This window comes from Chanodichthys erythropterus, chromosome 12, assembly GCF_024489055.1.
Source record: "Chanodichthys erythropterus isolate Z2021 chromosome 12, ASM2448905v1, whole genome shotgun sequence".
NCBI lineage: Eukaryota > Metazoa > Chordata > Actinopteri > Cypriniformes > Xenocyprididae > Chanodichthys > Chanodichthys erythropterus.
The window spans coordinates 36,969,724-37,041,812 of record NC_090232.1 but is presented as its reverse complement, the minus strand read 5'-3'; the positions used below and the strand labels follow the sequence as shown (position 1 = coordinate 37,041,812).

The 72,089-nt window shown below is 40.9% G+C and overlaps 2 protein-coding genes across 2 annotated transcripts; both read left to right on the top strand.

The window, feature by feature from the left end:
• Window positions 1-32,688: 32,688 nt before the first annotated feature.
• LOC137032358 (uncharacterized) lies at window positions 32,689-34,267 on the top strand (the record flags this gene model as incomplete). The annotated part of the gene is made up of 3 exons (XM_067404114.1): window positions 32,689-32,888; window positions 33,468-34,134; window positions 34,196-34,267. Coding segments are annotated over 3 exons (939 nt in total), but the record flags the coding sequence as incomplete, so codon positions are not given.
• Window positions 34,268-37,885: 3,618 nt separating this feature from the next.
• Window positions 37,886-53,776, top strand: LOC137032357 (uncharacterized). Its single transcript, XM_067404113.1, has 8 exons — window positions 37,886-37,890; window positions 37,959-50,387; window positions 52,436-52,614; window positions 52,727-52,848; window positions 52,960-53,021; window positions 53,132-53,235; window positions 53,350-53,513; window positions 53,645-53,776. The coding sequence occupies exons 1-8, from the start codon at window positions 37,886-37,888 to the stop codon at window positions 53,774-53,776; spliced, it is 13,197 nt and encodes a 4,398-aa protein (XP_067260214.1).
• Window positions 53,777-72,089: the final 18,313 nt, after the last annotated feature.

Genomic DNA, 72,089 nt, shown 5'->3' with positions numbered 1-72,089 from the left:
TCAATGTTCAATTAGTCTAATTACTGCACCACCATGAGACACCTTACCACGATCTATCAGTTCCACTTTTCTTAGTCAATACAATGGAAACTGCATAAAATATGTTAACAGAGAAAGATCCAAGTGTTTTATAAATAAAATGTGGCCAAGAATGTAGAACAATAAAATGAGTATGACTCATGAAAGCTGTGATTATCTGGAAACAGACTGAATGAATACCATTACCAAAGAAAGAACATGTTAATGATGTTACAAGTTTGTCATGATAATAATAGTTGTGATAAATTATAGTTAATCAAGGTAACATGTTTATTATGTTAATGATATTTTTCCAGGAGTGAGCCGTCAGCTGCAGTCCACTACAATTTGGAGTGGTTAAGGCCCAAGTGTAGCCTACCCGTCCCCCCTGCAATTTACGCCCCTGCCTACTGTTCATACATTTTTAATTTAAATTTGCTTACTTACATTTTAATTATATAAATTATAATACATGAATAACATTACTTAAATCTATACAAACATCACATTATTATGAAAGCAATTATATGTCCATTTTTAAAGAACTCACTCGATCTGGTTGGCATGAAGACATTTTATTTACAATTATTGTAAATAAAATATTTACCACATTTTGAAAAATTATACACTGATATTTACTTATACACAGACTGTAAAATTTAATAAGTATAGACAAACTTAAAAAAATGTTTTAAACACATTAAAAAAAAAGTTTTGCTGTTTAACATACATTTTATATTTTGTACTTGGCAAAATAATTAGCTGAATAACTTAGCTGAACTCTGCAGGCAGGTAGATCTCCAGGAACAGGATAGGGCAACTCTGCAGTACTTCATTACATAAAAATACTAACTCAAAAAAACTAAAAATCAACAACAACAAAACCTAAAAAACTAAAATAAACCTTCAGCTGTACAATTGAAGATTTTTTTTGAAGATTAGTCTTTTATTTATAGAACCCTGCGACTGTGTGAACAAATGCTTCTGAACATGCCAAAACTGAAGATCATCTTCCATCACAACTGCAATGCTTGAAGGACTTGTACTTTTGTTGATCACAATGACAAAATCAGTGATGTCTAGCTCTCCCAGCGCCTCCTGAAATAAGCATAGAGGGTCCAACTGTAAATTTCACTCAGTAGACTAAAAGTAGACAGTTACATTCACCAATACTAGCAATTCTGTTAATGCATTGAATACTTACATTTCAAGTCTTACATTTACATTTCAAGCAGTTTCCATGTTAAACAACCCTAGTGAAAAATAAATATACTAAAATCTATTTTAAATATATTTATTTTATGCTAAGTGTACTATAATTGCATTTACATTTGCATGCACTTAATATAAATACCCTGCAATTGTACTTTTAGCATACTAAATTGGTATACTTAAAGTCTGCTAAACTGGAAGACTAATGTGCCGGTTTATGCAATTGCTTCATGTTGCGTTAATGACAGGTAATGTCAGGTAAAAGGGAAGCAAAACATTATTGATATTTAATGATGCGTCTAATGGTTTTATTTCTTCAAAAGCTTAAAGTTTAATACTCGTTGGTGTTGTATAGCAACAGGCCGTTTCACGTTTATTTTCACGCACCACTTACTGTGTCTATATTAATAATTTTGTCGGCGATTCACAGTCTTTTAATCCATATAATTTGTGCTGTCATAATAGTTGTCATTAATAAAGTCTGCGCGCTTATAGGTGTACTTGAAACAGTTTAGCGTAGTATCTATATATGTGTGGTGGCGCAACAGGTAAGCCGAGTGCTCTTGTGCGACAGTGGCCCGCGTAACCCGGGTTCAATTCCAGTCCGTACTGTTTCCTGCATTCAATATACATATAAATCTGTTCCAATTGCCTCACTGATTTTCACTGGATCAGTAAGTTACTGGTATACCGGGGCTGTCTGTAAAAGGCATATTCTAAAGCTGTAACTTTATTTATAAAGATTACTTTATTGTAGTCTTTTTGAAGCACAGCTATAATGATGCCATTAGCACATTACAAGTACACTTGGAATGCCATTGCAATGTGTTTTAAAATCACTAAAAGTTTGTTATCAGTGTAATATTAATGTATTTTCAACACTCTTATAATGTAATTGAATTGCAATTCTAATGTCACCAAAATACATTTAAAGTTTATGCTGAGTGAATTCTGCATTTCAAAACGTAAACAACAAGAGTATATTTAAAGTGTGCTTAAGTATACTTGGAATAGTTCCACTTTAACACAAACAAGTATATTTAATACAACTTTAGTTGAACTTAAGCACTGCTTTTGGACAACTATAATGCATTTAGTACAAAATTAGTTGTTCCAATTTAGCAGACTTTAAGTATACCAATTTATAGCATGCCACATGTACATTTATTTATACTAAAGTACATACGAATAAATTGTGCTTAAGTATACTATTTTTTCACTAGGGAAGCAAGCCAACTTAATTGTATATACTCATTCCGCTTCAGATATGTGTCTGCATCAGGTCAGTAAGTTGGCATGTCTGTTCTTCATATGTGGAGTAGCGTATCAAATGAATGAGGGTATAAACCCTTTAATTTATAGTAGTTCTGTTGTTTATGTTGGTTCTGAAAATAGACATTTTTTGAAAATTACTTTATTTTATTCAATTTTTACTCAAATTCCTACATAACTATTCTAAAACAATAATCTAAACAACATTCAGAAGCAATTTTAAGATTCTGTGTGTCATGTGTACTAGTCTGTAAATCATCATTAGAGAACCACCCTCAGGCATTCACACACACACACACACACACACACACACACACACACACACACACACACACACACACACACACACACACACACACACACACATTACAAAAGGTAATAAATCAAGGTCTTGATTTCCAGGTTAAATAATTGTAGATCAAAAAGAGGACATATTTCAGTGAATTTTAGTGAACATATTTCAATAACATCTAGTTATTTTCTTTCATTTATTCAAATTTGTTATTCAAGCTTTGTTCCAATGCTCTAACTGTATTATTGATGAGTCACTGACAGTAAGTTGTCATAATGTCAATCATGAGTTACACCTCTTTAACGGCAATCTCCTTTGGGACATCAGTACAATTATTCAAGAATAAGCCACCATCAGTAAAAAAAACAAAAAACATCCATAAAAAGTATTCACATCATTGAGGTTTGACAAAAAACTGCTGCTTAATTAATTTCCACTGAATATATACTATATATACCACAATGGGTGTGCCAAGGCAACTGGTTGAGGTGTGTCTAATGATGCACTTATGCAATTATGTTCTTGACTTGAAAGAAACAGTATGAGCAATTATGCCAAAGGATATTTGATACATTTCAGAGCAGCTGTTACAACATAATATTATTTATGGCCCAAGACAAAAGATCATTTAAAACAAATTCCATGGCAACCATTGTTTGAGCCAAAATATTGTCACTACACTCCATCAAACTGCATGCAAAGAATCAGTCATTTTGTGTATTTATTAATTTTTTTATTTTATGTATCTACAGAAAATGAAGTAACAATGGTATGGTGGAGTTTCTGTTATGGTACATGCCCATGGCAATAGATAGGGATTCTCCTTCTCACTTAATATTTTTTGGAGTGTGCAACTCCGACACCCCACTCCCCCCAAAAGCAATAGCAATATTAGGCATTTCTATTTATTGTTGAACCAGTTCTTACTTCAGCTTTTGTATTATTCTGTTTGCATGCCAGTCTAAAATGTCAACTGAAATTCAAATGCATTTATACACCCCATTTACAACAATCAATCAACAATTCAAAAAGAAGAAAAAACTTCTGTTTTCACATGACCCTCCCTGTACTTCTTAATGTTTATTGCAATGATGAATCTTTCTAATAGTATTCCTATTAGTATGTTGTAGTGCATTTATGGTATATTTTCTTTCATGAAATCAATTAGTTTGAAATGTCCAAATTTAGTCTAGAATATAAGATACTTATTAACTTTTTGTTTACAGAACTGTTGTATTAAAGCAATATCACACTCCTAATCATACTGTTCCAGTGGATATTGGCACAGCTGTGATTACTTTGGTTTGTGATAATGCTTAGTTTAATTTTACAGTGCACATCTAATTGTGCACAGTAAAATAAACTGTGAAGACATTTCTGTCTTTTAACAATTTTGAGAGGGCAGTTCATGCTTTTATTACTTCAAGGCTTAACTATATTGCAATTCACTCTATATAGGAATCGGTCAAGCTTCCCATTCTAGGCTTCAGATGGTTCAAAATGCAGCTGCCAGGCTCTTGATGTCAGCAAACATGAACATATCACCCCATTTTAATCTCATTACACTGGTTGTCAGTCCTCTACAGAATTTAATTTGAAGTTCTTTTAATAGTATATAAATCTCGAAATGGCTCATATCACCATTCTATCTTGCTGATCTCCTGTTTGAATATTGTTTGGGGAGATCTCTGAGATCCTCAAACCAGAGACTATTAGTTGTTCCAAGGACTAGACGAAACTTAGAGGTGACAGAATGTTTGCAGTAGCAGCACTATAACGTCTCAAGTTACCCATGTAACCATGGTTCCCTGCGAAGGGGAATGAGACACTGCGTCAAAGACACTTTGGGGAATGCCTTGGCGTGGCGATGTATGAAGTAAGAATAGAAACGCGACAATGACATTGGCCTGCGACAGTCCATGACGTTACTCTAGTGTGACCGTGAGAATAAAAAGAGCACCTGGAGTACAATTCATCAGCATTTTGTCTGAAGGTGACCTGGCCAGGTAAACCGAAGCATGGCAGCGAGACGCAGTGTCTCGTTACTGTTTAAATTGAATCCATGTGAGCAGCGACCACTGCAGAAGGACCCTCTACAGTGAGAGGAGGCCAAATATGCTCAACAAATAGGCCGCTCACCAAGGCATCTAAGAAGGCAGAACTTGAAAAGCAGTCCAGGCAGGGCTCAAATGAGTGGCAGCCTCAGTGGAAGGGACTCTCTATAGCAAGAGGAGGCCAAACTCACTCAATTTTAAAACAATTTATCAATTGCAGAAGGCCGAACACTTAATGTCGCTGTCTTAATTGAACCCATGTGAGCAGCAGCCACTGCAGAAGGATCATCTATCATGAGAGGAGGCCAAGCATGCTCAACAAATAGTCCGCTCATCAAGGCAGCTAAAGAAGGCGGAGCTTGAAAAGCAGCCCAGATAGGGCTCAAATCAGCAGCGGCCTCAGCAGAAAGATTCTCTATAGCAAGATGAGGCAAAACTCTTTCAAGTTAAAGACAGTTTACCAAGGTGACCTCACAGAGGGCTGAACACTTGATGTTGTTGACTAAATTGAACCGATGTGAGCAGCGGCCACTGCAGAAGAACCCTCTATAGTGAGAGGAGGCCAAGCATGCTCAACAAATAGGCCACTCATCAAGGTGACAAAAGAAGGCTGAACTTGAAAAGCAGCCTAATAAGGGCTCAAATGAGCGGAGGACCCAGCAGAGAGACTTTTACCAAGGCGGCCTACAGAAGGCCGAACACTGTCTAATTACACCCATGTGAGCAAAGGCCTCGGCAGAAAGGAGAGGAAAAGAAGTATATGAGGGGAAGGGGGATATTATTTCCCTCTAGCGGGGGTGGATTTCTGCCACCCAATCGCTTGGCTTTTATGCCCTCTGGACCTGGAACGGCATGGTATAAATTTCTTAAAAGCTGCGGACTGCAACCTCACCTCTCTAAACTTATCAACCACTGCCTCAACGGATGTCCCAAACAGCTGAGAGGCTGGCAATCCAGAAGAAAGCGTTTTTCTTTCTCCCCGATGTCAGCCAGATTGATCGACAGATGTCTCTCCGTGGCCACCATAGTCGCCATAATGTGACCAATCGTGGCCCAGAGAGCCAGATCTGTGGTGCAGCACAGCTCCTCAGGGGAAAGGCCCTGCCCATATCCAGGTCCTAAGCAGGTCAGCCTGGTAAGCTTTTATTTTTAGGTGAAGTTTTATAAATGAAGTTTTATTTTTAGGTGAACTATCCATTTAACACTTGATAATTTAAACAATAAAACAATTTAAAAATAACTTTTCACCCACTCCTAATCACAATAAGTGAAAACTTTATTTTTTAGTCTATAAGCTTGTGTTGTGCAGTAAATAACCTTCATACTGAATTATCCTCATTACTCATGACATGCTGCTTTTTCTCCACTTGTTCCCCTCCTTTGTTATTTTAGACCCATAGTATTCAAGTAACAAGCTAAACCTGCCGCACAACCTCGCATTTAAGATTCAGCACAACCAGTCTTACAAATATCCATATTGCTGGAATTGTACCACCCTACTCTCTGGACGAGAATCTCTATGCATCCATACATTTCTGTAAGACCTCTGAAGAATGTCCAAGATTCCACCAGCATCCTGATAATAAAGGAAAAGCTTTGAGACACTTAAAATACATTGAATACAGGATAGGATGTCTGAGGCACCTTTAAAAAGTGCCTTTTTCTGTTAAAATATAATAGTTAACTATTTAGTTAATGCAGATTCATGTCAGCAGGCAACAACATTAATTAATAATCTAAAAATTGTACACTATTGTTCGAGTCATATCATATAAATTCATATGAAATCGCAGCCTTGTAGAACAGTTATGTTTTCCCATTAAACTGGGTTTCTTTGATCTTATCTTACAGCTATATTTAGATGCAACCTTATCTGATCCTATAGCAGATTTATTTTTATCTCTTTGTTCTAAATGTCAGGTTTAAATGAATTATTCTCAAATTCCTTACCCTTTGTTTCCATAGAACAGAAACGGTTTTCACCTTTGTCCAGCTAATGCTTACCAGTAAAAACTTTGTGCTTGGTCCTGAGAATACCCTCTTGGTCTTTAGCTTAGAATTTTGAAATCACTAATCACTTTTTTTTTTTTTTTTTAATTCATTATAAGAAAATGGTATCTCTGGTAACTGTATATTTGATGACTATTGTCACTTTCTCTGCTATTTACGAACCCTGTAATCATGAGATGGTATTTCATAGGTATTCAAGCTTAAAGTTGGTCATTACTAAATCCTTTGTGTCTGCATACGTCACCAAGAAGGTGGTGTGGCTTTCGAAGCAACTCTACCTGATTTTTTCAATAGACGACTGAACTGGCATCAGCTGAGAAACGACACTTTTGTTTTTTGTTTTTTTAGAGCTGCTGAATTTACATTTCTTTGAGTTATTGATCATTATTTTCCTGTTTTTCACTGTAAAGCTGCTTTGAAACAATCTGTATTGTATAAAGCGCTAAAATAAATGTGACTTTACTTGACATTTCTTAATTACACATTTCCATGCGACGTTTTTTTTTTTAAATTTATAATTTATAAAAAATATAATTTACCGAGGCTATTTCGTATTACGCCAATAAAGCTGAGAATCGTGAGTAATCGTAATTCATAGTTAACTTAATTACTTTAACCTAGGCCTATAAAATAACTAGATCAAACGATAGCCTAGGCTACTGTATGAAATTAAATATTGTTGAAATATAAAGTCTATACCTCACTGCATGATGACAGAGGGCGCGAATTTCTGCTGATGGAAAAAGAGAATATATCATTAGACTAATCATTTTTTAGACAAATGTTGCCTTTTAAATCTGTCTCTGGATTCAAACACAAATATGCAACATAAAGCCTAAATATTTTTAATGAAGCTCTAATTTATTCCTTTAATTTTGTGCATAAAATCAAAGCTCATGTAGGCTAATTAAATTTTATAACGGAAAACCTGTGATAGGGTGATAAACTATTCACTTTCGTTTTTGACAAAAGTTATTGACAGAATAGTAACAGGGAACACCCAGTGTGTTTCCATATGCACGCTTCAGTGATCAATCACAAATCACCACACCTTACAAACTTCTCGTTCTAATACAATCACCCACATTTTTCTTGTCAGTCTGTTAATTTTAAGATTGAAGGACAAATCGCAGAGAGCTCTGAAAGAAGAATTACACTGTTTTGGTGCGCATGGTTATGAATTTTAACAGCGAGAAGGGGTAGGTTACTAAAAAAGCTGATAACATTGTAATTGTGTGATGAAATATAGACGGTACTCTTTAACTAGATTTTTTGTTTGTTTGTTTGTTTGTTTGTTTGTGTGTTACATTTACTAATGTCTCTGAATTTACATTTAAGACTTCTGAATATGTTGGAGTAAAACGAAATTATTTTATATTCCTCTGTCTGGTCCGGCGACAAATCATGTATAAATGTAGCTATCATTTTAATGAGTGATTTTCGAAACATCAAAATAGTAAGCAAGCGAACATTTGCAAAAAAGACACATAGACATGTTAATAACATCAAAAAAAAAAAAAAAAAAAAAAAAAAAGTAATTGCCTGTTGTTCTCTGTAACGTGTTATTCTTCCATTATAAGTGAAATGAAAAATGCAAAATAACAATTTAAATCATTTTTAATTTCTTATTTATAGGCTAAATGCATTGTGTATTGAGTCCTCATTCCTTGAGCAGATTTTTTTTTTTGCCCCTTGTCTTTATATTTTCATATAGGCCTATTAATCTGAAAAAAAAAAAAGAAAAGAAAAGAAAGAAAGAAAGTTATTTAAAATCTGTCTCATTCATTGCGCAGTTACAAGCTGGTTGATGTTGCTGAACTGTTAACAGAAAACAAGGACATCCGGGGTCTCTAACTCGGTTAGTTGGATTTGATTGATGACGATTTGGCATGATCTTGGATTGATCGGTTCTTCCACTCATATAGTGGACTTGCTGTCATAGCAACAGGCTTATTTCATGTAAACAGGATTAGATCGCATCTTTTTAAGTGGAATTGATAGGCTGCTTAAAATCTGTCCCAGTCACTACTTTCTTACAGAAGTATACCCTAATAGTATACCCCCAGGGACAATAATATGCTAATGATTTAAAAATAAATTGACGAATAATATTATAATTTTGTGTAGTCTATCATAATATAGACACCGCCAGTTTTATTTATTCGTGAGTCTTACACACATGATGTAGTCTATAGGTGCGTTCCATTCGACCGTATAGTGGACTGCGAAGTGGACTTCACAGGGTATTTTGCCATCTTAAGTGAGATTCCATTCCGAAGGGAGCGAATATGTCCAGTTCGAAGGGCACTGCGAACGGCATAGGGAATAAAGGAACATCAATACATCACTTCAGGAAGTAGAGAGGTAAAATCACCCAATTGTCATTGCGCACTGCGTCACCCGTCAGAACGATGGAGCAGAGCAGTTGAAAGTGTTTTAAGAATACATTTATTAAGAATACATTTAGCTATACAGTTAACCAAATGAGAATTTATTTTCATATGGCATGACAGTTTCAAATCTGTTAACAGTCAATTTTAAATTCGAAAGTATATTATAATATCTATTTATTTATGTTATATCATAACCTGCGCGACAACGTCGTTGACTTTCTTTGATCACGTTTGCAGGGCATTCCAAATGAGCGTTTATTGTCAGCGAAGTCCACTTCAACAGATATACCGTGCTCAGGGAGTAGGGAGCAGTGAACACTGCGTAGGGACCCAGTCGAATGTCTTTTTTTTTTTTTTTTTTTGCTTTAAACAACAAAATAATGCAACATATAATTTTGGAGCCAGGGGAGGAGAGAACACACACATTACAGAGAAAAAAATGCATTCACAGAAAAACAAGACCTTTATCATTCAAAAAGTTTGTAGATATTACACAGATAAACAGTCTTTATATCTTTTCCATTATTACTATTCTGAATAGTGGACAAGTACCTTTCAAATTCTTTAAGAACTGGAACGCAGCTTATGTCGTGCATGCATTAATTTGAATGGCGACGCTATTATGGGAGTGGCTTGATGCCGCACAAGGAGATGCAGATAACTTGATCTTGACAATAATTTTAATTAATGCTGTCACGTAACAATCTGCTTTAAAGTTAAGATTAAATGAATTGCTAATTACAACATTGAAATAAAAATGTAAAGACTGCACAAATAGGAAATAGTGAATATACCCTAAATAATGAAGTCGTGTAAAAAACACTGCACTTTTTTTTTTCTTTTTTCTTTTTTTTTTTTTTTTTTTTGCTTGGCTGTTCATAAAAGGTGCAGAAATTTGTCAAGTTTTTGGTCACGTGCCTTTTTTAATTATATGATCACTACGTTTCCATCTTGACGCTAGCCAATCGCTACATTGCTGATCTGGTTTCGAGTATCCATACATCTGCCCTTTTCGAGGAACACGAGAACGCGCAGTAATCGCAGATAATTTAATCCAGATATTTTAGTCCAGTCCGCAAATTCGTTTTAAGAACCAAATTAGCCACAGTTCATTTATCACGATTAAAATATCTGGCATCTGTCAAATCATCTCAGATGTAGGCTATTAAGCGAGGTACGAAGAACGGACCCCATATCATGCAGGTTTGGTTTATGTTTGCTGATCAGTGTTTATATGAGAGTAAAGCCTAAATTAAATCTGTTAAATCATATAAAGCAATCAAGTCTCTTCAGAAAATTTTGACAATTTGGCAATTTTCATTGCATAAACACCCACCAGTTTGAAAACACCCACAAATACAGAAATTCTTTTTGTTCCACAGAGACCTCATACTCTCAGAGGTGGGACTATACTTTTTTATTGCAATTTTTGAACAACAAACATACAAGGGCAATAACATATTTTACATTATATGTACATCAAATTAAATGTTATGAAGAAAAAAAAGAAGAAAAGAAAGCAAAAATGTCACATGTATAAATAAGTATAGACATTACAAATTATTCACAGACTAGATTTAAGACTTTAAAATAATTGACAGTTTTTGGGATTTGTTATTTTTTGTTTCTTTTAATGTATACAAGTAGTGAACTATTTCTATTTTAAAATGAGTAAAATTAGGCTTTTTCCCTCCCCATTTACATTTGCGGATAAAGAATTTTTCATATATAATGAGTGAATTCACAATATACCAATATTTGAAATCACCAGTATTCTCATAAAAAAAAAACATCTTTTACTTTAAGTTGTAATTCAATATTAGTACTATTTTTCACAAAAAAAAAAAAAAAAAAAGCCAGATCACACCAAATTACCTGTTTTACAGGATATATATGATGAACAATCTTAAATGATACCTCCCTAATTTTATTGGTGATACAAAAGCATCTGGAAATGGTAAAGGTCTCTTTCCAATTGACATTTTGAAATTGTGATCTCCAAAATCCAATAGCTAATGGAACAGTGAAAATTTGGCACACTGTTCTGAGATCATTATTATTACATTTTTTGTCATTTAAATGTATACCTTCCAGTTTAAGAGGTGGGACTATACTATGGGGCGTGTTTGTATGATAAGTGATGTCACTTGCAGTCTGTCAAGAGGGGAAATCTCATGCCGAATGCTTTAAACAATGGAGGTAATTGGTGAAATTGTGGAGGAACTTATGATACTTGCTAAGCAAGTTGACGACCTCATACAAGGTAGTACTCCATCATCTCTGGTGTGTCCATCAAAGGACGTCCTGGTCCTTTAGATGTTGTCTGTCAGTCACTTCACTCAGGTTGGTGAAGACAAAAAATTACTAATGTTGCTGTTCGTCAAGGCGACAAACTCATTTAACCTGTCCAAAAATGACTTCTGAGTAAAAGGACATCTGTAGAGTTCGAACTGTCGTCAACTTGCTGCGCGAGCATCATAAGTTCCTCCACAATTTCAGTGATTATATTGTTCAAAGCATTCGGCATGACATTTATTATTATTAATTTTCTTTATTTTATCAACAATTATACAACCCTATTAACAATAAAATCACAAAGCAAAAAATAAAGAACAACAGCAACAACAACAAAACATACAGGGGTAATATAAATTACATTATATAAAGTAAAGGTGCCTCAAAAGGCACTTTTTAACAACCAGGCAAAATGTCACAGAGCATACAGTTAACTGTACATTATAGGAAAGAATGAATATTATAAGATGCACACAATGTTATTGATTTTAAGACTTTAACACTGCTGGAGGTAGATATTGTATCCAAGTAGTACTGCAAACCTTTACAAAATATAATAAATAGGGGCTTTACAGACAAAAATTTGCACTTATGTATAAAAAATTTAGATAGTAAAATAAATAGATTAGAAAATATTTGTCTTTTAGATTCTTATCAAAATGATAAAAACCAAACAAAACATCCTTTACAACAAAGAAAAATTGTCTAAGAGAGAATCACGTATAAATAAACAATTTTTTCCAAACTGCATGACATTTCCTCTCTTGAGAGTTTTCTGAAAGTGACGTCACTTAACATAGTATACGCCTCATAGTATAGTCCCACCTCTGACGCTGATTGACAGGTTTCTGTGTAAGGCATGTATAGTCCACTTCCACTTCAACAGATATACCGTGCTCAGGGAGTAGGGAGCAGTGAACACTGCGTAGGGACCCAGTCGAATGTCTTTTTTTTTTTTTTTTTTTTTGCTTTAAACAACAAAATAATGCAACATATAATTTTGGAGCCAGGGGAGGAGAGAACACACACATTACAGAGAAAAAAATGCATTCACAGAAAAACAAGACCTTTATCATTCAAAAAGTTTGTAGATATTACACAGATAAACAGTCTTTATATCTTTTCCATTATTACTATTCTGAATAGTGGACAAGTACCTTTCAAATTCTTTAAGAACTGGAACGCAGCTTATGTCGTGCATGCATTAATTTGAATGGCGACGCTATTATGGGAGTGGCTTGATGCCGCACAAGGAGATGCAGATAACTTGATCTTGACAATAATTTTAATTAATGCTGTCACGTAACAATCTGCTTTAAAGTTAAGATTAAATGAATTGCTAATTACAACATTGAAATAAAAATGTAAAGACTGCACAAATAGGAAATAGTGAATATACCCTAAATAATGAAGTCGTGTAAAAAACACTGCACTTTTTTTTTTCTTTTTTCTTTTTTTTTTTTTTTTTTTTGCTTGGCTGTTCACATTTCCTCTCTTGAGAGTTTTCTGAAAGTGACGTCACTTAACATAGTATACGCCTCATAGTATAGTCCCACCTCTGACGCTGATTGACAGGTTTCTGTGTAAGGCATAGGAAATTCAAATGCTAAATTAATTGTGACTGAATTTGAGCTGTGGTAGGCTACATACGTGACGCAGAGAAAGTGAAAAAGCAGGTGTGGTAATTGAGATTGTTATTTAAAAATGACAGGGTCTTAACTCGTAAGACATGGGAAATACAGTTGCAAAAGGACTTTGCTTTTCCATTTGAAATTTGTTAGTCACTGTTCGGAGCAGCGAAAATGCAAACAGTAATGCCAGTTCGGGCATTTCCGGTGAACTGTTAGCTGTCCTTTTTAATGTTGTATTCCTATTTTAATGCAGTTAACACATTTACCTAATTTGCCAATAAACCAATTTTTTTTTTTTTTTATTGCAATAAAGACGAAGCTATTGGGACTGTTTAAAAACGCATTTGTTTCCCCCAGCACTTCAAATGTTGTTTTTAATGTGATGACCACAGACAAATTTGTTCCTAATCCTGAGATTGTCCCCATTGTAAAACCGAACGTTTAAAAATGTAGGAAATTCAACATTTGATAGAAAACACTTATTTAAAAATAAAAAAGACAATAATTACCACTTTAACCAGCAGGTGGCGGCAAAGTAGCATTTATTTGCGCATATGTCAGCCATTTCCTCTAATCATTTTTCACTTAGTTTTTGACTAAATATTAAACATTATAAAATAACTAGGTTTAAAAATACATTTTGTCAATGTGAAGTATGAAATACTCAAAAAATCTTAAGAAAAACAACTTTTCTTGTGAGTGAATTACACCGCACTTTCCCTTTATAATCACAGCAGCTGTCAGTCAGTGCAGTGCAAGATCAATGATTTCAGCACACTTGTAAAAACACACATTTTATTCAATTAATCTAACTAAAGTGCACAATAAATATTTAATTTTTGAAGCTTTTTTTCACATAAAAGTGTGAAAACTGATGGTCGAATAACTAAATTAACTATTTAATTGACTATATTCTGATTATAAACTAAGTATTACACTACTGATGCTCAACACACCAGAAAGTGACATCTCACCGGACGTTTTCCAGCTGGTTTATTATTGCGGAAGTTCTAAAGAACGCTCCGTGCATATAGCCCATTGCAAATACAATTTGCAATTTCTTTTGAAAATAGTCCGGAATATCCTTCCATAGTGCAGTGGCGAGCGGTGACTTTTTTGACCGTGTATGCTGGGTGGTGCATCATGTAAAAAAATGTGGCCGATGCAGTTACGTTGAATGGGTTTATAGATAATATGCGAGACACTCGCATCCTCAGTGTTGGTTCACTCATTTGCTTGTTCATGACAAATAGCAACACAGCGAAAAGTATTTCTAATATGTTGGACCTTTTATTGAGAGTATCCCATATTTACCTTTTGAGATGTGCCTTCACAAGAACCTGAGCTTTTGTGATGTTTGAGTAGACAGAGGCGTGACATGCGAAAGGTGCGTTTGCAAAATATGCTGTATTAGTGTCACACAAACAACATATTTCACCTTTAAATGTATCAGTTTATGACACAGACCTAAATAAGACAAGACAAATGTCTCTGGCATACATGACATCAAATGTATGCCAGAAGTACTTTTTAAATTAATAATTAAAAATAAGTATAACATAATTAGTATTAACAGCCTAATATAAATTAAAATAATATGTAATTATAATAAATATAAGTAGGCTATAATAAATAAAAATATTGGTATTCTTTAAAAATAAGTTGACATTATGCAAAGTGATGACTTCAACAAACGCACATTGATTAACTTCCTTCTTCCATATGGAGAAAATGAAATACTATGAAAATAGTTTTAATTATGATTTTTTTCCCCCATTTGGTTAAGTCTAGTTAGATATGTATCAAATTCAATGTGATTTTCGGTGATTGAGATCTGGCAGCAGCTCACTTTTCCTCTTGGGCAAGCGAATTGCTCACAGCTTATCCTGCCATGAAATCCGCCATAGGCCAGCAAACCAATGAGAACGCGGGACAATGATGACATTCCATAACAAAAGCGCGAAGGCGCAAAAGCTGCTGTAGATCAGCTTACACGGAAGTCTTCGTAACTGGCAGATTTAAAGAAAATTACTGTCGTTTGGCAAATAAATAAATTACGGACAGTTACATATGCATTACCTATGATGTAGGCTTTATGGTTCACCTCAAACAAGGGATTTAATAGTAAGTTATAATGTTAATATTAATTGCCGAGTCCACAATTGGCTTGGGTATGCAGAGCATTCGCAGCTTATATGGACCGCATGCCACTGCCATAGTGGTAGTTGTGTAGCTGTCAACGGAGGGACAGAAAGCTTTCAGATTTCATCAAAAAAGATCTTTATTTGTGTTCCAAAGATAAACGAAAGTCTTACACATTTTGAATGACATCAGGGTGAGTAATTAATGACAGAATTTTCATTTTTAACGTAACAACCCAGTCAGCAAATTTCCTTTGCCATAGATTTGGCCCAAATAAACGGCTGAGGTGTGGCCCAGATTAGATTGTGTTTGCTGGCCCAAATTTGGCCCACTTCTTTTTATCCAGAACTAAACCAAAACAGTATCATATCTCCACCCATTGTGAGCCAAACAGAAAAACAAAACAAATGTGGCCCATGTGTGAAACTTTATGCAATTCTTGTTTGCATGAATTTTGTTTTTGTGAATTGTGGGGACATTCCATGGTTTTTATACTGTACAAACTGTATTTTCTTTCGCCCTACACCTAAACCTACCCATCACAGGAAACTGTGCACATTTTTACTTTCTCAAATAAACGTATTCTGTATGATTTATAAGCCTTTTGAAAAATGGGGACATGGGTTAATGTCCTCATAAGTCACCCTCTCCTCGTAATACCTATGTCGTGCACATGTCATTATACAAATTTGTGTTCTGATGTCACAAAAAAGCACATACACACACACACACTCACATATATATGCACCAATGAGCCATTACATTATGACCACCTATCTGATAATATGTAGGACCTCCTTTAGCCCACAAAACAGCGGCCACACGACGAGGCATTGGTTCGACAAGGTGGTGATAGGTTTCCTGGGGTATCTGGTACAATAATGTCAACAGCAGGTCCTCCAGTTCCCATACATTGAGGGGTGGTGGTGATGTAGCGTGAACCCGCTTTTCCAAGTTGAACCACAAATGTTCAATTGGGTTCATGTCAGGCCAAAGCATTAACAGAAATTCACCATCATGTTCCTCGAACCACTCCTTGATGATTCTGGCAGTGTGGCATGGCGCAACAATGTTCAGATACCTGACAGCTATCAGGGATTGTGCTATTGGGATAATGGGGCCTTAAAGTGTCCCAAGAAAACTGCTGCCAGCCCGTGTTCACCCAACAGTACATCCAGGTATCATCGCCTCTATTGGTAATTGGAGTATGCACGCTTGGCCTTCGACATGATGCACCAGGAATCATGATTCATCAGACCAGGCAACTTTCTTTCAATCATCCACGGTTCAATCTCGATGATCTTGGGGCCATTACATGCGTTGTTGGCGATGATATGTGGTTAGCATGGTGACCTGGCTGGGTCATCGGTTGTTTCCAAGATCAAAGTTCCGGGGCCCGTGACATCACAATTCGTCCCTTATCCTACTCCAATAACTCAGTAACTTTTCTCATTCTGACACCAAACACTCTACTGACCAAAAGCTGGTCCTCAGATGGTATATATACTGCTCCGTGAACTGCACCTGTGGCACCGTTCGGTTATCAGGCGCATTTATTGCTCTAGGCTGGGGGTGGTCATAATGTAATGGCTCAATGGTGTATATATTTTTCAGGAAAGAATTAATACTAATTACAACAATTAGGAACAACTAATTGTTGTTGTTTTTTTTCTGTTCATACATGTTTATATTATCTGGTTATATTATTTATATGTTCATGTTAATCAATTAAAAAAATGATGTAATTGCAAACAGAAGAGTTAAAATAGAACAGTGTTTCTTGTGCAAAAACATGATTTCTGCTTTTTAAATTTTTTTCTTATAATGTATTAATTTTAGCTTTTGAACATTATATAGTTTATAAAGATTAATTTAATTTAATTTAATTTAATAATTGATATAAAACATAGCAATTGCCAACCAGCAGTACACTGTGGGTTAAAGTCCTGGATATACTTTTTTTTTTTTTTTTATGCGTACGCTAGTGTACGTGCATAGTCAAACTCGCAGCCTTGGAAAGTATACTTCATTTGACTCGTATGCATACACAGGCGTATGATGCATGCGCAGTTTTGAGTAATCTCTTGCAATGAGTTACAACCCATGTAAACATCTTTGTATTCTTTCATGCTAGAGTTGTACAAATGAGGGTTCTTTCTAACCTCTTCACACAATCTCTCATCTATGTAGGCCTCTATTATCGCTTTAGCTTGCATGCAATCTGGTCTGTTCTGTTTATGCAGTTTTTATTTGACTACCTTGTGAATTGACGCCCCCAGGGCACAGTTGCCACCTTGTGGATAAACTAATTACTGCAAAAAGCGACCAGCGCGTACAAAAATCCGGTGGTGTGCGTACAGTATGTGCTGACTCTCACGTATGCGCAAAAAGTGAAATATACTTTGGGCTTAAGGGGCTATCAATCATGAACATAACTGTTAAGATTATCACCTGTCTCTGTCACGCCCGGACTACATCTCCCACGATCCTCTCTGCCAGTCACATGTTCTCTCTTCATTAATCACCATACCCAGCTCGGTATGAGGTCTTGTTTTCCCCAGAGTTACATTTCCAAGCGTTTATCCTGTTTCCCTGTCTGTTCCGGTTCCTGTTCCCAATCCCTGTCTGGTTCTCCTGTTCTGTGATTGATAGCTGCCTGCCTTTGATCCTGCCTGTCTCTGATGTTCCTGTTCGCCCCGTTTGACCATGCCTGTACGACCACGCTCAACATTTAATAAAGCCTTGCATGTGGATCTTACTCTGACTCCCTCATCGTTACAGAAGACCTTGCCACACCAAGATCCAGCAGCTTCGTTGGGCATTCCTAATCCCAGCACGGATCCCGCAATGCGCCTCGTAAAGCCTTCGTCAAGGTAACTGCACCATGGAGGCACATATTCAGAGATTCCTGGAAATTGCTAATTTTTCTGATTTACCGGACTGTGCCCTCATTGACTTTTTTGCCTATGGATTAAACAAACCTCTTAAGGGGTATTTAATCGCTAATGGTCCCCGAGGGGCGTTTATGGAATTCTTGGACTTTGCCCTGCTTACCGTTGGTTCACGTTTTACTGTGGGTGTCGCAGGGAAATGCGACACCGCAGTGAATCATGTAATGGCCGCCGCATCAAAGAACACCACAAAATGGCGGCCACTACAACATCACATCATGTCTTCACTGATCTCCCAGAGCCAAGTCAAGTCACCATTAATTTCCCAGAGCCAAGTCACATCTTCGCTAATGTTCCAGAGCCAAGTCACATCTTCGCTGATCCCCTAGAGCCACGTCCTGCCTCCGCTGAGCGTCCAGAGCCACGTCATGTCTCCGTTGATCACCCAGAGCCACGTCCTGTCTCCGCTGATCACCCAGAGCCACGTCCTGTCTCCGCTGATCGCCCAGAGCCACATCCTGTCTCAGCTGATCGCCCAGAGCCACATCCTGTCTCAGCTGATCGCCCAGAGCCACATCCTGTCTCAGCTGATCGCCCAGAGCCACGTCCTGTCTCCGCTGATCGCCCAGATCCATGTCATGTCTCCGCTGATCACCCAGAGCCACGTCACGTCTTCGTTGATCATCCAGAGCCAAGTCAAGTCCCTGCTGAACGTCCAGAATCGCGTCACGTCTCTGGATTCGCCCGAGAGTGGAGGAGGTTACGTTCCAGCATGAATGATCCTCCACTGACTACAGCACGAGCGGCTGGCATTCCTAAGCCTCCGCCGGCTGCTTCGTTCTCAAGTTCGCCGGTTGCAACGCACTCGTTCGCTGGTTGCAACGCACTCAAATTCGCCGGTTGCAACGCACTCAAATTCACCGGTTGTGATGCACTAAAGTTTGCCGGGTGCAACGCACTCAGATTCGCCGGTTGCGATGCACTCACGCGCCCTGGACACGATGGACAAGATGGCTGCTCTGCCAGTGCACATGGGCAAGATGGTGCTTATGGATGTAGGGGGCATTCCAACCATTGAGTCTGCTCCAGAACCCGCTTCAGCCAGTGAGACTGCCCCAGAGCCCACTTCAGCCAGTGAGTCTGCTCCAGAGCCCGCTTCAGCCAGTGAGTCTGCTCCGGAACCCGCTCCAACCGGTGAACCATCGCCTCATCCTCGGAAGAGGAGGAGGTGGAGGAAGAAGGCTTCTTCCGTTCTTCAAGGCTCAGAAGCCTTTCAAGAGCCCGCTGTGGGTCCAGAGACCACTCCAGAGGTCTCTCCTGCTCCGCCCAAGCGTCGTGCTCTGCCAGCACCGCCCAAGCTTCTTGCTCTGCCAGCACCGACCAAGCTCTTAGCCCTGCCAGCGTCGCCTATGCTACTTGCTCTGCCAGCACCGCCCAAGCTTCTTGCTCTGCCAGCACCACCCAAGCTTCTAGCCCTGCCAGCGCCGCCCAAGTTCCTTGCTCTGCCAGCGCCACTCAAGCGTCTTGCCCTGCCAGCGCCGCCCAAATGCTTTGCCCTGCCGGCGCCACTCGAACTCCTTGCCCACGAACCCGCTACAGACCCCGTTGAAATCCCCAAGAACTTTTTTTTGGGGACTCATACACACAGACTCATACACACATCACCTTGGCGCTAGGTCTTGTTTTCCCCAGTGTTACATTTCCAAGCGTTTATCCTGTTTCCCTGTCTGTTCCGGTTCCTGTTCCCGATCCCTGTCTGGTTTTCCTGTTCTGTGATTGATAGCTGCCTGCCTTTTGACCACTGCCTGTACTTTGACTACGATCCTGCCTGTCTCTGATGTTCCTGTTCGCCCCGTTTGACCATGCCTGTATGACCACGCTCAACATTTAATAAAGCCTTGCATGTGGATCTTACTCTGACTCCCTCATCGTTACAATAACTAACTTATAAATCTTGATTTATGGAGGTAGATAAAAACTTAATCAGCACAAATCAATGATAATCCAGATGCAAGCCAGCATACTTTGTCAAGGAGGCTTGATTTTCCTGATTTAATAAAGTGCAAATGACCGGGCTGAAATGTGGATAGTAAGGCTCAGCTAGTCATGAAACACTTGGAGGTTTCTTGCTGTCCTGGGGTGCGTTTCCTGTACAATGATGTAACTCACTGCTTAACTACCATAGTACGATGCATTGTTGAAGAAATCAACTAGTTAGTTATGGCTGTTTCCCAAAACTGTATTGTCGCAAACCTGACATTCAACACGTTGGTAAATTATGTCATGCAGGCGGTGGAGTAATAACTTCTTTTAATTAATCCATCTGAGTTCGAATTAATGGCAGATTTTTTTTTGCTATACATTGCAAAGATGGCATGTAAGGACTAATCCTAATTTTTATCAGTTATTTTGCTTTGTTTACAAATTCAATCATAGGCTACTGCATGAACACACATTCACACTCTTTAAATCTCTTGACAAACTAAAAGAGGTAAATGACATTTGTATATATTCAGAATTAAAGATATAGATTGTACTGAATGCCAGCTTGCTTATTTTGCTCAAAATAAGGATTTATTAAGCCCACGTCATGCAAACAAGAAACTATGCTTCTAACCACAGGTTGGGAGCTGTAGTTCCAACCTTGTAAATGTTCTATGCTGTTTGCGAATGTTTATTGGAAGTATGGTTTCTGGAAACGCAGACTTATTGAACTATGCTGATAATGACGAAACTTGTGACCATTGTTAGCTAATGATGCTTTTGGGAAATGCACCCCTGGTTGGCGTTAGGTATTGTGTACCCCATTTGAACAGTGATGTTGTGGTCAACTGATGAGTAAACAGGATTTACAAAAAGCTTTGTTTTTGCAAGGCTGAGATGAAGCTGACACTCCATGTCCAAACAAACAAATCACACGCACATTATAATCAGTGTGGTGATGGATGGTTGTTAGTGTTTTTCTGGATGTCTGGAGATCTCTGGTTGGAAAACCTTACTCCAGTTATCCTATCATCTCAATGCAAAAAGATACTTTAAATTTTATACAAAACACAGCTCTTAGGCTCTGATTTATAATGAGTGTATAACATTATAAAAATATAAAATTAAACATGTCTTAAAAGACTGAAAAAACCTAATTATATTTTCATTTAACAGGTTTACTTATAGGTATGATGGCGGAAGGAAAACTGTCCTCACGATATGTGAGTAAATCTATGTTAAATAATACAATGTTTTTAAGATCAAATTTAAAGAAAATATGACAAGCCTAATAACAATTTAAAAGACCAAATGAATAAAAGAATAACTGAAATTTATGTGAAACAAAGCAACAATATGTAATTAAAAAAGAAATAAGAAATAAACAACAATGAAATATGTCTTGACAGTATATTTGTGGTGGATGGTTTATGGATGTACAGCTGATGCAGCAACCTCAAAAATATCTGACACCACAACAACAGTTGATTCAAAAACAACAACAACAACTTTGGCTAGCACAACCACCCCTGAAACATCCTTAACTGTTGCGCCAACATCGAAAACTGATGCAGCAAACACAACTATGTCTGACACCACAACGACTATTGGTGCAACAACAACAACTCTGGCTACCACCCATCAAACATCATCAACTGTACCGCAAACGTCAACAACTGACGCAGGAATCACAACTATATCTGACACCACAACAACAGCTGATGGAACAACAACAATGACTTGGGCTACCACAACCACCCCTAAAACATCCTCAACTGTAGCACCAACATCAACAACTGATGCAGCAACCACAACTATATCTGACACCACAACAAAAGTTGATGCAACAACAAAAACTTTGGTTGCCACAAGCACCCCTGAAACATCCTCAACTGTAGCACCAACATCGACAACTGATGAAGCAACCACAACTATATCTGACACCACAACAACAGCTGATGCAACAACAACAACCTTGGCTACCACAAGCACCCCTGATACATCCTCAACTGTTGCGCCAACATCGACAACTGATGAAGCAACCACAACTATATCTGACACCACAACAACAGCTGATGCAACAACAACAACCTTGGCTACAACAAGCACCCCATATACATCCTCAACTGTTGCGCCAACAACGTCAACTGATGCAGCAGCCACAACTATATCTGACACCACGACGTCTATTTGTGCAACAACAAAAACTTTGGCTACCACAAGCACTCCTGAAACATCCTCAACTGTAACACCAACATCGACATCTGATGCAGCAACCAAAACTATATCTGACACCACAACAACAGCTGATGCAACAACAACAGCTTCGGTTACCACAACCACCCCTGAAAAATCCTCAACTGTAGCGCCAACATCGACAGCTGATGCAGCAACCACAACCATATCTGACACGACAACAACAGCTGATGCAACAACAACAACTTTGCCTACCACAAGCACTCCTGATACATCCTCAACTGTTGCGCCAACATCGACAACTGATGCAGCAACCACAACTATATCTGACACCACAACAACAGCTGATGCAACAACAACAACTTTGGCTACCACAAGCACCCCTGAAACATCCTCAACTGTTGCGCCAACATCGACAGCTGATGCAGCAACCACAACTATATCTGACACCACAACAACAGCTGATGCAACAAGAACAACTTTGGCTACCACAAGCACCCCTGAAACATCCTCAACTGTTGCGCCAACATCGACAACTGATGCAGCAACCACAACTATATCTGACACCACAACAACAGCTGATGCAACAACAACAACTTCGGTTACCACAAGCACCCCTCAAACATCATCAACTGTACCACCAACGTCAACAACTGATGCAGCAACCACAACTATATCTGACACCACAACACAAGTTGATGCAACAACAACAATGACTTTGGCTACAACAAGCACCCCTGAAACATCATCAACTGTAGCGCCAACGTCAACAATTGAAGCAACAACCACAACTGTATCTGACACCGCAACAACAGCTGATGCAACAACAACAATGACTTTGGCTACCACAAGCAACCCTGAAACATCCTCAAATTTTGCGCCATCATCGACAACTGTAGCGCCAACATCGACAACTGATGCAGCAACCACAACTATATCTGACACCACAACAACAGCTGATGCAACAACAACAACTTTGGCTACCACAAGCACCCCTGAAACATCCTCAACTGTTGCGCCATCATCGACAACTGTTGCGCCATCATCGACAACTGATGCAGCAACCACAACTATATCTGACACCACAACAACAGCTGATGCAACAACAACAACTTTGGCTACCACAAGCACCCCTGATACATCCTCAACTGTTGCGCCATCATCGACAACTGTTGCAATAACCACAACTATATCTGACACCACAACAACTATTGGTGCAACATCAACAACTTTGGCTACCACAAGCACTCCTGAAAAATCCTCAACTGTAACACCAACATCGACATCTGATGCAGCAACCACAACTATATCTGACACCACAACAACAGCTGATGCAACAACAATCAGTTACCACAACCACCCCTGAAAAATCCTCAACTGTAGCGCCAACATCGACATCTGATGCAGCAACCACAACCATATCTGACACGACAACAACAGCTGATGCAACAACAACAACTTCAGTTACAACAAGCACCCCTGAAACATCCTCAACTGTAGCGCAAACATCGACAACTGATGCAGCAACCACAACTATATCTGACACCACAACAACAGCTGATGCAACAACAACAACAACTTTGGCTACAACAAGCACCCCTGAAACATCCTCAACTGTTGCGCCATCATCGACAACTGTTGCAGCAACCACAACTATATCTGACACCACAACAACAGCTGATGCAACAACAACAACTTTGGCTACCACAAGCACCCCTGATACATCCTCAACTGTTGCGCCATCATCGACAACGACAACTGATGCAGCAACCACAACTATATCTGACACCACAACATCTATTTGTGCAACAACAAAAACTTTGGCTACCACAACCACTCCTAAAACATCCTCAACTGTAGCGCCAACATCAACAACTGATGCAGCAATCACAGCTCCATCTGACACCACAACTATTGGTGCAACATCAACAATTTTGGGTACCACAAACACTCCTGAAACATCCTCAACTGTAGCGCCAACATCGACAGCTGATGCAGCAACCACAACCATATCTGACACGACAACAACAGCTGATGCAACAACAACAACTTCGGTTACCACAAGCACCCCTCAAACATCATCAACTGTACCACCAACGTCAACAACTGATGCAGCAACCAGAACTATATCTGACACCACAACAACAGCTGATGCAACAACAACAACTTTGGCTACCACAAGCACCCCTGATACATCCTCAACTGTTGCGCCAACATCGACAACTGATGCAGCAACCACAACTATATCTGACACCACAACAACAGCTGATGCAACAACAACAACTTTGGCTACCACAAGCACCCCTGAAACATCCTCAACTGTTGCGCCATCATCGACAACTGTTGCACCAACGTCGACAACTGATGCAGCAACCACAACTATATCTGACACCACAACAACAGCTGATGCAACAACAACAACTTTGGCTACAACAAGCACCCCTGAAACATCCTCAACTGTTGCACCAACGTCGACAACTGATGCAGCAACCACAACTATATCTGACACCACAACAACAGCTGATGCAACAACAACAGCTTCGGTTACCACAACCACCCCTGAAACATCCTCAACTGTTGCACCAACATCGACAACTGATGCAGCAACCACAACTATATCTGACACCACAACAACAGCTGATGCAACAACAACAACCTTGGCTACCACAAGCAACCCTGAAACATCCTCAAATTTTGCGCCATCATCGACAACTGTAGTGCCAACATCGACAACTGATGCAGCAACCACAACTATATCTGACACCACAACAACAGCTGATGCAACAACAACAACTTTGGCTACCACAAGCACCCCTGAAACATCCTCAACTGTTGCGCCAACGTCGACAACTGATACAGCAACCACAACTATATCTGACACCACAACAACAGCTGATGCAACAACAACAACTTTGGCTACCACAAGCACCCCTGAAACATCCTCAACTGTTGCGCCATCATCGACAACTGTTGCAGCAACCACAACTATATCTGACACCACAACAACAGCTGATGCAACAACAACAACTTTGGCTACCACAAGCACCCCTGAAACATCCTCAACTGTTGCGCCATCATCGACAACTGTTGCAGCAACCACAACTATATCTGACACCACAACAACAGCTGATGCAACAACAACAACTTTGGCTACCACAAGCACCCCTGAAACATCCTCAACTGTTGCACCATCATCGACAACTGTTGCACCAACGTCGACAACTGATGCAGCAACCACAACTATATCTGACACCACAACAACAGCTGATGCAACAACAACAACTTTGGCTACCACAAGCACCCCTGAAACATCCTCAATTGTAGCGCAAACATCGACAACTGATGCAGCAACCACAACTATATCTGACATCACAACAACAGCTGATGCAACAACAACAACTTTGGCTACCACAAGCACCCCTGAAACATCGTCAACTGTTGCACCAACGTCGACAACTGATGCAGCAACCACAACTGTATCTGACACCACAACAACAGCTGATACAACAACAACAACTTTGGCTACCACAAGCATCCCTGAAACATCCTCAACTGTAGCACCAACATCGACAACTGATGCAGCAACCACAACTATATCTGACATCACAACAACAGCTGATGCAACAACAACAACTTTGGCTACCACAAGCATCCCTGAAACATCCTCAACTGTTGCACCATCATCGACAACTGATGCAGCAACCACAACAATATCTGACACCACAACAACAGCTGATGCAACAACAACAACTTTGGCTACAACAAGCACCCCTGAAACATCCTCAATTGTAGCGCAAACATCGACAACTGATGCAGCAACCACAACTATATCTGACACCACAACAACAGCTGATGCAACAACAACAACTTTGGCTACCACAAGCACCCCTGAAACATCCTCAACTGTTGCACCATCATCGACAACTGTTGCACCAACGTCGACAACTGATGCAGCAACCACAACTATATCTGACACCACAACAACAGCTGATGCAACAACAACAACTTTGGCTACCACAAGCACCCCTGAAACATCCTCAACTGTTGCACCATCATCGACAACTGTTGCACCAACGTCGACAACTGATGCAGCAACCACAACTATATCTGACACCACAACAACAGCTGATGCAACAACAACAACTTTGGCTACCACAAGCACCCCTGAAACATCCTCAACTGTAGCGCCAACATCGACAACTGATGCAGAAACCACAACTATATCTGACACCACAACAACAGCTGATGCAACAACAACAGCTTCGGTTACCACAAGCACCCCTGAAACATCCTCAACTGTAGCGCCAACATCGACAACTGATGCAGCAACCACAACTATATCTGACACCACAACAACAGCTGATGCAACAACAACAACTTTGGCTACCACAAGCACCCCTGAAACATCCTCAACTGTTGCGCCATCATCGACAACTGTTGCACCAACGTCGACAACTGATGCAGCAACCACAACTATATCTGACACCACAACAACAGCTGATGCAACAACAACAACTTTGGCTACCACAAGCACCCCTGAAACATCCTCAACTGTAGCGCCAACATCGACAACTGATGCAGCAACCACAACTATATCTGACACCACAACAACAGCTGATGCAACAACAACAACTTTGGCTACCACAAGCACCCCTGAAACATCCTCAACTGTTGCACCATCATCGACAACTGATGCAGCAACCACAACCATATCTGACACCACAACAACAGCTGATGCAACAACAACAACTTTGGCTACCACAAGCACCCCTGAAACATCCTCAACTGTAGCGCCAACATCGACAACTGATGCAGCAACCACAACTATATCTGACACCACAACAACAGCTGATGCAACAACAACAACTTTGGCTACCACAAGCACCCCTGAAACATCCTCAACTGTAGCGCCAACATCGACAACTGATGCAGCAACCACAACCATATCTGACACCACAACAACAGCTGATGCAACAACAACAACTTTGGCTACCACGAGCACCCCTGAAACATCCTCAACTGTTGCACCATCATTGACAACTGTTGCACCAACGTCGACAACTGATGCAGCAACCACAACTATATCTGACACCACAACAACAGCTGATGCAACAACAACAACTTTGGCTACCACAAGCACCCCTGAAACATCCTCAACTGTTGCACCATCATCGACAACTGTTGCACCAACATCGACAAATGATGCAGCAACCACAACTATATCTGAAACCACAACAACAGCTGATGCAACAACAACAACTTTGGCTACCACAAGCACCCCTGAAACATCCTCAACTGTTGCACCATCATCGACAACTGTTGCACCAACGTCGACAACTGATGCAGCAACCACAACTATATCTGACACCACAACAACAGCTGATGCAACAACAACAACTTTGGCTACCACAAGCACCCCTGAAACATCCTCAACTGTTGCACCATCATCGACAACTGTTGCACCAACATCGACAAATGATGCAGCAACCACAACTATATCTGAAACCACAACAACAGCTGATGCAACAACAACAACTTTGGCTACAACAAGCACCCCTGAAACATCCTCAACTGTTGCACCATCATCGACAACTGTTGCACCAACGTCGACAACTGATGCAGCAACCACAACTATATCTGACACTACAACAACAGCTGATGAAACAACAACTACTTTGGCTACCACAAGCACCCCTGAAACATCCTCAACTGTTGCGCCATCATCGACAACTGTTGCACCAACATCGACAACTGATGCAGCAACCACAACTATATCTGACACCACAACAACAGCTGATGCAACAACAACAACTTTGGCTACCACAAGCACCCCTGAAACATCCTCAACTGTTGCACCATCATCGACAACTGTTGCACCAACGTCGACAACTGATGCAGCAACCACAACTATATCTGACACCACAACAACAGCTGATGCAACAACAACAACTTTGGCTACCACAAGCACCCCTGAAACATCCTCAACTGTTGCGCCAACGTCGACAACTGATGCAGCAACCACAACTATATCTGACACCACAACAACAGCTGATGCAACAACAACAACTTTGGCTACCACAAGCACCCCTGAAACATCCTCAACTGTTGCACCATCATCGACAACTGTTGCACCAACGTCGACAACTGATGCAGCAACCACAACTATATCTGACACCACAACAACAGCTGATGCAACAACAACAACTTTGGCTACCACAAGCACCCCTGAAACATCCTCAACTGTTGCACCATCATCGACAACTGTTGCACCAACGTCGACAACTGATGCAGCAACCACAACTATATCTGACACCACAACAACAGCTGATGCAACAACAACAACTTTGGCTACCACAAGCACCCCTGAAACATCCTCAACTGTTGCGCCATCATCGACAACTGATGCAGCAACCACAACTATATCTGACACCACAACAACAGCTGATGCAACAACAACAACTTTGGCTACCACAAGCACCCCTGAAACATCCTCAACTGTAGCGCCAACATCGACAACTGATGCAGCAACCACAACTATATCTGACACCACAACAACAGCTGATGCAACAACAACAACTTTGGCTACCACAAGCACCCCTGAAACATCCTCAACTGTAGCGCCAACATCGACAACTGATGCAGCAACCACAACTATATCTGACACCACAACAACAGCTGATGCAACAACAACAACTTTGGCTACCACAAGCACCCCTGAAACATCCTCAACTGTTGCACCATCATCGACAACTGTTGCACCAACGTCGACAACTGATGCAGCAACCACAACTATATCTGACACCACAACAACAGCTGATGCAACAACAACAACTTTGGCTACAACAAGCACCCCTGAAACATCCTCAATTGTAGCGCAAACATCGACAACTGATGCAGCAACCACAACTATATCTGACACCACAACAACAGCTGATGCAACAACAACAACTTTGGCTACCACAAGCACCCCTGAAACATCCTCAACTGTAGCGCCAACATCGACAACTGATGCAGCAACCACAACTATATCTGACACCACAACAACAGCTGATGCAACAACAACAACTTTGGCTTCCACAAGCACCCCTGAAACATCCTCAAATGTAGCGCCAACATCGACAACTGATGCAGCAACCACAACTATATCTGACACCACAACAACAGCTGATGCAACAACAACAACTTTGGCTACAACAAGCACCCCTGAAACATCCTCAACTGTAGCGCCAACATCGACAACTGATGCAGCAACCACAACTATATCTGACACCACAACAACAGCTGATGCAACAACAACAACTTTGGCTACCACAAGCACCCCTGAAACATCCTCAACTGTTGCACCATCATCGACAACTGTTGCACCAACGTCGACAACTGATGCAGCAACCACAACTATATCTGACACCACAACAACAGCTGATGCAACAACAACAACTTTGGCTACAACAAGCACCCCTGAAACATCCTCAACTGTAGCGCAAACATCGACAACTGATGCAGCAACCACAACTATATCTGACACCACAACAACAGCTGATGCAACAACAACATTGGCTACAACAAGCATCCCTCAAACATCTTCATCTGTAGCATCAACGTCGACAACTGATGCAGCAACCACAACTATATCTGACACCACAACAACAGCTGGTGCAACAACAACAACTTTGGCTACCACAAGCACCCCTGAAACATCCTCAACTGTTGCGCCAACATCGACAACTGATGCAGCAACCACAACTATATCTGACACCACAACAACAGCTGATGCAACAACAACAACTTTGGCTACCACAAGCATCCCTGAAACATCCTCAACTGTTGCGCCATCATCGACAACTGATGCAGCAACCACAACTATATCTGACACCACAACAACAGCTGATGCAACAACAACAACTTTGGCTACCACAAGCACCCCTGAAACATCCTCAACTGTTGCACCATCATCGACAACTGTTGCACCAACGTCGACAACTGATGCAGCAACCACAACTATATCTGACACCACAACAACAGCTGATGCAACAACAACAACTTTGGCTACCACAAGCACCCCTGAAACATCCTCAACTGTTGCACCATCATCGACAACTGTTGCACCAACGTCGACAACTGATGCAGCAACCACAACTATATCTGACACCACAACAACAGCTGATGCAACAACAACAACTTTGGCTACCACAAGCACCCCTGAAACATCCTCAACTGTTGCACCATCATCGACAACTGTTGCACCAACGTCGACAACTGATGCAGCAACCACAACTATATCTGACACCACAACAACAGCTGATGCAACAACAACAACTTTGGCTTCCACAAGCACCCCTGAAACATCCTCAACTGTAGCGCCAACATCGACAACTGATGCAGCAACCACAACTATATCTGACACCACAACAACAGCTGATGCAACAACAACAACTTTGGCTACCACAAGCACCCCTGAAACATCCTCAACTGTTGCGCCATCATCGACAACTGTTGCACCAACGTCGACAACTGATGCAGCAACCACAACTATATCTGACACCACAACAACAGCTGATGCAACAACAACAACTTTGGCTACCACAAGCAACCTTGAAACATCCTCAAATTTTGCACCATCATCGACAACTGATGCAGCAACCACAACTATATCTGACACCACAACAACAGCTGATGCAACAACAACAACTTTGGCTACCACAAGCACCCCTGAAACATCCTCAACTGTTGCACCATCATCGACAACTGTTGCACCAACGTCGACAACTGATGCAGCAACCACAACTATATCTGACACCACAACAACAGCTGATGCAACAACAACAACTTTGGCTACCACAAGCACCCCTGAAACATCCTCAACTGTTGCACCATCATCGACAACTGTTGCACCAACGTCGACAACTGATGCAGCAACCACAACTATATCTGACACCACAACAACAGCTGATGCAACAACAACAACTTTGGCTACCACAAGCACCCCTGAAACATCCTCAACTGTTGCACCAACGTCGACAACTGATGCAGCAACCACAACTATATCTGACACCACAACAACAGCTGATGCAACAACAACAACTTTGGCTACCACAAGCACCCCTGAAACATCCTCAACTGTAGCACCAACATCGACAACTGTTGCACCAACGTCGACAACTGATGCAGCAACCACAACTATATCTGACACCACAACAACAGCTGATGCAACAACAACAACTTTGGCTACCACAAGCACCCCTGAAACATCCTCAACTGTTGCACCATCATCGACAACTGTTGCACCAACGTCGACAACTGATGCAGCAACCACAACTATATCTGACACCACAACAACAGCTGATGCAACAACAACAACTTTGGCTACCACAAGCATCCCTGAAACATCCTCAATTGTAGCGCAAACATCGACAACTGATGCAGCAACCACAACTATATCTGACATCACAACAACAGCTGATGCAACAACAACAACTTTGGCTACCACAAGCACCCCTGAAACATCCTCAACTGTTGCACCATCATCGACAACTGATGCAGCAACCACAACTATATCTGACACCACAACAACAGCTGATGCAACAACAACAACTTTGGCTACCACAAGCACCCCTGAAACATCCTCAACTGTTGCACCATCATCGACAACTGTTGCACCAACGTCGACAACTGATGCAGCAACCACAACTATATCTGACACCACAACAACAGCTGATGCAACAACAACAACTTTGGCTACCACAAGCACCCCTGAAACATCCTCAACTGTAGCGCCAACATCGACAACTGATGCAGCAACCACAACTATATCTGACACCACAACAACAGCTGATGCAACAACAACAACTTTGGCTACCACAAGCACCCCTGAAACATCCTCAACTGTTGCGCCATCATCGACAACTGTTGCAGCAACCACAACTATATCTGACACCACAACAACAGCTGATGTAACAACAACAACTTTGGCTACCACAAGCACCCCTGAAACATCCTCAAATTTTGCGCCAACATTGACAACTGATGCAGCAACCACAACAATATCTGACACCACAACAACAGCTGCTGTAACATCAACAACTTTGGCTACCACAAGCACCCCTGAAACATCCTCAACTGTTGCGCCAAACCTCGACAACTGATGCAGCAACCACAACTATATCTGACACCACAACAACAGCTGATGCAACAACAACAACTTTGGCTACCACAAGCACCCCTGAAACATCCTCAACTGTTGCACCATCATCGACAACTGTTGCACCAACGTCGACAACTGATGCAGCAACCACAACTATATCTGACACCACAACAACAGCTGATGCAACAACAACAACTTTGGCTACCACAAGCACCCCTGAAACATCCTCAACTGTAGCGCAAACATCGACAACTGATGCAGCAACCACAACTATATCTGACACCACAACAACAGCTGATGCAACAACAACAACTTTGGCTACCACAAGCACCCCTGAAACATCCTCAACTGTTGCACCATCATCGACAACTGTTGCACCAACGTCGACAACTGATGCAGCAACCACAACTATATCTGACACCACAACAACAGCTGATGCAACAACAACAACTTTGGCTACCACAAGCACCCCTGAAACATCCTCAACTGTAGCGCCAACATCGACAACTGATGCAGCAACCACAACTATATCTGACACCACAACAACAGCTGATGCAACAACAACTACTTTGGCTACCACAAGCACCCCTGAAACATCCTCAACTGTTGCGCCATCATCGACAACTGTTGCACCAACGTCGACAACTGATGCAGCAACCACAACTATATCTGACACCACAACAACAGCTGATGCAACAACAACTACTTTGGCTACCACAAGCACCCCTGAAACATCCTCAACTGTAGCGCCAACATCGACAACTGATGCAGCAACCACAACTATATCTGACACCACAACAACAGCTGATGCAACAACAACAACTTTGGCTACCACAAGCACCCCTGAAACATCCTCAACTGTTGCGCCATCATCGACAACTGATGCAGCAACCACAACTATATCTGACACCACAACAACAGCTGATGCAACAACAACAACTTTGGCTACCACAAGCACCCCTGAAACATCCTCAACTGTAGCGCCAACATCGACAACTGATGCAGCAACCACAACTATATCTGACACCACAACAACAGCTGATGCAACAACAACAACTTTGGCTACCACAAGCACCCCTGAAACATCCTCAACTGTAGCGCCAACATCGACAACTAATGCAGAAACCACAACTATATCTGACACCACAACAACAGCTGATGCAACAACAACAGCTTCGGTTACCACAAGCACCCCTGAAACATCCTCAACTGTAGCACCAACATCGACAACTGATGCAGCAACCACAACTATATCTGACACCACAACAACAGCTGATGCAACAACAACAACTTTGGCTACCACAAGCACCCCTGAAACATCCTCAACTGTTGCACCATCATCGACAACTGTTGCACCAACGTCGACAACTGATGCAGCAACCACAACTATATCTGACACCACAACAACAGCTGATGCAACAACAACAACTTTGGCTACCACAAGCACCCCTGAAACATCCTCAACTGTTGCACCATCATCGACAACTGTTGCACCAACATCGACAACTGATGCAGGAACCACAACTATATCTGACACCACAACAACAGCTGATGCAACAACAACAACTTTGGCTACCACAAGCACCCCTGAAACATCCTCAACTGTAGCGCCAACATCGACAACTGATGCAGCAACCACAACTATATCTGACACCACAACAACAGCTGATGCAACAACAACAACTTTGGCTACCACAAGCACCCCTGAAACATCCTCAACTGTTGCACCATCATTGACAACTGTTGCACCAACGTCGACAACTGATGCAGCAACCACAACTATATCTGACACCACAACAACAGCTGATGCAACAACAACAACTTTGGCTACAACAAGCACCCCTGAAACATCCTCAACTGTAGCGCAAACATCGACAACTGATGCAGCAACCACAACTATATCTGACACCACAACAACAGCTGATGCAACAACAACAACTTTGGCTACCACAAGCACCCCTGAAACATCCTCAACTGTTGCGCCATCATCGACAACTGTTGCAGCAACCACAACTATATCTGACACCACAACAACAGCTGATGCAACAACAACAACTTTGGCTACCACAAGCACCCCTGAAACATCCTCAACTGTTGCACCATCATCGACAACTGTTGCACCAACATCGACAACTGATGCAGCAACCACAACTATATCTGACACCACAACAACAGCTGATGCAACAACAACAACTTTGGCTACCACAAGCACCCCTGAAACATCCTCAACTGTTGCACCATCATCGACAACTGTTGCACCAACGTCGACAACTGATGCAGCAACCACAACTATATCTGACACCACAACAACAGCTGATGCAACAACAACAACTTTGGCTACAACAAGCACCCCTGAAACATCCTCAATTGTAGCGCAAACATCGACAACTGATGCAGCAACCACAACTATATCTGACACCACAACAACAGCTGATGCAACAACAACAACTTTGGCTACCACAAGCACCCCTGAAACATCCTCAACTGTTGCACCATCATCGACAACTGTTGCACCAACGTCGACAACTGATGCAGCAACCACAACTATATCTGACACCACAACAACAGCTGATGCAACAACAACAACTTTGGCTACCACAAGCACCCCTGAAACATCCTCAATTGTTGCGCCATCATCGACAACTGTAGCGCCAACATCGACAACTGATGCAGCAACCACAACTATATCTGACACCACAACAACAGCTGATGCAACAACAACAACTTTGGCTACCACAAGCATCCCTGAAACATCCTCAACTGTTGCACCAACGTCGACAACTGATGCAGCAACCACAACTATATCTGACACCACAACAACAGCTGATGCAACAACAACAACTTTGGCTACCACAAGCACCCCTGAAACATCCTCAACTGTTGCGCCATCATCGACAACTGTTGCAGCAACCACAACTATATCTGACACCACAACAACAGCTGATGCAACAACAACAACTTTGGCTACCACAAGCACCCCTGAAACATCCTCAACTGTTGCGCCAACAACGACAACTGATGCAGCAACCACAACTATATCTGACACCACAACAACAGCTGATGCAACAACAACAACTTTGGCTACCACAAGCACCCCTGAAACATCCTCAATTGTAGCGCAAACATCGACAACTGATGCAGCAACCACAACTATATCTGACACCACAACAACAGCTGATGCAACAACAACAACTTTGGCTACCACAAGCACCCCTGAAACATCCTCAACTGTAGCGCCAACGTCGACAACTGATGCGGGAACCACAACTGTATCTGACACCACAACAACAGCTGATACAACAGCAACAACTTTGGCTACCACAAGCACCCCTGAAACATCCTCAGCTGTTGCGCCATCATCGACAACTGTAGCGCCAACATCGACAACTGATGCAGCAACCACAAAAATATCTGACACCACAACAACAGCTGATACAACAGCAACAACTTTGGCTACCACAAGCACCCCTGAAACATCCTCAGCTGTTGCGCCATCATCGACAACTGTTGCACCAACGTCGACAACTGATGCAGCAACCACAACTATATCTGACACCACAACAACAGCTGATGCAACAACAACAACTTTGGCTACCACAAGCACCCCTGAAACATCCTCAACTGTTGCACCATCATCGACAACTGTTGCACCAACGTCGACAACTGATGCAGCAACCACAACTATATCTGACACCACAACAACAGCTGATGCAACAACAACAACTTTGGCTACCACAAGCACCCCTGAAACATCCTCAACTGTTGCACCATCATCGACAACTGTTGCACCAACGTCGACAACTGATGCAGCAACCACAACTATATCTGACACCACAACAACAGCTGATGCAACAACAACAACTTTGGCTACCACAAGCACCCCTGAAACATCCTCAACTGTAGCGCCAACATCGACAACTGATGCAGCAACCACAACTATATCTGACACCACAACAACAGCTGATGCAACAACAACAACTTTGGCTACCACAAGCACCCCTGAAACATCCTCAACTGTTGCACCATCATCGACAACTGTTGCACCAACGTCGACAACTGATGCAGCAACCACAACTATATCTGACACCACAACAACAGCTGATGCAACAACAACAACTTTGGCTACCACAAGCACCCCTGAAACATCCTCAACTGTTGCACCATCATCGACAACTGTTGCACCAACGTCGACAACTGATGCAGCAACCACAACTATATCTGACACCACAACAACAGCTGATGCAACAACAACAACTTTGGCTACCACAAGCACCCCTGAAACATCCTCAACTGTTGCACCATCATCGACAACTGTTGCACCAACGTCGACAACTGATGCAGCAACCACAACTATATCTGACACCACAACAACAGCTGATGCAACAACAACAACTTTGGCTACCACAAGCACCCCTGAAACATCCTCAACTGTAGCGCCAACATCGACAACTGATGCAGCAACCACAACTATATCTGACACCACAACAACAGCTGATGCAACAACAACAACTTTGGCTACCACAAGCACCCCTGAAACATCCTCAACTGTTGCGCCATCATCGACAACTGTTGCACCAACGTCGACAACTGATGCAGCAACCACAACTATATCTGACACCACAACAACAGCTGATGCAACAACAACAACTTTGGCTACCACAAGCATCCCTGAAACATCCTCAGCTGTTGCGCCATCATCGACAACTGTAGCGCCAACATCGACAACTGATGCAGCAACCACAACTATATCTGACACCACAACAACAGCTGATGCAACAACAACAACTTTGGCTACCACAAGCACCCCTGAAACATCCTCAAATGTAGCGCAAACATCGACAACTGATGCAGCAACCACAACTATATCTGACACCACAACAACAGCTGATGCAACAACAACAACTTTGGCTACCACAAGCACCCCTGAAACATCCTCAACTGTTGCACCATCATCGACAACTGTTGCACCAACGTCGACAACTGATGCAGCAACCACAACTATATCTGACACCACAACAACAGCTGATGCAACAACAACAACTTTGGCTACCACAAGCACCCCTGAAACATCCTCAACTGTTGCACCATCATCGACAACTGTTGCACCAACGTCGACAACTGATGCAGCAACCACAACTATATCTGACACCACAACAACAGCTGATGCAACAACAACAACTTTGGCTACAACAAGCACCCCTGAAACATCCTCAACTGTAGCGCCAACATCGACAACTGATGCAGCAACCACAACTATATCTGACACCACAACAACAGCTGATGCAACAACAACAACTTTGGCTACCACAAGCATCCCTGAAACATCCTCAGCTGTTGCGCCATCATCGACAACTGATGCAGCAACCACAACTATATCTGACACCACAACAACAGCTGATGCAACAACAACAACTTTGGCTACCACAAGCACCCCTGAAACATCCTCAACTGTTGCGCCAACAACGACAACTGATGCAGCAACCACAACTATATCTGACACCACAACAACAGCTGATGCAACAACAACAACTTTGGCTACCACAAGCACCCCTGAAACATCCTCAACTGTTGCACCATCATCGACAACTGTTGCACCAACGTCGACAACTGATGCAGCAACCACAACTATATCTGACACCACAACAACAGCTGATGCAACAACAACAACTTTGGCTACCACAAGCACCCCTGAAACATCCTCAACTGTAGCGCCAACATCGACAACTGATGCAGCAACCACAACTATATCTGACACCACAACAACAGCTGATGCAACAACAACAACTTTGGCTACCACAAGCACCCCTGAAACATCCTCAACTGTTGCACCATCATCGACAACTGTTGCACCAACGTCGACAACTGATGCAGCAACCACAACTATATCTGACACCACAACAACAGCTGATGCAACAACAACAACTTTGGCTACCACAAGCACCCCTGAAACATCCTCAACTGTTGCACCATCATCAACAACTGTTGCACCAACGTCGACAACTGATGCAGCAACCACAACTGTATCTGACACCACAACAACAGCTGATGCAACAGCAACAACTTTGGCTTCCACAAGCACCCCTGAAACATCCTCAAATGTAGCGCAAACATCGACAACTGATGCAGCAACCACAACTATATCTGACACCACAACAACAGCTGATGCAACAGCAACAACTTTGGCTACCACAGGCATCCCTGAAACATCCTCAGCTGTTGCGCCATCATCGACAACTGTTGCACCAACGTCGACAACTGATGCAGCAACCACAACTATATCTGACACCACAACAACAGCTGATGCAACAACAACAACTTTGGCTACAACAAGCACCCCTGAAACATCCTCAACTGTAGCGCCAACATCGACAACTGATGCAGCAACCACAACTATATCTGACACCACAACAACAGCTGATGCAACAACAACAACTTTGGCTACCACAAGCACCCCTGAAACATCCTCAACTGTTGCACCATCATCGACAACTGTTGCACCAACGTCGACAACTGATGCAGCAACCACAACTATATCTGACACCACAACAACAGCTGATGCAACAACAACAACTTTGGCTACCACAAGCATCCCTGAAACATCCTCAACTGTAGCGCCAACATCGACAACTGATGCAGCAACCACAACTATATCTGACACCACAACAACAGCTGATGCAACAACAACAACTTTGGCTACCACAAGCACCCCTGAAACATCCTCAAATGTAGCGCCAACATCGACAACTGATGCAGCAACCACAACTATATCTGACACCACAACAACAGCTGATGCAACAGCAACAACTTTGGCTTCCACAAGCACCCCTGAAACATCCTCAAATGTAGCGCCAACATCGACAACTGATGCAGCAACCACAACCATATCTGACACCACAACAACAGCTGATGCAACAACAACAACTTTGGCTACCACGAGCACCCCTGAAACATCCTCAACTGTTGCACCATCATTGACAACTGTTGCACCAACGTCGACAACTGATGCAGCAACCACAACTATATCTGACACCACAACAACAGCTGATGCAACAACAACAACTTTGGCTACCACAAGCACCCCTGAAACATCCTCAACTGTTGCACCATCATCGACAACTGTTGCACCAACATCGACAAATGATGCAGCAACCACAACTATATCTGAAACCACAACAACAGCTGATGCAACAACAACAACTTTGGCTACAACAAGCACCCCTGAAACATCCTCAACTGTTGCACCATCATCGACAACTGTTGCACCAACGTCGACAACTGATGCAGCAACCACAACTATATCTGACACCACAACAACAGCTGATGCAACAACAACAACTTTGGCTACAACAAGCACCCCTGAAACATCCTCAATTGTAGCGCAAACATCGACAACTGATGCAGCAACCACAACTATATCTGACACCACAACAACAGCTGATGCAACAACAACAACTTTGGCTACCACAAGCACCCCTGAAACATCCTCAATTGTAGCGCAAACATCGACAACTGATGCAGCAACCACAACTATATCTGACACCACAACAACAGCTGATGCAACAACAACAACTTTGGCTACCACAAGCACCCCAGAAACATCCTCAATTGTAGCGCAAACATCGACAACTGATGCAGCAACCACAACTATATCTGACACCACAACAACAGCTGATGCAACAACAACAACTTTGGCTACCACAAGCACCCCTGAAACATCCTCAACTGTTGCACCATCATCGACAACTGTTGCACCAACGTCGACAACTGATGCAGCAACCACAACTATATCTGACACCACAACAACAGCTGATGCAACAACAACAACTTTGGCTACCACAAGCACCCCTGAAACATCCTCAACTGTTGCACCATCATCGACAACTGTTGCACCAACGTCGACAACTGATGCAGCAACCACAACTATATCTGACACCACAACAACAGCTGATGCAACAACAACAACTTTGGCTACAACAAGCACCCCTGAAACATCCTCAATTGTAGCGCAAACATCGACAACTGATGCAGCAACCACAACCATATCTGACATCACAACAACAGCTGATGCAACAACAACAACTTTGGCTACCACAAGCATCCCTGAAACATCCTCAACTGTTGCACCATCATCGACAACTGTTGCACCAACGTCGACAACTGATGCAGCAACCACAACTGTATCTGACACCACAACAACAGCTGATACAACAACAACAACTTTGGCTACCACAAGCATCCCTGAAACATCCTCAGCTGTTGCGCCATCATCGACAACTGATGCAGCAACCACAACCATATCTGACATCACAACAACAGCTGATGCAACAGCAACAACTTTGGCTTCCACAAGCACCCCTGAAACATCCTCAAATGTAGCGCAAACATCGACAACTGATGCAGCAACCACAACTATATCTGACACCACAACAACAGCTGATGCAACAGCAACAACTTTGGCTTCCACAAGCACCCCTGAAACATCCTCAAATGTAGCGCCAACATCGACAACTGATGCAGCAACCACAACTATATCTGAAACCACAACAACAGCTGATGCAACAACAACAACTTTGGCTACCACAAGCACCCCTGAAACATCCTCAACTGTTGCACCATCATCGACAACTGTTGCACCAACGTCGACAACTGATGCAGCAACCACAACTGTATCTGACACCACAACAACAGCTGATACAACAACAACAACTTTGGCTACCACAAGCATCCCTGAAACATCCTCAATTGTAGCGCAAACATCGACAACTGATGCAGCAACCACAACTATATCTGACATCACAACAACAGCTGATGCAACAACAACAACTTTGGCTACCACAAGCATCCCTGAAACATCCTCAACTGTTGCACCATCATCGACAACTGATGCAGCAACCACAACAATATCTGACACCACAACAACAGCTGATGCAACAACAACAACTTTGGCTACAACAAGCACCCCTGAAACATCCTCAATTGTAGCGCAAACATCGACAAATGATGCAGCAACCACAACTATATCTGAAACCACAACAACAGCTGATGCAACAACAACAACTTTGGCTACCACAGGCATCCCTGAAACATCCTCAACTGTTGCACCATCATCGACAACTGTTGCACCAACGTCGACAACTGATGCAGCAACCACAACTATATCTGACACCACAACAACAGCTGATGCAACAACAACAACTTTGGCTACAACAAGCACCCCTGAAACATCCTCAATTGTAGCGCAAACATCGACAACTGATGCAGCAACCACAACCATATCTGACATCACAACAACAGCTGATGCAACAACAACAACTTTGGCTACCACAAGCATCCCTGAAACATCCTCAACTGTTGCACCATCATCGACAACTGTTGCACCAACATCGACAACTGATGCAGCAACCACAACTGTATCTGACACCACAACAACAGCTGATACAACAACAACAACTTTGGCTACCACAAGCATCCCTGAAACATCCTCAACTGTTGCACCATCATCGACAACTGTTGCACCAACATCGACAACTGATGCAGCAACCACAACCATATCTGACATCACAACAACAGCTGATGCAACAGCAACAACTTTGGCTTCCACAAGCACCCCTGAAACATCCTCAAATGTAGCGCAAACATCGACAACTGATGCAGCAACCACAACTATATCTGACACCACAACAACAGCTGATGCAACAGCAACAACTTTGGCTTCCACAAGCACCCCTGAAACATCCTCAAATGTAGCGCCAACATCGACAAATGATGCAGCAACCACAACTATATCTGAAACCACAACAACAGCTGATGCAACAACAACAACTTTGGCTACCACAGGCATCCCTGAAACATCCTCAACTGTTGCACCATCATCGACAACTGATGCAGCAACCACAACTATATCTGACACCACAACAACAGCTGATGCAACAGCAACAACTTTGGCTACCACAAGCACCCCAGAAACATCCTCAACTGTTGCGCCATCATCGACAACTGTTGCGCCAACGTCGACAACTGATGCGGGAACCACAACTATATCTGACACCACAACAACAGCTGATGCAACAACAACAACTTTGGCTACAACAAGCACCCCTGAAACATCCTCAACTGTAGCGCCAACATCGACAACTGATGCTGCAACCACAACTATATCTGACACCACAACAACAGCTGATGCAACAACAACTACTTTGGCTACCACAACTACCCCTGAAACATCTTCAACTGTTGCACCATCATCGACAACTGTTGCAGCAACCACAACTATATCTGACACCACAACAACAGCTGATGCAACAGCAACAACTTTGGCTTCCACAAGCACCCCTGAAACATCCTCAAATGTAGCGCAAACATCGACAACTGATGCAGCAACCACAACTATATCTGACACCACAACAACAGCTGATGCAACAACAACAACAATGACTTTGGCTACCACAAGCATCCCTGAAACATCCTCAGCTGTTGCGCCATCATCGACAACTGATGCAGCAACCACAACTATATCTGACACCACAACAACAGCTGATGCAACAGCAACAACTTTGGCTTCCACAAGCACCCCTGAAACATCCTCAAATGTAGCGCCAACATCGACAACTGATGCAGCAACCACAACCATATCTGACACCACAACAACAGCTGATGCAACAACAACAACTTTGGCTACCACAGGCATCCCTGAAACATCCTCAGCTGTTGCGCCATCATCGACAACTGATGCAGCAACCACAACTATATCTGACACCACAACAACAGCTGATGCAACAGCAACAACTTTGGCTTCCACAAGCACCCCTGAAACATCCTCAAATGTAGCGCCAACATCGACAACTGATGCAGCAACCACAACTATATCTGACACCACAACAACAGCTGATGCAACAGCAACAACTTTGGCTTCCACAAGCACCCCTGAAACATCCTCAAATGTAGCGCCAACATCGACAACTGATGCAGCAACCACAACTATATCTGACACCACAACAACAGCTGATGCAACAACAACAACAATGACTTTGGCTACCACAAGCACCTCAGAGACATCATCAACTATAGCGCCAACGTCAACAATTGAAGCAGCAACCACAACCATATCTGACATCACAACAACAGCTGATGCAACAGCAACAACTTTGGCTTCCACAAGCACCCCTGAAACATCCTCAAATGTAGCGCAAACATCGACAACTGATGCAGCAACCACAACTATATCTGACACCACAACAACAGCTGATGCAACAGCAACAACTTTGGCTTCCACAAGCACCCCTGAAACATCCTCAAATGTAGCGCCAACATCGACAACTGATGCAGCAACCACAACCATATCTGACACCACAACAACAGCTGATGCAACAACAACAACTTTGGCTACCACAGGCATCCCTGAAACATCCTCAACTGTTGCACCATCATCGACAACTGTTGCACCAACGTCGACAACTGATGCAGCAACCACAACTATATCTGACACCACAACAACAGCTGATGCAACAACAACAACTTTGGCTACCACAAGCACCCCTGAAACATCCTCAACTGTTGCACCATCATCGACAACTGTTGCACCAACATCGACAAATGATGCAGCAACCACAACTATATCTGACACCACAACAACAGCTGATGCAACAACAACAACTTTGGCTACCACAAGCACCCCTGAAACATCCTCAACTGTTGCACCATCATCGACAACTGTTGCACCAACGTCGACAACTGATGCAGCAACCACAACTGTATCTGACACCACAACAACAGCTGATACAACAACAACAACTTTGGCTACCACAAGCATCCCTGAAACATCCTCAATTGTAGCGCAAACATCGACAACTGATGCAGCAACCACAACTATATCTGACATCACAACAACAGCTGATGCAACAACAACAACTTTGGCTACAACAAGCACCCCTGAAACATCCTCAACTGTTGCACCATCATCGACAACTGATGCAGCAACCACAACAATATCTGACACCACAACAACAGCTGATGCAACAACAACAACTTTGGCTACAACAAGCACCCCTGAAACATCCTCAATTGTAGCGCCATCATCGACAACTGTAGCGCCAACATCGACAACTGATACAGCAATGACAACAATATCTGACACCACAACAACAGCTGATGCAACAACAACAACTTTGGCTACCACAAGCACCCCTGAAACATCCTCAACTGTTGCACCATCATCGACAACTGTTGCACCAACGTCGACAACTGATGCAGCAACCACAACTGTATCTGACACCACAACAACAGCTGATACAACAACAACAACTTTGGCTACCACAAGCATCCCTGAAACATCCTCAATTGTAGCGCAAACATCGACAACTGATGCAGCAACCACAACTATATCTGACATCACAACAACAGCTGATGCAACAACAACAACTTTGGCTACAACAAGCACCCCTGAAACATCCTCAACTGTTGCACCATCATCGACAACTGATGCAGCAACCACAACAATATCTGACACCACAACAACAGCTGATGCAACAACAACAACTTTGGCTACAACAAGCACCCCTGAAACATCCTCAATTGTAGCGCCATCATCGACAACTGTAGCGCCAACATCGACAACTGATGCAACAACCACAACTATATCTGACACCACAACAACAGCTGATGCAACAACAACAACTTTGGCTACCACAACCACCCCTGAAACATCCTCAATTGTAGCGCCAACGTCAACAATTGAAGCAGCAACCACAACTATATCTGACACCGCAACAACAGCTGATGCAACAACTTTGGCTACCACAGGCACCCCTGAAACATCCTCAACTGTTGCGCCATCATCGACAACTGTAGCGCCAACATCGACAACTGATACAGCAATGACAACAATATCTGACACCACAACAACAGCTGATGCAACAACAACAACTTTGGCTACCACAACCACCCCTGAAACATCCTCAATTGTAGCGCCAACGTCAACAATTGAAGCAGCAACCACAACTATATCTGACACCACAACAACAGCTGATGCAACAACAACAACTTTGGCTACAACAAGCACCCCTGAAACATCCTCAATTGTAGCGCAAACATCGACAACTGATACGGCAACCACAACTATATCTGACACCACAACAACAGCTGATGCAACAACAACAACTTTGGCTACCACAGGCACCCCTGAAACATCCTCAACTGTAGCGCCAACATCGACAACTGTTGCAGCAACCACAACTATATCTGACACCACAACACAAGTTGATGCAACAACAACTACTTTGGTTACCACAAGCACCCCAGAAACATCCTCAACTGTTGCGCCATCATCGACAACTGTTGCGCCAACGTCGACAACTGATACAGCAACCACAACTATATCTGATACCACAACAACAGCTGATGCAACAACAACAACTTTGGCTACCACAAGCACCCCAGAAACATCCTCAACTGTTGCGCCATCATCGACAACTGTTGCGCCAACGTCGACAACTGATGCTGCAACCACAACTATATCTGACACCACAACAACAGCTGATGCAACAACAACTACTTTGGCTACCACAACCACCCCTGAAACATCTTCAACTGTTGCACCATCATCGACAACTGTTGCAGCAACCACAACTATATCTGACACCACAACAACAGCTGATGCAACAACAACAACAATGACTTTGGCTACCACAAGCACCTCAGAGACATCATCAACTATAGCGCCAACGTCAACAATTGAAGCAGCAACCACAACTATATCTGACACCACAACAACAGCTGATGCAACAACAACAACTTTGGCTACCACAAGCATCCCTGAAACATCCTCAGCTGTTGCGCCATCATCGACAACTGATGCAGCAACCAGAACTATATCTGACACCACAACAACAGCTGATGCAACAACAACAACTTTGGCTTCCACAAGCACCCCTGAAACATCCTCAAATGTAGCGCAAACATCGACAACTGATGCAGCAACCACAACTATATCTGACACCACAACAACAGCTGATGCAACAGCAACAACTTTGGCTTCCACAAGCACCCCTGAAACATCCTCAAATGTAGCGCAAACATCGACAACTGTTGCAGCAACCACAACTATATCTGACACCACAACAACAGCTGATGCAACAACAACAACTTTGGCTTCCACAAGCACCCCTGAAACATCCTCAAATGTAGCGCAAACATCGACAACTGTTGCAGCAACCACAACTATATCTGACACCACAACAACAGCTGATGCAACAACAACAACAATGACTTTGGCTACCACAAGCATCCCTGAAACATCCTCAGCTGTTGCGCCATCATCGACAACTGATGCAGCAACCACAACCATATCTGACATCACAACAACAGCTGATGCAACAGCAACAACTTTGGCTTCCACAAGCACCCCTGAAACATCCTCAAATGTAGTGCAAACATCGACAACTGATGCAGCAACCACAACTATATCTGACACCACAACAACAGCTGATGCAACAGCAACAACTTTGGCTTCCACAAGCACCCCTGAAACATCCTCAAATGTAGCGCCAACATCGAAAACTGATGCAGCAACCACAACCATATCTGACACCATAACAACAGCTGATGCAACAACAACAACTTTGGCTACCACAAGCACCCCTGAAACATCCTCAATTGTAGCGCCAACGTCAACAATTGAAGCAGCAACCACAACTACATCTGACACCACAACAACAGCTGATGCAACAACTTTGCCTACCTCAGGCACCCCTGAAACATCCTCAACTGTTGCGCCATCATTGACAACTGTTGCGCCAACGTCGACAACTGATACAGCAACCACAACTATATCTGACACCACAACACAAGTTGATGCAACAACAACTACTTTGGTTACCACAAGCACCCCTGAAACATCCTCAACTGTTGCGCCATCATCGACAACTGTAGCGCCAACATCGACAACTGATACAGCAATGACAACAATATCTGACACCACAACAACAGCTGATGCAACAACAACAACTTTGGCTACCACAACCACCCCTGAAACATCCTCAATTGTAGCGCCAACGTCAACAATTGAAGCAGCAACCACAACTATATCTGACACCGCAACAACAGCTGATGCAACAACTTTGGCTACCACAGGCACCCCTGAAACATCCTCAACTGTTGCGCCATCATCGACAACTGTAGCGCCAACATCGACAACTGATACAGCAATGACAACAATATCTGACACCACAACAACAGCTGATGCAACAACAACAACTTTGGCTACCACAACCACCCCTGAAACATCCTCAATTGTAGCGCCAACGTCAACAATTGAAGCAGCAACCACAACTATATCTGACACCACAACAACAGCTGATGCAACAACTTTGGCTACCACAGGCACCCCTGAAACATCCTCAACTGTTGCGCCATCATTGACAACTGTTGCGCCAACGTCGACAACTGATACAGCAACCACAACTATATCTTATACCACAACAACAGCTGATGCAACAACAACAACTTTGGCTACCACAGGCACCCCTGAAACATCCTCAATTGTAGCGCAAACATCGACAACTGATACGGCAACCACAACTATATCTGACACCACAACAACAGCTGATGCAACAACAACAACTTTGGCTACCACAGGCACCCCTGAAACATCCTCAACTGTAGCGCCAACATCGACAACTGTTGCAGCAACCACAACTATATCTGACACCACAACACAAGTTGATGCAACAACAACTACTTTGGTTACCACAAGCACCCCAGAAACATCCTCAACTGTTGCGCCATCATCGACAACTGTTGCGCCAACGTCGACAACTGATACAGCAACCACAACTATATCTGATACCACAACAACAGCTGATGCAACAACAACAACTTTGGCTACCACAAGCACCCCAGAAACATCCTCAACTGTTGCGCCATCATCGACAACTGTTGCGCCAACGTCGACAACTGATGCGGGAACCACAACTATATCTGACACCACAACAACAGCTGATGCAACAACAACAACTTTGGCTACAACAAGCACCCCTGAAACATCCTCAACTGTAGCGCCAACATCGACAACTGATGCTGCAACCACAACTATATCTGACACCACAACAACAGCTGATGCAACAACAACAACTTTGGCTACCACAAGCATCCCTGAAACATCCTCAGCTGTTGTGCCATCATCGACAACTGATGCAGCAACCAGAACTATATCTGACACCACAACAACAGCTGATGCAACAACAACAACTTTGGCTTCCACAAGCACCCCTGAAACATCCTCAAATGTAGCGCAAACATCGACAACTGATGCAGCAACCACAACTATATCTGACACCACAACAACAGCTGATGCAACAGCAACAACTTTGGCTTCCACAAGCACCCCTGAAACATCCTCAAATGTAGCGCCAACATCGAAAACTGATGCAGCAACCACAACCATATCTGACACCACAACAACAGCTGATGCAACAACAACAACTTTGGCTACCACAGGCATCCCTGAAACATCCTCAACTGTTGCACCAACATTGACAACTGATGCAGCAACCACAACTATATCTGACACCACAACACAAGTTGATGCAACAACAACAATGACTATGGCTACAACAAGCACCTCACAGACATCATCAACTGTAGCGCCAACGTCAACAATTGAAGCAACAACCACAACTGTATCTGACACCGCAACAACAGCTGATGCAACAACAACAACTTTGGCTACCACAAGCACCCCTGAAACATCCTCAACTGTTGCACCAACGTCGACAACTGATGCAGCAACCACAACAATATCTGACACCACAACAACAGCTTATGCAACAACAACAACAACTTTGGCTACAACAAGCACCCCTGAAACATCCTCAACTGTAGTGCCAACATTGACAACTGATGCAGCAACCAGAACTATATCTGACACCACTATAACACTTGATGCAACAACAACAACTTTGGATACCACAAGCAGTCCTCAAACATTCTCAACTTTAGCATCAATGTCGACAACTGATGCAGCAACCTCAACTATATCTGACACCACAAGAACGGTTAATGCAACAACAACAACTTCGGCTACCACAAGGTCCCCTGAAACATCCTCAACTGTAGCGGTAACATTGAAAATTGATGCAGAAACCATAACTATGTCTGATACCACAACAACAGTTGATGCAACAACAACAACTTTGGCTAGCACAAGAACTCCTCAAACATCATCAAATGTAGCGCCATCATTGACAACTGATGCAGCAACCACAACTATATCTTACACCACAACAACTGTTGATGCAACAACAACTTTGACTACCACAAGTGCCACTGAAACATCCTTAACTGTACCACCCATGTCGACAACTGATGCAGCAACCACAAATATATCTGACATCACAACAACTGTTGATGCAACAACATTCACAACAATGAAAACTATTGGTGAGATAACTGCTATGGCTTCTACAATCACAACCTCTTCATTGGTAGTTGAGGGATCAATGACAGCATCAACCACTACAGTTCAACCAACAACTACAACTGAAACCACAGCCACTATTCCTGCAACAGTAACTTTAGCTTCAGCATCCACAGTTTTGGCTCCCACAGTAAACCTTACCTCAACATTCTCAACTAAAGCACCAACCAACTCAACTGTGCCTGAAACAAAACCAAAACCAACTACAGCCATGCCTATATCATCAGCAACTGCCGCTGTTACATCAGTAAAGCCAATCACTCAAACCGCCATATCAGGAATTATACCCTCAAATGTCACTCAGGCAGCAATAACCCAAATCATCACAACTCCAACTCCAAAGGTGACAGACCGGACATCTCAGACACCTGGAGAATCACCAAATGTGTAAGTGTAATGAATACATTTTATTGTGTAAAATGTAACTATTTTATTAATTCTCTTACCCTTCCAAAAAGAAAATATTTTTCCCTATATTTAATTAATTTAATTTATTTGATTTAATGGTATATTTGAAAATATACAGAATAATATATTGTGTTAATATATTACAATATATTGAATAATCCTTGAGGAATTGCCGCTTTGTGTGTACATACATTCACATTTATGCATGTGCATTATGTACACAATAAAGGATAAAACTTTATGAATATTATATGTAATTCTATTTTTGTCTTCATTTCTAAATATTTTACGTGTCAAGTAGCCATACACCCATACATGGCCAATGCATATACAGGTGCTGGTCATATAATTAGAATATCTTGAAAAAGAAAATTTTTTCATTGTAAATTATTTTTTAAAAAATGAAACTTTCATTTATACTAGATTCCCTACATGTAAAATAAAACATTTCAAAAAAATTTTTTTTAATTTGTTGATTAGAGCGTACAGCTCATGAAAGTCCAAAATCCAGTATCTCAAAATATTAGAATATTTACATTTGAGTTTCATCAAATGACCATCCCTACAGTATAAATTTCATGTATCTCTTGTTCTTTGAAACCACACTAATGGGGAAGACTGCTGACTTGGCAATGGTCCAGGAGACAATCATTGACACCCTCCACAAAGAGAGTAAGTCACTGATGGTCATTACTGAATGTGGTGGCTGTTTACAGAGTGATGTATCAAAGCATATTAAATGCAAAGTTGACAGGAAGGAAGAAATTGGGTAGGCAAAGGTGCACAAGCAACAGGGATGACCACAAGCTTGAGAATACTGTCAAATAAAGCCGATTCAAACACGTGGGAGAGCTTCACAATGAGTCAAATGAAGCCGGAGTCAGCGCATCAAGAGTCACCACACTCAGACATCTTCAGGAAAAGGACTACCAAGCCACTTCTGAAACAGAAACAATGTCAGAAGCATCTTACCTGGGCTAAGGAGAAAAAGAACTGGACAGTGAACAATGGTCAAAAGTCCTCTTTTCAGATAAAAGTAAATTTTGCATTTCATGTTGAAATCATGGTCCCAGAGTCTGAAGGAAGACTGGAGAGGCACAGAATCCAAGCTGCTTGAAGTCTAGTGGGAAGTTTCTGAAGTTAGTAATGATTTGGGGGGCAGTGACATCTGCTGGTGTTGGTCCATTGTGTTTTATCAAGTGCAAAGTCAATGCAGCCATCTTCTAGGAGATTTTGGAGCACTTTATGCTTCCATCTGCTGATAAGCTTTATGGAGATGCTGATTTCCTTTTCCAGCAGGACTTTAGCACCTGCCCACAGTGCAAAAACCACTTCCAAGTGGTTTGCTGACCATTATATTACTGTGTTTTATTGGCCAGCCAACATGCCTGACCCCTGAATCTATGGGATATTTTCAAGAGAAAGATGAGAAACAGTCGATCCAACAATGTACAGATGATCTGAAGGCTCAATAGTGCCTCAGCAGTGCCACAGGCTGATCACTTCCATGCCACACTTCACTGATGCTGTAATTTGTGCTTGGAGCAAGTCTTTTGCTGTATTATGTGCTGCTGACCATGTTATGAGTGTACAAATGAACATGCTTTAAAGAACTTGAACTTTTCTGTTTTGAAAATCTATTATTTGATTGATCTTAGGAAATATTCTAATATTTTGAGATACTGGATTTTGGACTTTCATGAGCTGTACGCTCTAATCATCAAAATTAAAAAAAAAAAAAAAAAAAAAACTTTTGAAATGTTTTACTTTACATGTAGGGAATCTAGAATATATGAAAGTTTCATTTTCAAAAATAATTTACAATAAAAAAAAAATGAACTTTTTCACGATATTCTAATTATATGACCAGCACCTGTATTGCAGTATATTGAAAAATAAAAGCTGTACTTTCCCATATATGGAAATGTATTATGCAATATATTGCTCTATATCTTGCAGTATACTCCCATATATTTTTGTTGTGTGGGGTACTCACATCAATCATTCTTATTTACCTTCTTTTTCAGGATTGGGAAGGTGATTATTTACATTCGGCTCATATTTATCACACTGGGCCCCATACCAAGTGAGGGTAAAATAGTACAGTTAGCTAACTCTCTGTTGAACTCACGTTTTAGAATCAAACGTGATCTAAGAGCACAAAGACTAAGTAGCCCTGTGAGCTTTGTGAATGTTACTTATACAAGTAAGTTTTCTCTCCTCTGTTCAGTTGCTAGTAAACAAATTTCAATATTACAGTAAAAAGATGTGTGCATACAATATCAACTAATTTGTATTGTTTTTTTTTTCTTCTTAAGAAATTTCTGATACATCATATTCTCTGAATTTTGGATTTGAAATCAACAATGTTTCCATGTCTGAGAAACTTGAACTCAGGGATAGCACATACACATTAATCCAGGACTCTATAAATAAACTGGTGAGTTTGATTCGTATTTAAAATAGGCTTTTTTTTATTCAGCTTTGATTTGATTAAGCTTTTTAACTATTACTACACCAATTAATTTGTTTTCCTTGCTGACCTGTTTAGCTGAACAAGATCCTAACTGACCCCACAGCCACTCCATTTGTGTTCAATAAAGCCAATTTCACGTAAGATTTAAACTAAAAACTTGGTTTGATATAAAAGGATATAAAAGAAGAAGCACACTGTGATCTTTTTACATATTTAATTGTCAATGTACATTTTAATTTCTCCCCAGGGGTAATTCCACCACTATTCAGGCTGATGTACAGTATGTTTTCTCGGAAAGTGACATCAAGACACCCAGTGCCTTTCTCTATGCACTTCTTGTGGTTAATAATGGTATGTTCTTCTGCATAGAAATGTTATTATTAATAGTTTTATAATTCTTTGAGCTGGAAGGTATTATTATTATTTTTTTTTTGTCTTAATTATTTTACACCTTCTCATCTACAGAGACTATTACCACAACTACACCTACTACAACAAGAACCACCTTTTACCCTACAGTGCTGAGCACTATAATCACAAACAACAGCACTAGCGCAGCCTGGGTTGTGGCCATTATTGTCCCTTGTGCTATTGCCATCATACTTGTACCTTGCTGGATTCTCCTTTGTGTAAGTATCATAAAGGTTTAATGGAAGATATGTATATTATAATTGAAGTGATTAGTGATTACAGGAATATGATATGCAGTTGATTTAATAAATTTCCTGAAACCTATAAAAGTTTCTATGTTTAATTCTAGTCTAACAAGGCTCTCTCTTACTCCTTAGTGTTTGCTCTGTGGATGCTGTACAGCATTAAGAAGACGTTGGCACAGAAGACAGTCATACAATGTACAATACACCACTCGAAACAGCCTCTTCTAGAGAACTAGAGACTTGTTTGAAGAAGGGAAATACATCAGCAAAAATTACTAATGCTAATTACTTATATTTCTAATCCTAATGGTGACTGGTACTTTAAGATCAGATTTATCTTTCCATAATTAATATGATATCTTAGAGATTTTATGATACACAATTTACTATTTATTATTTTCTTGTGCCTGTATTGCTGGACAGACAGGATCTTAAATTGTGATGAATGTAATTTATTATCAGAATTTCTCAGAAAAAAAAATATATTTAATAATTTACAATGTTTACATTTTAATAATAATAATGTTTGTTTTCCAAATAATTTATTACACATTTAATTTTAAGGGGCAATCTGGATCATATTAAACCCATTCACACTTTATGCAATTTATCTCCATTTGTGATCATTCAAATCATTTTTGCTCTAATCTGATACGATTTCCCCACAGCTGCTGACAGGACATTTGTATTTCAGTAAGGCATCACACAAACCCTAAAGCCACAAACAGCTGACTTCATCTTTTAAATCACAACCACATTGACTACTGTTGATCTAATAGGACGCAGTGTAAACACTATGCATACTATGTCTAAATAAAAACCTTATAATGTTGAAAAATAACAAATCACATTTATTTTAAATGCTTAGAGTAACTTTTCCAATAATACTAAATAAAAATTTTACATATATTTAAAAATCCTGGTTTTGTTATAAACAATCACTTTATAAGTTTCTTTAAGATTAAGAAATATTACTTACCAGATCAATTAGAATCATGTTGAGCACATATGCACCACTAGCTGAAAAACCTGAAGTGAGGTTGCCTGCTGCGTAACATCACAGGAATTTCATTTGTGATATTCAGCATTTCCCTAATACAATTTTTCCTTTAAATGCACAAACCTAGTTGAAGAAGACAGACAAATGATGTCTTGTTAAAATCTATCAAATCTTATCTATCAAAACATTATTAGTTGTACACTGTTCAGATATGTGCAGAGAAAGAGTGCAAAAGAGCATTTCTCAAGGAGGTCTACCTGGAGAAAACTGTCAGCATTACCATCTTGAAGGCAGTTGCTCAGGTGTTCTTATTCATGATAACTCTTTTTGAGCCTGAGCTGAATATGGCATTTGACTGATCACTCCAGAGAATAACATCAATGCAGATGGCACCACAATGTTTCAGGATTAGAAGGCAATTTACTTGCACAGTCCCACAGTCTATCCTAAGCTGGAGACAGGGACAAAAACATATAAATAGGTCAGAAAAAGTCCATATGCTATAGTAAAAATGTAATTAAATATTTGGTTATCACTCAAGAGAACCCTCCATGATGTCTCTGGCGATGCTCCACACCAGGATGCCAATAAAAATGTTACCTGCACAGACCTGCAACACAAGATGACAGATGACAGAAAATAACAGATGAGCAGAATTCATGCATAGATTTTTGTTGATCCTCAAAAATGGGAAAAGAATGAAAATTATATTGTGTTATCATTTACACCGTCATGTAATTTCAAGTCTGTTGGACTTTCTTCTGTGGAACACAAAAGAAAATATTAAAATTACTTTTTAAATATCTGTTTTGTGTGTGTGTGTGTGTGTGTGTGTGTGTGTGTGTGTGTGTGTGTGTGTGTGTGTGTGTCAATGCAATCAAAGTTAACAAGCTCAAATTATGTTTCTTCAAAATATATTTTGTGTTCTGTAGAAGAAAGAAATGCAGATTGGAACAACATGAGGGCGAGTAAACAATGACAGAATGTTTACCTTTAATCAAAGCATTAAAGAGATAGTTTACCTAAAAATGGAAATTCTGTCATCATTTACTCACCCTCAAGTTGTTCCAAACCTGTATGAATTTTGTTCTGGTGAACACAAAAGAAGATATTTGGAAGAATGTCAATAACCATTGGGCAGTTGGACTCGACAGTGATCCTTACTACCAAAGAGCTAGTGGTCCATAGACATTGACATGTGAGGAAACCAGATTACTGGCCACATTTATATGTATGCCTGATTTCTACACAGAGGAAATAGACAAAGCAAAGCCTAAATGTTTTATTTGCTAAACAACACTATAAATGCAACAGGGCTTCATCTAAATCCAAAGGATCACTTATTTTTTCAATTATATATCCAAGACTTAAGGCCCCGATATACTTTAAGTGAAGTTCTTTTTCGTTTTTTGTTTAGGGGTAAAACAAAGTTTGAAATACGTGAGCAGCAACCCAGCTCACAGAATTTTGTTAGAAAAACGTTCTCTAAATGTTCAGTGTTGTTTCTGGGAAACTTAAATGTCCAGTTTTCTTGATGCTAGAGGAACGTTTTTGATAAGGTATAATGTTCCTCAAATGTTCTTTCAACTTTATTTTGATTTAAAAAGGAATGTTGATTTGTAACATTCCAAGAACATAAAAATGTCCAGTTTCCTTAATGTTAGTACAATGTTATTTAAAGGTTAGTATGATGTTCCTGAAACAATCATTCAAACACCTGCTGTGAACAAGCACTGAAAGAAAGAGAAATAAGAACACAAACTGCAACTTTTTTCTGCCACAGCCTTAGAAGAAATCAACTGAAGATAATAAAAACATTAAATCTCTCAAGATCTGATTAAACAAGATCTGATTTTTTTTTTTGTAATTGCTGACTTAAGGAATTGAAATGCTGTTGAGAAGTATGAAACTCAAACAATGACAACAACACCGTTCTTGTGTTTCAGATGTTGAATGTTAATGTCTGTGTGTGTATAAATAACACTTTTTCGTTAACTTTTTGTTTAAAACATGTTTTGTGTCATTTATACAGTCACAGACAAAAACATTCGGCATATGAAATACAACAAATCATTGGTGACATGCTTCATGTGCAGCATATAAAACACATTTGGCTCCCAGCATGCATTTGCGGCATGAATTAATTATGCAAATTATTATTATTATTATTTTTTTTTTTATGTATTGAGGTTTGTATGATGAGTGCTGATGTCTAAGTGTGTCATTTTTATCTTACATGCATCACTCCAATGTTATGATTTTTATCACATTGGTTGAGTTTATTACTTTCTTCTCATATAACAGATCAATTCCAAAAGTAAGCAAAACTCCAGAAAAAGCAGTTGTTTAAACCACAAGTTGTTTCTCAGAACCAACACCGACCATTTAGAGAACGCTTTCATAACAAAATTCTGTTTGCTGGGGATATACTGTAATCAAACATCTGACGCCGCCCACACTGCTGAGAGTGACGGTTAGATGAATATGTCAAAATTGAGAAACTAGCAAGGATTTTTTAATAAAGCATAAGAATAAAAGCATCTGATCATGGCAACATGGATATGTTTGTTTGCACGAGCTCCAGTAAAGGGTGCTTTCACACTTGCCTCATTTATTTCAGTTGAATCGTACTAGAATTCGTTTCCCCCTTTGGTGCGGTTCGTTTGGGCAGGTGTGAAAGCAGCAATCGCACTCGGGTGTGCACCAAATGTAGACCGGGGGCGAGCTTATGCCAAGAGAGTCTACTGCTGTTCCGAAATACCCACTAAGTAAACTAGACAACACTGGGGAAGCAAACCCATAGGGGACGCTGCGGAGATCACTACCTACCATGCAGGGAAGGAATTTACGTGGAGAATACACATATGGACTGGCCGTGGGCAGTACGCATATGGAGTCCCTGGGATGGCTCCAGCCTAAGCATAGGGGGAGACTCATCTGACAGGTGCAGTGGTGGAAAGAGTACTGAAAATTTGTACTCAAGTACAAGTACTGTTACATTGCTGAAATAATACTCAATTACAAGTAAAAGTACTGGTGTCAAAAAGTACTTGAGTAAAAGTACAAATTACTCTTCTAAAAAACTACTCAAAGTACTAAAATTACTAGTTACTTTTTAGCCGGCGATATTTAATGAATTGACAAACAATATTCAATCAGTCAGTAGAAAATAGCTACTTTCAACAAAGCACTTTCACCTTATTCATGAAGTGCATGAAGTAGTCACAATACTGGAATTTCAATACAATACAAATGATCAATATTCAGTATCATTTTAAATACCAATAACATTGATCAATTACCATTACAGTAATCTCACTTAACCCTTAAATGCATACCTCGGGTCTTTAGTGACCCGGGACGTCATTCACTAGCCTCCTCCTCGTTAATTTTTTAAAGTTAGACATCAACCTTCTTGGTATTCCTCAATCAATTTATTATAAAGAATATAACAAGAAAAAAAATCATAAAATTATAAAAGAATGCCTATTTTTGTATTAATTTTTTGTAAAAAATGTATAGGGTCGCAAACGACGTATATTTTTTCTGCACAACAATAATTGAATTTTAGATGACGGAATAAGTGCAATTCACCTTTATTCCACAAGGTGGCAATGTCTGATACACAATGCTGAAGTGACGACTCATTCAGACAGAAAACTAAATAATAAAAACTGTAACTGTTACTGGATGGAGAAGCTGGTGAAGCTGTTATCGATCGAAATATTGATTTTGAAGATGTTGAAAATTATATAGTTTTGAGAATATGTTTGCATAAAAGCATAAAACTAGCCTATTATTTGCTGAATTTACTGGGAAATGAGCGCTGACGAGGACAGTGATGATGGTATAAAACATCTGCTCAAACGGAGCCCTTTCAAGCTCCAAAAGGTAACAAAATATGCTTTATTTTATTCTTCTGTAATTGTTACTCTAATATCAGAGGAGTTTTATATTATCGTGACAGGTAGAGATTCTTCTGTGTTAGATATTGATCCGGGTCGATAAAGACCCGAATATGTAAGAATGATTGGCGAAACAGTCATGCATTTAAGGGTTAAATATTTGCTCACTCTGTGTATTTCTGTCTTTACTATAGGGTAACTTTGTTTCAATAGCTCACATGCAGCACAAGAAAGCTTGATTTCAAACTGAATTGAATTTACAAAAAAGACAAGTAAGCAGACAGTAATAAAATAAGAACAAAAACAAATTACCACAATTCAGTTGAGATATATGAAATATAACAACACTGTATTTTTATATTACCTGTATCTTAAAGGGTTAGTTCACCCAAAAATGAAAATTCTGTCATTAATTACTCATTACATTCAGATTTGATGAAATCTGAGTGCTTTCTGACCCTCCATAGACTGCAACATTATTACCACTTTTTATGGCCCAGAAAGGTAGTAAAGGCATAGTTAAAACAGACATGTGACAAGAGTGGTTCAATCCTAATGTTATGAAGCGACTGGAATACTTGTCGTATCCACTTTATTCAACAATTTCTTCTCTTCCATGTCAGTCTCTGACACTGTTGACGTAGTAAACACAGTCGGCTCATTATTGGCCGGATTCTGCGTCAGCATCACATGCATGCGCTGTGGTGCTCACACGAACACCGTCAGAGAGTGACACAGAGAGAGGAAATTGTTTAATAAAGTAGTTATTTTTCTTTTTTGCACACAAAAAGTATTCTGGTTTAACCTTAATAACATTAAGGTTAAACCACTGCAGTCACATGGACTATTTTAACAATGTCTTTACTATCTTTCTGGGCCTGCAAAAGCTCCAATTACGTTGCAGTCTGGGGTCAGAAAGCTTTCGGATTTTATCAAAAAATATCTTCATTTGTGTTCTGATGATAAACGAAGGTCTTACGGGTTTGGAACAACATGAGGATGAGTAATTAATGACAGAAATTTCTTTTTTTTTTTTGGTTGAACTAACCCTTTAAGAGCCATATCTATGTTGTTTATTAAGATAAAAAAGAATATCAGAGGGGTTTGACCTTTAATGTCTGTATGCAGTGATGCAGTTAGACTTGGTTATTTATATGTAAAAATCATACAAATGCCCCATTCTGAAACATACATCTAGGCTACATTGAAAAGAAATTAAAGATCCACCCTTGTTTGTTGAGACTTTGGTGTATTTCACTTTTAGCCAATGAGATTTCCTGTAGCATTTTTATCGGTCAGGCATGGAAGTCTATTCTGATTGTTTGATAACGTTTGGCAACGTTTAATTTAAGAGCGCGGAGAGATTCACGACTGCACACCACACAGAGCGCGCACTCATAAGAGGAGAGGCAGTTCACTTGTATATTGAGAGCTCGCGTCGTTTTCATTGGTCCGTTTACGTTCCGTAACTTTACTGGCTACCGATATGCTGGTCAAAGGTTTCAATATTAATTCAAATTGTTGGCGTACTCAGTAACGGAATATGGTTTTACAAGTAGCGAAGTAGATTACTTAGCTTAATTTGTACTTAAGTACAAGTACAATTACAGATTTAAAAATGTACTCAAAAAAGTACAAAAACCCGAAAAAACTACTTAATTACAGTAACGCGAGTATTTGTAATTCGTTACTTCCACCTCGGGACAGGTGACAGCAGAGCTGGATCTGCTAAGGGAAAGACATGGTTTCACCTTGGGGAGTTGACTGTGGACAGTACACATATGGGACCACTCACGTAGAGGGGTTGTGACATATGGAATCCAGCTGAACATCACGTCAGAAAAGGACGTTTGGCCTGGCATCAGACACTCCGCAATGTCCGAGCCAAAAGGGGAGGCAGAGGAACTCGACAGGGCGCGGGAATGGCATTGCAAGCCGACACTAAGAACGGGCTCTCCGCGTCTACCGGCTGGTGGAAGCGAGTACACGGGAAGATACCGATTCTACACAAAGGCTATAGAATCTAGCGAACGTGTTAGGTGTTGCCCAGCCCACAGCTGTACAGATATCTGTAAGTGAGTACCCGAGCGGGCAAGGCACGGCACGCCCTGGGATTCATATGCCAGGGCGATGGCATTCACTATCCACTGTGCCATCCTCTGCTTGGAGACAGCCTTTTTCCTTTTGCTGGCCTCCCTATTAGACAAAGAGCTGATATGAGGTCCTGAAGCTTCGCGTTCTGTCCATGTACAGGCGCAGAGCGCGGATGGGACAGAGCAAAGCTAGGGCTGGGTCTGCCTCCTCTGAAGGCAGCACTTGCAGGTTCACTACCTGATCTCTGAAGGGAGTGGTAGGAACAATTGCCATGTATCTAGGCCGGGGTCTCAAGATAACGTGAGAGTCACCGGGCCCGAATTCCAGGCACGATTCGTTGGCCGAAAATGCGTGCAAGTTCCATTACCTCTTGAGCGAGGCCAATGCAACCAGGAGGACTTATCTTAATTGACAGTACTTTTAACTCAACTGATTGCAAAGGCTCGAAGGGATGACCCCGGAGAGATATAAGTACCAGGGTGAGATCCCAAGAGGGTATAGAGGAAGGGCGAGGCAGATTTAGTCTCCTTGCCTCCCTCAGGTACCTGACAATCAGATCGTGCTTCCCCAAAGACTTAGCATCGACTGCGTCGTGATGTGCGGCAATAGCAGCAACATACACCTTGAGGGTGGAGGGAGACAGCCTTCTCTCCAAGCCCTCTTGCAGGAAAGAGAGCACAGATCTGATCGAGCATGATTGGGGGTCCTCGCGGTGAGAGGAATGCCATTCAACGAACAGGTTCCACTTCAACGCATAGAGGTTCCTCATAGAAGGAGCTCTAGCAGAAGTGATAGTGCCAGAGGGTGCCCCGTCTCTGAGTCAGAAGGTCCTTCCTCAGAAGGTCCTTCCTCAGAGGAATGGGCCAAGGAGGTGCTGTCACGAGGAGCGTAAGGTCCGAAAACCAGGTCCGAGTGGATCAGTACGGAGCCACTAGGAAGACCTGCTCCTCGTCCTCCCTGACTTTGCACAGGAGCTGTGCAAGAAGGCCCACGAGAAAGCTAGACCCCGGGGCCAGCTGTGTGCCAGAGCATCCGTGCCGAGTGTGCAGGGAATAGAACCACTGGCAGTGGGCAGTCTCCGAGGAGGTGAACAGATTTATCTGTGCCTTGCTAAAGTGCTGCCAAATCAGCTGGACCATGTGGGGATGGAGTCTCCATTCGCCTGGAAGCGGAGGCTGTCGTGAGAGCTCGCCGGCTGCACGGTTGAGCACGCCTGGGACATGAATGGCCCAAAGCGACCTCAGATGCTTCTGACTCCATAGCAAGGGATTGCGGGCGAGTTGCGATATGAGGCGGGAGCATAGACCACCCTGGTGGTTGATGTACGCAACGGCCGCAGTGCTGTCCGAGCAGACCAGTATGTGCTTGCCTGTCAACAGCTCCTGGAAGCGGCTCAGTGCAAGACGCACTGCTAGCAACTCGAGGCAATTGATATGCCAATGCAGTTGAGCAGTGCTTTCAGCTCAGGCTCCTCGGGAAGCTCACGACCTCACTGAAGTGCCGTGACACCAACACAAGTCATTAATTTTTTCTCAGGCTTTGTTGAGTTTCACTCTCTTTTTAGTCAAAAAGCTGTTTTAGTTCACTTGAAGCTGATAGGGCTCTCTAGTGAATCCCAATTCATCGGTTGTGTAATTGCACTTCTCCGTGCAAGAATGCTGTCCTGATGAAGCCTTGATTCCCGCTATGCTTCATTATAAAATTTATATGTTCTCTCTCGACACACTGAAAACAGGTCCCCTACTAGACAGCACTGGGAAATCCAGAGAGAGAGAGAGAGAGAAAGAGCGTGCGTTTGAATTTGCCGCAGCATTAATATGAATGTAGTATATAATTTAACAGCGGGAAAGACGGCTACATTTATAAAGTGTTTGCGTGTGTCTCGACAGTTACAAATAGAGCCACAATAAGCTCATGGAGTGAACTTGTCAATCATTATTTTGATGGATGACGCAGCTCTGACCAATAAGAGGACAGTTGTACTCGAATGTGTATGTGAATGTGACTTGCCTAAATGCATTTTGGTATGCTTTGAAATGTTACCATGTGAAAGCGAGCTGAACCAAGAAGAAAATGCAACATTGTAACAAATTTAGTCCCTGTTTCAGAACAAAACAAACGATCCAGGTGTGAAAACACCCAAAGTCACATTGTGTTTCAGGGCCGGAGTGGGACTCATTTTCAGCCCTGGAGTTTCATGCCTTAGACTGGCCCACTTTTATTCCTAGCCGACTATATTAAAATAATGAAATTAAAACCTCAGTATATAAGTCTGCAATAGTGCACTGTTCTCTACAGCCTTGTAATTAATTGTATTTTTCAAAAATATCATCATTTCCAATTCAGTGCAAATACAGCCTAAGTGTTGCTTCACAGTGAAGATTTAGGACAGTTAATAGCAGTATTCTTTACAACAAGACAATGTAATGTTTAATTGATTTTATAATGTGAACCATTGATTAATTCTCTACCCATCTAATGACTGCAGTTAAAAAAATAATGTATTTTTTTTTTTTTTAATTGATTTAAAGTGTTTGCTTTCCAGTAGATAGCAGCAGTCGTCCACTAAACCAAGGCACATTTTTCATGTCTATCACTCTTACCTCTGTTGACAAGTGTAAAATTATAGCAAATTTGGAATGGTTTATAATCTTTTTTATCCTATGTTTATACTGCTAGTAATATTCGGCCAAATGCAGATAGTCCTTTAATTACATTAATGGAAATAGCTTATTCAATTAAAAAATAAACGCAAACACTAAAACTAAGACAAAACTTTGTAACTGCTGGACAGTTTGGAGGAAACGATGGCTCAGCTATTAGTTAAAACAAGCTATTAGTTAAAAATTATATTGCAAGATATATCATGTCAACATTATTTTCTCAAAAAAAAAAATATATATATATATAATGTAACTGATTGGAATTAAAAACACAAAATTACTAATTGAAACATTACTGCGTTTTTTCTTTGTTTCAGTGTGAAATAACTCAGAAATTATTGTTTGGTTTCTCATTTAAGCCTTCTGAAACTACCCAGCTTTAAACTTACATTTTCTTATTAATATTTTTGCTTGTAGACCTGCATAAATTGTTGGAATCAGTTTCCTAATTTTTTTGTTTTTTTTATTGTAACTTACATAAACAGTTCTCACTGGCGAACTCCAACTCATTCGTTAAATGGAATCTCTATTTTACAAACATAAAAAAGTGGTTTAACTTACAAAAAGTTGTATAATTTGTGGTTTGCTTGTTTCTGTTGTTAGTTTGTAATTCTTTGTGATGTTTCTCATTTGTAATTTGCTTTGTAGAAGCTTCTGCAAAATAAACAGAAGCAAACATTTGTTTCTGGTCCTACTACAGGCTATGCTATGTTGTTTGTATACAATCCAGAATTTAACATTCAAACTAGCGTATATACATTTTTTACTGTTATTTCTATTTTATGTCAATGTATAATCTGATTTATACATTAGCCACAGCCATATCACCCTGTAGCCCAAGATTGTTTACCACTGAAGCTAAGCAAGGCTGAGTCTGGTTAGTACCTGGATGGGAGACCTCCTGGAAAAACAGGTTGCTGCTGGAAGAGGTGTTAGTAAGGCCAGCAGGGGGTGCTCACCTTGTCGTCTGTGTGAGTCCTAAATCCCCAGTGTAGTGATAGGGATATATATGTACTGTAACAAGCACCATCCTTTGAATGAGATATTAAACCATCTGTTGATCCACACACACATATATATGCATATATATACATATGTATATATATACAGCTATGGAAAAAATTAAGAGACCACTCCAAGTTCAAAAATCAATGTTAAGTGGTCTCTTAATTTTTTCCATAGCTGTATATATATATATATATATATATATATATATATATATATATATATATATATATATATATATATATATATATACAATGCTCAGCATAGATGAGTACACCCCCTTTGAAAAGTAACATTTTGATCAATATCTCAATAAACACAAAAACAATTTCCAAAATATTGACAAGACTAAATTTTATATAACATCGATTTAACTTATAACTGTCACAGACACGCCAGGCTCCACCTCACCACAGTACCCACGCACTCAATCACCAGCATACTAATCACCGCCACCTGCATCTCATTCACTCTGCAATCACCAGCACTACAAAGCCACCACACTCACACACACTCACTGTCCGGTCTCATTTGCACTACAACACGTGTATGCTTACCTTAAGGACTCCCTATCGACATACTTACCTGCTCCAGCGATCTCCTTCGTCTCCTTCGTCTCCTTCGTCTCCTTCGTCTCCTTCGTCTCCTTCGTCTCCTTCGTCTCCTTCGTCTCCTTCGTCTCCTTCGTCTCCTTCGTCTCCTTCGTCTCCTTCGTCTCCTTCGTCTCCTTCGTCTCCTGGTCCCTTCGTGTGCTTACCTTCCTGTGTGTGTGTGTGTGAGTGTCTCCAACGTCTCCCTCCATCTCATCTCAGCTCCCGGATCTACAAGTCAAACAAGGACAGTATCACTTTCTATTAATCTCTCAAGAACCTGATAACAACTATTTTCACTCTGTGTTCTACGCATTGTTCAATAAAACTCACCTGGATTGCTTTTACCTCTGCCTCCGTGTCTATATCATAACAATAACATGAAAGTAAGGTTAATAATATAACTTGGAGAACTAAATTTTCTGTTTTACTCAAATTAGGGTGATGTACACCCCACTGAAAGTCTCTGGAGCAAAGCTAAATTTTAGACTACAAATGTCTAATTTAACAGGAATTCAACCACAGGTGGGTCTAATTAACCATTAAACAGGTGTCCAGCAGACAGTTGACTATAAAAGGGTGTTACAACCCCTTCCTATTTCATGCTGTCAGCAATGGCACCACATGGAAGAGAAATGTCACAAGACCTGAGAAAGAAAATAATTACTTTACACCAGAAAGGTGAAGGCGACAAGAAGATCAGCAAAGCTTTACGTATCAGTCAGAATACTGTAGCAAAAGTGGTAAAAAAAATTTTAAAAGATGGAACTGCAACCATCTCACAGAGACGTCCAGGTCAACCACGGAAGATAACCTTAACAGGAGCGTCTTCTGATGGGTTGAAGAAAATCGGCATGTAAGTTCACTGCAGTTATGTAAATAAGTAGAAAGCCAAACTGGAGTGACTATTTCCCATGACACAATATGTACAACACGTACACTTCAGAGGAATGGCATGCATGGGTGCCGTTCATGAAAAAAGCCTCTCCTAAAGCCCAGGCACAAAAAAGCCCACCTAGAGTTTGCCAGGGCCCATGCTGACAAAGATGAAGACTACTAGGACATTATACACTGGAGTAATGAGACCAAGATAAATGTTTTTGGAACTGATGGCTTCAAAACCGTATGGCGTAAAGGTGAGGAATACAACGAAAAATGCATGGTGCCTACAGTGAAACATGGTAGTGGCAGTGTCCTTATGTGGGGCTGCATGAGTGCTGCTTTTGTCGGGGAGCTGCATTTCATTGATGGCATCATGAATTCACAGATGTACTGCTCTATACTGAAAGAGAAGATGCTACCATCACTCCGTGCCCTTGGGCGTTGTGCACTTTTCCAACATGACAATGATCCTAAACACATTTCTGAAGAAGATTCAAAGTGATTCAGTGGCCAAATATGTCTCCTGATCTGAACCCATTCGAACACCTATGGGGAATTCTGAGGAGACAAGTTGAGCATCACTCTCCATCCAGTCTCTAAAAAAGGTCATTCTTGAAGAATGGAAAAAGATAGTATGTTGCAAAATGTCACCAACTTGTTCATTCCATGCCTAGAAGACTTGGCATGGACTTCCTACTTGGGTTTATGCATAAAGATACTCCGTATCTACTTTTGGCCTTCATAAACATAACTGTTTTTACATAAATAGATGGATGAGACACACTGTGATTGTGTATTTCAGATGCTGTCTCATCCCACAACCTCATAATCTGCAGAAAGAAACTGCCACTCAATTACACTAAAATATACACATAATGATTGCTTTAAAGGCATCATAGAGGACTGTGTAGATATTTCACGGGAACATTGTCTTCACTACGTCTTCTTTTTTTGTGTTTTACTTCTTTATGTATTCATGTTCAGTGTCATTTGTCATTAATGTTTTCAGCTAATTACTATTGTTAGAGCACTGTAATTTTTTGCTACAATTTCATGTCATTAAAACCTAATTGACACAACATGTGTTACAGTTCTGTTAGTTTTGTTTTCATGTCACATGTCTTCCTTTGTTCTGTTTTCCCGCCACCTTTTAGTTGTCATAGTAATTCATTGATTCATCACAGGTGCTCATCATTAGTCCCCTTATTAACCTTGTATTTAAGTTCCTGCCTTTTCACCCTTTGGTTGTCCGGTATTGTTTTTGTGAACCTGTTTTGTAAGCACACGGTTATGTTTTTGGAGAACCTTTTATGTCCTGTAAATAAACCCTGTTGGATTTCATTATTGGTCTTTTCCCTCCACCTCTTGAAACAGCCATCAGAACTGCTTTGTTTTTTGTTGGGTTTTGTTCTGTTCTCCCATCTGTCCCTCTGTCTTCAGCCTCACCTACCACCCAGTCATCAGTGTTCCCTATCAGTCCCGCTGCATCTCCATCACCTCCTCTCAGTGGCGTGGACACTCAGCGGACCTGCCAGGAACCACTTCCTCATGGGTGTGTTGAACCCTTGGCTCCGCCTACAGCCTCTGACCATGCTGGTCCACCTCAACCGGTTGTCCTGACTCCTACGCCGACGCTCCTTCCACACTCGTTTCCGGCAGTGACCATCAGCCATTCGGCTTCACTGGGTTCCCTCGGATCGTCGGCTCTACCCAGATCAGACCTCGCTACACCTCCGCGTCGGACTTACGGTCCATCAGTTGCCCTCTGGCCCTCCACCCCTTTGGCTCCGGCAAGCTCCACCTTCCCTGAGGCATCACCTCCGCCCTCGGTCACCCCAGTTCAACCTCTGGTTTCCGGATCCCTACCTTCTCCTCGGAGGGGCGTCGCTTTGGCTCCGTCATGGCCACCCTGGGTTTCAGCATCCCATCACCCTCCCTCGGCTCTCCGGCTACGTCGTGGGCTTGCCAAACTAAGGTGAAAGTTCCGTCGATCGCCACCAGGATGTGTGGCCATGTTGACACAGTGGCTTCTCCCTCCATCTACTCCACCGTGGGCTTTCATTCTGAACAGGCTCTGGGTCTGCACCATCTGGGCTCTCTACACTTCTCCATGGCTGTTGCCTCCATCTGCTCCTCCATGGTTTATTCCATCTGCCTCAACCTTTTCTCTGCCTGCTCCTCTCTCCAGCCCTGATCCTTCTCCTCGCCCCCCTGTCAAGCCCCCACCATCACTCCCTCTACTCCTGTTACGGCACGAGGATGCGCCTTTCCGAGAGGGGGCGTAATGTCACAGTTCTCTTATGTTTAGCTTAGTTTCATGGACTTCTAGTTTTGTTTTCATGTCACATGTCTTCCTTTGTTCTGTTTTCCCGCCACCTTTTAGTTGTCATAGTAATTCATTGATTCATCACAGGTGCTCATCATTAGTTCCCTCATTAACCTTGTATTTAAGTTCCTGCCTTTTCACCCTTTGGTTGTCCGGGATTGTTTGTGTGAACCTGTTTTGTAAGCACACTGTTACATTTTTGGAGAACCTTTTAAGTCCTGTAAATAAACCCTGTTGGATTTCATTATTCGTCTTCGTCTTCCTGGGAGCGTATGTTGTAACATGCTGTTGAGTGTTTTTTTTTTTTTTTTAAATAGAGGCTACAAGATATAAGATACGGCAGATAGAGGGGTAAAAACAATATTAATAAGTATAAATAATAATACAAATATACTAATAATAGTGTTATAACCTTTTATTTAATAATTTATTAAGGTCATAGCGCTTTCAAAGCAAGGTTCTTTATGGAACCTTATCAAAAGCTATTAATAAAAGCTGAACTAGTACTGTTTAGAACATTTTTTCTTTTTATGTAGGTAAGTTTAATTTCTTGCTGATCTGTATCCAAATGTGGCAAAAAAACTTATGTTGATCTATTTACAGTTAATTCCTATAGCCTATGCCTATCCTTCACAAGTTCACGGCATCTTTAACTGCAGTCTCATTCCAGTATTCATAGGTATTGAAGCGCAAACCACAAAAGCTGGTTAAACAGGTTTCATTTATTTTGAATTTTTAAAAAAAAAATGTTTTTCAAAATACAGATCTTCCCTGTAAGGGTGCTGACGTCTTATTTGTTTTTGTTTTTTGAGCCAATCACTTGATTTATTATAGTTTAAATATATGATGTAAGTAATATAATGTAATCTAGAACTTAAAGTCCCCCTGTAGTCAATATCCCTTAAAACTCATCTTTGATCACCAAAATGACATATTTTTAAAAAAATTCAAGTGAAAAATGTCTTCATGCCTTAAAATAGCTTGTACACCCTTGTCTAATTTAATATACAGGGATCAATGAATATGCAAATTAGCCCCGCCTCCACTCGCTCAGCCGTTTTCCTCTGTGAACATGCTAAATGGATGTTTGACAATTTTGAGAGCAATATTGTTTTAGCCATGTTTTAGCATTAAAGTATTTCAAAGGACAAAAACATGAACTTTACTGGCTTTACTTCAAGTCAGCTGTCACTTTACTTTGGCATGAGCCCCTATGCACTCGTACACACAGCCCTTGCGACGGTTCAGTCATTAATTAATATGAATTAATATAATTAGCCTTTTGCTTGACTAAGTTATCAAACAACAGCTAATAATGTGTTGCTAAATGTTACACAAACCATGTTCCCGTTCTTTATCTCAGACTCAGAACTGCCTTCTAACAATCAGTATATCCTTACAAACACTTTGAACAACTCACAATGTCAGTGGAGAAAGACATATAGTTCATCATAACATCGTAATAGACTCGCTATATTGTTTTATCTACACAATTTTTCATATCAACAGAAAATACACCGGGACTTTCCTGCTTCAGAGCGCTCATAGTTAATGATATGCTAAAGCCTGACAGCATTGTTGTGATTGGTTACAAGGTTGTCACAAACACCACAGATTTCAAACCGCGGGTTTTTGTCTGTCTTGGTTTATTGCAGTTTCAAACATAAAATACTCAGCAATGGTCTGACTTATGAATTTGCACATGGTTTGTCTTAAAGCATATTAAAAACAGTACATAGACATATAAACAACATTAAAAATTTTAATATTGTATTACTTATATCATAAATAATCATTAATCTTAATTAATTAGACAATTCCATATTGAAAGCTGTGTAATCTAAAATTATCTGCAACTATTGCTAAATCTTGCACTTGGCCAATCCCAAGTGAGGTATGTGTGCTCGGGGCAGTCTACACCCTCTTTAGAGCTAAGCAACATTTTGACTGAAATTTGATAGGAAAAGACCGTATTTTATGTCATTATTATTATTATTATTTTTTCCGTTGTTATTTTAGGCCATATGTAGTAAAGTGGCATAGTGTGAATATTAAATAGCAAAGCATGTGAACTGAATGCCCAAACACACAGAATAAGCAGTGAAATGCAGTGAATAGACCTTGTGTAGCAGCAAACGGTCAACAATTTGACACTAAATGATTTACAATAAAGTTGATTGTGTTTTCATATTATAGCTAGCCCTGACCTATATGTTAGTCTGAGCAACTTTGAAAATAGCTATATAAAACCTTTTCTCTTCAGAAGGGATTCGTTTTCAGGTCTTAACAGTGATTATGTAAGATATATCAGGTGAATTCCGACTGGATAAACAATGTCTGCAATAAATCACAGAGATGGGCGTGTTTACTGCGTTCACTCATGCAGTCACAATACCTTAGGCTATAACTACCAAATACCATACGTATTATCAATGTAATACCAAATGTATTTAGGTGCTAATCAAATGTATTTTGGTGCTAATTAATTAAGCAGGACAAATTCAACTTTAGCATATATTTATAATACAACAGTAAGCCTCTAATTCTATGAACAATTTCAGAACAAAATAAGATCTGAAATGTGACTGATTCACTGGCTTTTACTGGCATATGAAATCACACATTTTTAAATGAGACTATATCAGTACAAAATGGCTTGTTATATATGCTCAGTTAATAGTCTATCAACTGGCTTTATTTTACAAGCCGTTTTGTACAATAGAATGTAGGTTACAAGATGCTGTAACCTTTACTGGCACATGAACAAGTGCTACGAACAGAGATTAACTTTACAGAGATTAAAATTACAGAGAAGGAATTATTACTAATTTAATCTATAAATGTAAATAGTGCTTGCTTTAGGTAACAAGTCAGTTGATATGCTGTTGTATCGATGTACCTCTATAGTCTAAATAAAGTTTAAGCCTAAATAGTGATTTTACATTCCGAATAGCCTCTTATGTTTTGTCTACGCAAGTTGCTGTGTGTGTATGTGCGCACTTTGTTGAACATTCCAAGACACACCTTATACCAGTATAACACCAAAATATGAGTGCAATCTCATTTTTATCTGATAGACGTCCTTTTGTGCGTATGCATGAAAGAAACATTGAGACTCACACCCTAAATCTATAATTATATGAAAGAATTAAAGTTTTTTTGTTGTTGGTTTGTTTTTTTTTGTGTTTTTTTTAGATTAGATTGGTTTGTGGCTTTGCAGGCTTTTTACAGTATCAGTATATACTGTGCACACAATTATTAAATTAAAATATTAAATATCATATCACTCCTTAGCCTAAAACTGAGTTTGGCAGAAACAATATAATGATTTAATTGTACATTTGATGATTGTCATTTCACCAGATTTCACCTCTTCTCTACTATCGAATCTCAATATCATAAGTTAGAAGGCTGTCCCTTGGCAGGGAGGTGGGGGTAGGGTCTACTCTTTGGGCCCACGAGGGGAGAGGGTACCCACAATTTTAGAAATGGCCTGTGACAGGTCCTTTATCAAATTTAACAGTAAAGTGGATTAGCTAAATCATTCATAGTATCACCATGAATGTACTATTCAAATAAAAATATTAGTAAGAAATAAATTGATTGATTTATTAAATGTGTTACTGAATTAAGTTTAAATTTTAAATTGACTCTATGTTAAAACAGAATTTAATAACTTTGAAACAAACATACTATAATGAAACATTTATAGGATTCTACAACAATTAGGACCATTGATTATATAATGTGTGTAGCAAATAAACTCTGATTTATTCTGGCTTATTGTCCATCTATTTCATTTCATTTTATTTTACTTTTTCTTTCTTTATGCCTTTTATTTGATCTTACATCAAAATAGACACTTTGTTGTCGCAGAAATACCTTTCATCATTCTGACAGAAATAAATTCTTGACATTCATGTTAACAGCAATCAGCATTGCATTTACACCCTTCATTGTAGGCAGAGAATAATAGCATCACTCCTTCTGTATTACGTACTACAGGGTTTGGTTGCTAAACTACACATTTAACCACACCCTACAAGCGTCAATGCCTTTGATATAGTATCACCCAAAATTGTGC

Excerpts from the sequence above, each read along its gene's own strand:
- LOC137032357 (XM_067404113.1), top strand. Across the intron at positions 52,849-52,959 it reads AGGACTCTATAAATAAACTG|CTGAACAAGATCCTAACTGA; the intron begins GTGAGTTTGATT and ends TGACCTGTTTAG. Across the intron at positions 53,022-53,131 it reads TTCAATAAAGCCAATTTCAC|GGGTAATTCCACCACTATTC; the intron begins GTAAGATTTAAA and ends ATTTCTCCCCAG.